This window comes from Camellia sinensis, chromosome 1 (genome assembly GCF_055761805.1).
Source record: "Camellia sinensis isolate YWXY chromosome 1, ASM5576180v1, whole genome shotgun sequence".
Lineage (NCBI taxonomy): Eukaryota > Viridiplantae > Streptophyta > Magnoliopsida > Ericales > Theaceae > Camellia > Camellia sinensis.
The window spans coordinates 41544462-41616550 of record NC_138961.1 but is presented as its reverse complement, the minus strand read 5'-3'; the positions used below and the strand labels follow the sequence as shown (position 1 = coordinate 41616550).

General features: G+C 36.5%; 2 protein-coding genes and 2 pseudogenes across 3 annotated transcripts in view; 2 read left to right on the top strand and 2 right to left on the bottom strand.

Moving 5' to 3' along the window:
* Positions 1-32031: 32031 nt before the first annotated feature.
* Positions 32032-35018, bottom strand: LOC114313498 (ascorbate transporter, chloroplastic). Of its 2 annotated transcripts, XM_082866802.1 has the most exons (5): positions 33740-34115; positions 33442-33543; positions 33044-33107; positions 32578-32663; positions 32040-32387 (listed from the first exon to the last, which is right to left on the bottom strand). In XM_082866802.1, exons 2-5 carry the CDS (start codon positions 33458-33460, stop codon positions 32290-32292), a joined length of 267 nt encoding a protein of 88 aa, XP_082722928.1. In that variant the 5' UTR covers positions 33461-33543; positions 33740-34115; the 3' UTR covers positions 32040-32289. The 2 variants fall into 2 exon arrangements, with proteins under 2 accessions (XP_082722934.1, XP_082722928.1); XM_082866808.1 differs by lacking the exons at positions 33442-33543; positions 33740-34115 and adding an exon at positions 34817-35018 and having other exon boundaries at positions 32032-32387.
* A 1941-nt stretch (positions 35019-36959) lies between these two features.
* Positions 36960-44283, top strand: LOC114313526 (putative LRR receptor-like serine/threonine-protein kinase At3g47570; annotated as a pseudogene).
* Positions 44284-65319: 21036 nt separating this feature from the next.
* Positions 65320-68469, bottom strand: LOC114313523 (uncharacterized; annotated as a pseudogene).
* Positions 68470-70415: 1946 nt separating this feature from the next.
* LOC145792726 (protein FAR1-RELATED SEQUENCE 5-like) overlaps positions 70416-72089 on the top strand; it is a 2731-nt gene continuing 1057 nt past the window's right edge. The window contains exon 1 of the mRNA XM_082874098.1: positions 70416-72089. This exon is cut by the window's right edge and continues 657 nt beyond it. Coding sequence (XP_082730224.1) covers positions 70416-72089 — 1674 coding nt within the window.

Genomic DNA, 72089 nt, shown 5'->3' with positions numbered 1-72089 from the left:
ATACTCTTTTTGTTCCAAATTATTTGTTCAACACAAAAAATGAGAATTTAACAATAATTTATTCTTGTCCTAAAATTTTTAAATTTATCAACAGTTGAAAGAACTTATTAAGTACTTTTAATTTGTATAAAAAAAATAAAAAATTTTAACATAAAAATATATATTTTTTAATTTCTTAATATGTTGAACAAATAACTTGAGATGGAGATAATATGATCAAAAGGGTAAATTATCGGTAAATCCTAATAGTTTGACTTAATTCTCATCAAGTTCTATCAATTTGTCGGTAAAAGTTGATCCTATTTGAATCGTCACAAAAAATACTTTTTGCAATGACTTTCTGAATTTGTTGCTAAAAAATAACAATTAATAATGTTTTTGTGACGATTTTCTAAATCTGTCGCTAAAACTTTACAATTAACGACGTTTTTCTATGAAATTTTTTTCAAATCATTGCTAAAACAAACAATTAATGACAATTTTTTTATTTTATAAAAACACTACTAATTAATACATAACCAATTAGCCAACAAGTTCACTTAATGGAACTCACCCATAAAAATGATATATGATGATGTCGCTGATCCAAATGAGGGCGAGTCGGGCAGACCCACGCTTCTTACACCTTTTACTAGTCACTGAGCTCGCTGGTGTGCCTGCAAAAATATCCAACGAGGAACGAGAGTCCCTCAATAGACCCTCCGATGATTAAGTTAGAAGAGAGGAGATTGATGGTGTGTAGAGAGAGAGAGAGAATAAGAATAGAGAACTTAACCTTCTTTCGTGTCTTGGAAGCCTCCTTATATCTTTTGTCCATCATTTCCTTGTCCACTCCGACTTGTCGTGTTGGCCGAAAGTCTATAGTCTAGCTTGCATTGTTGACGGTGAGGCTGCTCGTTCCGACGTGATGGGGTGATCGCATTTAATGCTGCAGGAGCCTCATTAATGGCTGATGTGTGGTGCAATAACTCTGTAGGATCTTTGTCTACTTACGTGGCTGGTTCCCTTCTTGACAAGTGTTTAGATGCCATTGGTTCCTGGTGCACTGTTGGGTTTTCAATGGTGTTGGGCTTTACTGTTTGAACCGTGAATTGGGCTCTAAGTGATGGACCAAAAGCTTCTGTGGGCCCACCGATGTCGTAGTCCCCCATTCCCAAGTGCAACTTTAGTCCAACGAAGGGAATAAGAAGGAAGATGGGGGGTGTGTGGGGCCGAGTGTGAGGATCGACCGAGAGGAGAGCCGACCGCGAAGGGGGGTCGAGCATGGAGACCGACCGAGAGGTGGGCTGACCGTGAAAGGGGGTCGAGCGCGGAGACCGACCGAGAGGTGGGTCGACCGCGAAAGGGGGGTCGAGCACGGTGACCGACTGAGAGGAGAGCCGATCGCGAAGGGGGGTCAAGCGCGGAGACCGATCAAGATGTGGGCCGACCGCGAAAGAGGGATCAAACGTGGTGTCCGACTGAGAGGAGAGCCGACCGCAAAGGGGGGTCGAGCGAGAAGACCGACCGAGAGAAGAGCCGATCGTGAAGGGGGGTCCATTGCGGTGATCGACCGAGACGAGAGCCAACCGCAAAGAGGGGTCAAGTACAGTGACCGACCGAGAGGGGAGCCGACCGCAAAGGGGGGTCAAGCGTGGTGACCGACTGAGAGGAGAGCCGACTGCAAAAAGGAGGGTCTAGTGAGAGGTGGTGGCGGAGCGCGGGGCTCAAGGAGTGACGAGGCACGTGATGATGTGAAGTGGAATAGACGGGGAAGGGGAAAATGAGGGGAATCGTGGTTGTACACATGGTAAGATCTAAACCAATGGTGAGGGAGGTGATGCGTTAGTAGAAAGTGAAAGGCTAGGACTAGGATTGGACGTGGAAAAGGCGGGGGTTGTAAACTTTTTAAATTTTCAAACTGGCGAATTTTAACTTTGATCCTTGGCAGATAGGAAAACCGTGGGCGTTTCGAGTTATCCGTTTTACATATCTCATTGCGAGCAACAAACACATCCCAGTCCTAACCTCATTCATTTCGAGTGACACTCCCCTCCAACAGTTTGTGAACTTCCTCGCACTTGCGTCCGAAGCAATATACAGAAACGTAAAAGAGATAGCTCGAGACGAAGTGCCAACCGTGAGATTAGAGGCATTGGGTGAAGACAACGCGTTGGATTTGGTGAAGCAATATAGGACGGAGAGGTAGGAGGAGAGAGGGGTGGAGCAAGCAGTGTGACCTCGTCCGTCCATAATGATCATGGCCACGAGGCCGATTAGCCAAGTAAGACTTGACCACTGGCACACCAAGGTTGATAAATCGACGTTTACAGCAGAGTTGGAGGAGGTGCGTGAAAAGTACCAAATTCCTGCAGAGATAGAGTTGAAGTTGCTGACGGCCAAGGAGAGGGCGTCGGATGCATGTCCGATGGAGTTCACGCTGTACGAGGAGGCGTTGCGAGGAGGTCTGAGGTTGCCGCTTCCACAAATAATGGTGGACGTGCTGAATCGGTTAGAGGTGGTGCCAGGGCAACTTATGCCTAACGCGTGGAAAATATTACTAGCCTGTGCGATCACATGGCCACAGGCGACCTGTGGGGCGGCAATGACGGTGGATGAGTTCTTTTCTTGCTACAAGGCCTCTGGTCAACAGGAAACATGGGTGACCTTACAGGTGGCGGTAAGTAGAGGATTGGTGACGGGTTTGCCATTGTCAATGAACGGGTGGAGACCAAGGTGGTTTTATGTATCAGCAAATAGCGGTAGGGGAGTGCGCACGATGTGGAAGATTCCCATCAAGTCGGGGGAGCCAAGGCTGGAGGCAAATGATAGGGTTAAACAGGTGAAGGAGTAGAGGGAGAAGGAGGGGGTGAAATGGGATGACCTCGTCCAACCGTCAAGCTTGTTTGCCTTAAGCCTGGGGCCACAGCAGATCGAAGGGGATCCTGGGCTGGAAAAATTGGAGGCGAGAAGGAAGATGGAAGAGGTAGAGGATAAAAGGACCTTTGCCAATAAAGAAGTGCAGTTAGGCCGAGCGCCGAAGCTGGCCATGAAGGAACGAGTCCGACCGTGCCCCAAGCCTCTGGGCAATAAGGATCTGACTGATTTTGCACCGCTGCCGCCTCTAATGGATCCGCTAAAGGAGAGGAGCAAAAAGGAGGTGGAGGCAGTGTTGATGAAGAAGAAGAAGAGGAAGGCGACAGTGGAGGAAAGTGAGGGGGGCCTGTTTTGAAGAAGGTGAATGAGGGGATGGTAGGGGAAACCTAGAAATAGAGGTGGGGGAGCCAAGGATGGGGGTAGGGAAGGCCATGGGCCCAAGTGCCCAAGGGGTGAGTAGCGCTGTTGAGCCAAAGCAATTGGCAAGAGGCGAGATGTTGGGAGAGCAATCGCCCAAGATTGGGCCTGTGCTAGAAGTGTCCCCAAGTCCTGGGGAAGGGAAGGAGGGAGTGAACAGATCGGACATGAGCACCATGTTGAAGACCACCATATATCATGTGTGTGCGGTAGCCAGTCGATCGACGGAAGAAGGGGGGCAAAGCCAGCGTCTCCGCCGATCTTCTCCTGGGGATAGTGGAGGATGCGGCTGTGCGGTCGATAGTACGATTTATAGAGGATGACCTCCTGAGGGGGTTCTGCTAAGCGCAGATAGAGGCTACAACCTTGGCAGCGGCCCTGCTGAATAAGGCGGCGAACGCGAAGGTGGAGGCAGAACCACTAAAGGACTAGCTGGAAGGGGTGAAAGCACAGTTGCAAAACCTAAGGGTCGAGATGGTGGGTTGGAGAAAAGCCGCGTAGAGTGCCTGTGCAAAGGGCCTGGATTATGTGCAAAGGGCGAAGAAGATGGAAGTACCGACAGTGGTACAGAGCTACTTGGCAGAACGTGTTGCCTCCGAGCTGGTTGTGACCAAATCAGAGCTAGAAGTGGTGCGCCACAAGGTGGTATCACTAGAGTTTGAGTTGGCAGTGAGTAGAGGAAGGTAGGCGAAGTCTAAGAAGCTTGCACCACTGCCAAGGAAATGTTGGAAGAGGTCTTCGTCAACAACGAAGATCTGCTCGACCGGGCACTTAAAGACAAGGAAGAAGCAGATGGGCGCATTGCAAAGTTAAAGAAGACGTTGGAAGCAGAGAGGGCCAAAATGGCCTCAGAGAGGGCGACGTACCCAGGCTTATGTGTGGCAGCAGTGGAGCAATTTAAGGGGTCTGCCGAACTCCAGATGCTCATTGATGCAGCGGTCACCAGAAGCTTGGCTAAGGAGGGGGAAGGGGGTGCTCGGCCATCGGGAGTGGCCGCTGGAGGTAGGAGCGAAGAAAAAGTGATCCAAAGCTTTCAGCGGTCAAACTTCTGCAAGCACGAGATGAGCCAGTATTGGGACAACGGTTGGATGAGCCTCAAGAATAAGGAACAATAGCTGTTCCCAGATATGGACATCAGTCTGGTGAAAGTATGAGAGGATGACGTTGCCCAGACTCCCCTAGATGAGGGGGTGGAAAAGGAAGATCTCGCGTCCAACGAAGGGGATTAGGGGTTGGGTGTTTTGTGTTTGTTTGTTTGTTTTTTTTTTTTTTTTGAAGTAAATGTAATTTCTGTAATGAAGTGTATAATGGTGCAAGTTGTTAACAAAACTACCAGTTCTATTATTCTTATTGTTGTTATTTTTTAACGATAAAGTATAATGGATAAGTAAAGTTTTGAAGTAAAATTGGACAAGTAACCTAACTTGTATAAATAGTAAAAAACGGGCAAGCATGAACTAAGATTTAACTAAGTCTGGCTGAGACTAATTGTAACTAATTGTAACTGCATGCTTTGTCTGGATGAAACTAGATTTGACTCAGTATGGCTGAGACTTGGAGGGCTCAGTCGGGCTAAGGCTTTGGTTAACTCAGTCTAGCTAAGCTCTTCATGCTCAGTCTGGCTGAGGCTTGAAGGGCTGAATCATGCTAAGGCTTTCGTTAACTCAGTCTGGCTGAGCTCTTTATGCTTACTTGGGCTGAGGCTTTGGTTAACTCAGTTTGGCTAAGCTCTTCATGCTCAGCCTGGCTGAGGCTTTGGTTAACTCAGTCGGGCTGAGGCTTTGGTTAACTCAGTCTGGCTGAACTTTTCTTGCTTAGTTTGGCTGAGGCTTGGAGGACTCAGTCCGGCTGAGGCTTTGGTTAACTCAATCTGGCTGAGCTCTTTATGCTTAGTCTGGCTGAGGCCTGGAGGGCTCAGTCGGGCTGAGGCTTTGGTTAACTCAATCTGGCTAAGCTCTTCATGCTCAGTCTGGCTGAGGCTTGGAGGGCTGAGGCTTTGGTTAACTCGGTCTGGCTAAGCTCTTCGTGCTTAGTCTGGCTGAGGCTTGGAGGGCTCAGTCGGGCTGAAGCTTAGTCTAAAACCTGTCATTGAAACGCAACACAGATAAATGGAGATGTGAAATTGTTGTCATTAAGGGATAATCTGTCGAGCACAAATTTACATCGTGTATGGAAAGGGCAAAAATGAACAAGTGCGTAGATCGGCAAAAGAGAACGGACAACAATTAAATGATACAAAAACAGGAGACGCCATTTTACTGGCAATAATGCTTTAAGTGCTCAGCATTTCATGAATAGGGGAGGCCTTTGCCTTTCATATCTTGGAGACAGTAAGTCCCCGGGCAGGGTCTGTCGTTGACAATATAAGGTCCTTCCTATTTGGCTGCTAGCTTTCCCTCGGTCGGATTTTTAGTGGCAAGGGTTGCTTCGCGTAAGATTAGGTCTCTCACTGCGAACTCTGGAGGTCGGACTTTGCAGTTATAATGTGTTGTTATTTTCTACTGATATCATGCCCGTCTGACAACAGTTGCCTCTCGGAGCTCTTCAATTAGGTCCAGCTCAGCCTGACGTAGCTCTTCGTTTAGTTCTGGATTCAAGTCTAAACCCTGAGGGGTCGGCAGGCCGATTTCCACTGGGTTGATTACCTCGGCACCGTATGTCGGGTGAAAGGGGGTCTCCCCAATAAGGGTTCAAGAGGTCGTCCGATAAGCCCAGAGTACGTTCAATAATTCCTCAGCCCAGAGTCCTTTAGCGGCTTCCAACTTAGTCTTGATGATCTTCAGAAGGGACCGATTGGTGACTTTGACTTGCCCATTAGCTTAGGGATGGCCTGGGGAAGAGAAGCACGGTCTAATGTTGAGCTCTTCACAGAATTTCCCAAATTTGGCATTGTCAAATTATTTGCCATTGTCCGAAACGATGGCTTGGGTGATTCCAAATCGGCACACGATCGATTGCTAGATGAACTTGGTAGTGTTTCACTCAGTGATTATAGCAAGGGGTTTTGCTTCCACCTATTTGGTGAAGTAGTTAATGCAACCACAACGAACTTGGTTTGGCCCCTACCAGTGGGCAAAAGACCGACTAAGTCGATGCCCCACTTAGCGAAGGGGTAGGGACTGCTGAGCGTAACCAGTTCTGTTAGTGGAGCATGGGGGATCTAGGCAAAGTGCCGGCATTTATCACACTTAAGCACAAATTCGCTGGCATCTTGATTGAGAGTAGGCCAAAAGTAGCCGATGCTGAGGATTTTATGGGCTAGGGATCTTCCACCTGAATGATTACCACAAATGCCCTCGTGGACTTCTTTCATCACATAGGTCGCTTGATCAGGATTGAGACACCTAAGGTATAGGCGCGAGAATCCTCGTTTGTACAATAGGCCGTTGATGAGAATGTAATTAGACGATCAGGCTCTGACCTTAGCGGCCTGCTGTTTATCGTCTAGAAACTCCCCTCGTGTCAAAAACGGAAGGATGTCTTGAGCCCATGGGATAGGTTCATTTTGGAGGAAGTGAACCTCTTGTGGGTTTGGCGAAGTAGCTGAATGGGTCAGGTATTCAATGTCGATGCCATGGCTGAAGTCTGATTGGTCGGTCGAGGCTACTTGGGTCATTTCGTCCGCCTTGGAGTTTTCTGACCTAGGGATGTGCCTGATCTGGAAAGTATTGAAGAGGTGAACAAGAGGAAGGGAAATGTCCCTGTATGCTCACATCGTCTCTTCCTTTGTGTCGATCTCCCTAGTAATCTGTCCGACAATCAATTGAGAATCACTGAATACTTGGATATGGCTTACACCAATGTCTCTGGCTAGTCGAAGACCTGCTATCAAGGCCTCATATTTGGCCTTATTATTGCTTGTGTCGAACAGGAAACAGATGGTGCACTTGAAGTACTCACCCTCAGGGGAGGTGAGAATTAGACCGGCTCTACTGCCCTCTTTGCGGGATGAACCATCAACACTAAGGGTCTAGGATTAGGGGTCTTCTGCATCAGTGGTGAAGTGCGCTGGCGGAGGGAGCACATTCGGAGTGAGATTGGTGAATTCCAAGATAAAATCGGCGACAGCCTGACCTTTGATCACTGTTCGAGGTCGGTAAGAGATTTCAAATTGACTTAGCTTGACGGACCATTACATAAATTTACCTGACGATTCTGGTTGTTGTATGACCTTTTTTAGAGGCTGGTCAATGAGAACCACTATGGAGTGAGCTTGGAAATAAGGTCAGAGGCACCTGGAGGCTATGACCAAGGCGGGGGCCATTTTTTCCAACAGAGGGTAGTTCTATTCTGCCCCCCTGAGAGCGAGGCTAATGTAGTAGACTGGACGTTGTACTGAGCCGTCTTCCCTGATGAGGGTAGCACTGACCGCAGTGTTTGACACAACTAAGTAGAATAAGAGGGTTTCGCCTGGCAGCGCTTGAGAGAGGAGTGGAGGGTTGGCCATGCATTGCTTCAGTTGTTGAAAAGCATCATCGAATTCGATGCTCCATTCGAACGCTTGTCGAAGGACTTTAAAAAATGAAAACACTTGTTTGTTGCTGGGAAATAAAGCGGTTGAGGGCGGCAACTCGGCTTGTGAGCCGTTGAACCTCCTTGACCGTTCTGGGAGACCGCATTTCTATCAGGGCCTTGATCTTTTCAGGGTTAGCCTCAATGCCCCGTTAGTTGACCATGAAGCCCAAGAACTTCCCAGATCCTACGTCGAAGGTGCATTTCTTCGGATTCAATTTCATCTGATATTTGCGTAAGGTTTTGAAGGTCTCTCATAGGTCTGCCAAGTGATCGGAGGAGAGTTTACTCTTGACTAGTATGTCATCGACGTAGACTTCCATGTTCCGACCTATCTGGTGTTGAAAGACGGAATTAACCAAGCGTTGGTAAGTTGCTCCGACATTTTTCAAGCCGAATGGCATGACACAATAGTGATAAGTTTCTCTGTCCGTGATGAAGGAGTGTGTTCCTGGTCGGCCGGGTGCATCAGGATTTGATTGTAGCCGGAGAAGGCATCCATGAAGCTAAGCATCTGATGTCCGGCAGTTGCATCGACCAGCAGATCTATCCAGCGTAGGGGATAACTATCTTTAGGGCAAGCCCGATTGAGGTCAGAGTAGTCGATGCAGAGTCGCCATTTACCATTGTTTTTGCGGACCAAGACTACATTAGACAGCCACCTGGGGTAGTCCACGTTTTTTATGAACTGCGCCTTCAGTAGTTTGTCTACCTTAGAGGCGATGAGGGTATTGCGTTCCGGGTGAAAGATACGCCGCTTATGTCGGAAAGGTCGAAAGTGGGGCTTAATACTAAGATGATGAGTGATGAAAGAGGGATCGATACCCGGCATGTCTGAATGGGTCCAAGCAAAGAAATTGTTGTGCTCGGCTAAGAGAGCTGTGAGATCGGCCTTGGCCTGAGGGATAGCTGGCTGCCAGTGCTGGCTGTTTTGGCTGAGTTGGTAGGATTGATAGGCACTTTGATAAGTTCCTCCACTGGTTCCCTTCTGACTAACTCTTCATCGTCTCTAACATCGAGACCTTCGATGATCATAGTCTTTTTCAGGTTGACCTCCTTTAGTGAGGCGACGTAGCATTCTCTGGCCATCGTCTGCTCACCCCTCACAGTGCCAACCCCAAGGTCGGTCAGGAATTTTATGGCTAGATGGTATGTGGAGCTTATCGCTTGGAAAGCGTTGAGAGCCATACGTCCGAGGATTATGTTATAAGCAAAAGGACAACCGATGATGTGGAAAGTGAGTAGCTTGGTGGTCTGCCATGGATATTCTCCGATGGTCATGGGAAGATCGATGGACCCTATGGAGGTCACCCGATCGCCAGTGAAGCCGACCAGCGGGGTTTGGAGGGGACACAACTTTTCTTCTCCGACCTTGAGTTGGCAAGAGGCGTTCAGGAAGATGATGTCTGAAGAGCTGCTGTTGTCGACAAGCACCCGTCTGACTTTGTAATTGGATAGGAGAGCGGAGATGATGAGGGGGTCGTCGTGAGGGTAACGAATGCCTGTGCAGTCGGCCTTTTGTAAAGCTGATGGGTTTAGACCATTGCTTGGGGTGTTTGAAGGGGCGATCCAATGTCATGACTTCTTTGTCGGAGCCTTGTCTGATTTTTCTGAGCTCGGCTTGCTAGGCCAAACGGGATGGACCTCCGCATGCGAGCTCGCTAGTGATGACTCTGATCTCTCCGACTGGGGGGCAGGATTGCCTTGTGCTCAGGGTTGCGGTGGGGGCCAATCATTGTCTTGCTTAGGTTGTGCGGGTCGTTGGGGGGGGTATGTCGACGGTGGTCCCCCGACGGGTCGGTCCTTGGTCGTTGCTGGAGTCAGGCTGCCGTGAACCGACTAAGGCGCCCCTAGCATATCAAATCCTCTACCTGGTCTTTAACGTTAACACATTCTTCTATGTTGTGACCGTGGTCCTGATGGAAACGGCAGTACTTGGATTGTTCTCGTCGGTTGGAGGGAGACCCTGATGGTTGGGGCCATTTCAGGTTGTAATCTCGTTGGATCTGGTTCAAGACTTGTTCCATGGGGAAATTGAAGGAGGTTTATCGCTCGAACCGGCCGGCCGGGAGTTCAAGACTTGAAAGGATCTGGTTTTGGATTCCTTCCTTTTGTCCTCAGGGATTGGATTTTTAGGTGTAGTATCTTGGCCCGCTGCCAAAGAGTCTTCGGCATTCATATATTTTTGGGCTTCAGAAAGGAGGGTGGCCATGGTGGTTAGAGGGTTTTTAGAAAGGGAGAAGAGAAAATCAGACGATCGTAAATCGGTCATGAAGGCTGTGAGGATGACCTTGTCGTCATTTTTCTCCACTTGTAGGGCCTCGGTGTCGAAACGGGTGACAAAACTACGTAGTGACTCCCCTTCCATCTATTGGATATTAAGCAGTTGAGTTGCCGGGTGCCGCTGGGGCTGAACACCAATGAAATGGCTCAGGAAGGAATCACTTAGGTATTGGAAAGTAGAGACAAAATCCGACGGTAGCTGACTAAACCATAGTCAAGCCGACCCTTTAAGCGTCACGAGGAAAGCCCGACACATTATCTCATTTGGAAAAGCATGGAGGATCATGAGGGTCCTATAGGTCTGCAAATGGTCAACTGGATCCATTGTGCCGTTGAAAGAGTCAATCCAGGGCATTTTGAACTTGGAGGGTAGGGGTTTGTCTCTGATGGAGGCGACAAACGGGGAGTTAGCTATTGTGGAGGTTTTATTCTGTATGTTTTGCATGACTCTTTGAAGCTAGAGTTTCATGGCTCAGAGTTTCGCATCCCAAATAGGAACATTGTCCCCTCTAGAGTGTAGTGGGGGCTAAACACTACTAGCCTCTCCTTTAGGGGCAGATGCTTGAATCGATGGATGTAAACTCCGAGGTGGCGATTTCATGTCTTGAGGTGGGGCTTACAGACCCTCTAAGTTGGAGAGGTGGGCTTGTTGGAAAGGATGGCTCGGGGTCCATTCTTGATTGAGAGAGATATCTTGTGGTGATGGAGGAGGTATAAAAAGGTTTTGCTGGAGCAAAGCGTTGATCAAGACCTGGTTTTGCTCGGCCAAGCAATTGATGCTGTTGGTGAGCTCTGTGAAGTACTGAGGTGGGTTGTTTGGGTTGTTTGGGTCGGCTTGGAGGTCAACGACGTTGTGATGGAAAGCCATGGATCTCATTGTAACCATCCACCTCGATGGCAGGTGGGGAGAAATTATCAGGAACGGGTCTCCGGCAACAATAAACACAACTGTTACCCGGAGTGGCATTCCCACAGACGGCGCCACTGATGATGTTGCTGATCCAAATGAGGGCGAGTCGGGCAGACCCACGCTTCCTACACCTTTCACCAGTCACTAAGCTCGCTGGTGTGCCTGCAAAAATATCCAACAGGGAACGGGAGTTCCCCAGTGGACCATCCGACGATCAAGTTAGAAGAAAGGAGATTAATGGTGTGTAGAGAGAAAGAGAATAAGAATAGAAAACTTAACCTTCTTTTGTGTCTTGGAAGCTTCCTTATATCTTTTGTCCATCATTTCCTTATTCACTTCGACTTGTCATGTTGGCCGAAAGTCTATGCTCTAGCTTGCATTGTTCACGGTGAGGTTGCCCGTTCCGATGGAAAAGGGCTATTGCATTTAATGCTGGAGGAGCCTCATTAATGGCCGATGTGTGGTGCAATAATTCTGTAGGATCTTTGTCTGCTTACGTAGTTTGTTCCCTTCTTGACAAGTGTTTAGATGCGATTGGATCTTGGTGCAACGTTGGGTTCTCAATGGTGTTGGGCTTTAATGCTTGAGCTGTGAATTAGGCTCTAAGTGGTGGGCCAAAAGCTTCTGTGGGACCACCAATGTCAATATATAAATCCACTTTTGAAACATATTTTCTAGATCCAATACATATGAGTAATATGATTATTTAATGATTGAAAATATATAAAAAATTGAGTGTTAACTTAAATATCTTAATTGATTGTCACATCATTAAATTTGAAAATTAAATTTTATTTTTGGACTGTATAATTAATGTCCTCAAAATTCATAGATAGCTCTTGAAGAAAAAAAGGGTGCAAAAACTTTTTCAGGGAAGCTTACGAAATTACGATAGAACCTTTCCACAAGAAGGAAAAAAAAAAAAAAAAGGTGCAAAGATTTTTCCGGGGGAAGCTTACGAAATTAGGATAGAGCAAAGACTTTTCCGGAGAAGCTTAGGAAATTAGGATAGAAGGAAAAAACAGGAACAAAGACTTTTCCGGGGAAGCTTACGAAATTAGGATAGAACCTTTCCACACTCTTGAAGAAAAAAAAGGTGCAAAGACTTTTCCGGGAAAGCTTACGAAATTAGGATAGAACCTCTCCACACGATTGAAGAAAAAAAGGGTGCAAAAATTTTTCCGCGAAAGCTTACGAATTAATTAGGATTCATTCAACGGAATTAATATCTCGTACTATTTGTGTGTCTCCAACATTTCCAAGTCTATATATGCATCCTATTTTATAAGGTAGAGAGATACATCCCTTTGATTTTCACATCATTAACGCAGTCCTGATTGTCTTCATCGCCATTTGGCCCTCGCTTGGTATGAACCTACTAGATTAAAATAGTTATAAAAAGATAAAATAGATTAAAAAGTCATTAAAATAAAATATCACATCTAAATTATAAATCATTTCATTTTTTTCTTTACAAAAATAAAAAAAGTAAAAGAATCTAATTCAAACGCGATTTTTTGGCTCCAGAATAAAATAGTCAAAAAGTCAACCAAAACCTTAAGAGGTTGAGATTGACAAACAAGCATGGGAGGGCTTGTTTGGGAATAAATTTTTGAGCAAACTATACTGGTTGTCTTTATATTTTATCACTTATATCATTTTGGTCCATACACTTTCAATTGACTTGATTTTGATCCTTAATTTTAGAATTTGCGTCAATTTGGTTAAATTGATAATATCATTAGTATTTTTAAGAAAAATTAACACTAAATTGGTTGAGCTTAATTCACTGAGTTGGATAAATTTATAATTTTGTCCTTAAAAATGTGTCACATGACACTTATGTACATATTTTTCATAAAAAAAAAATAAAAAATTAAGAGTTATAACCAATTAGATCAAATTGAGACAAATTCATAAATTCAAGGTCATAATCGAGTTAATTAAAATTATAAGGACTAAAATGACACAAGAATCAAAGTACAGGGACTATCATCGTAATTTGCCCAATATATTTTTAGTAGTTTGCTGATTTTTTGATTAAAATATGAGATAAAAAAATGAAAAATTTATTCATAAATCCCATATGAGATAATGTTGATTCATTTAGTCCTAATTGTTTTCATATAAATCAATTTGTCCTTTTTGTTTTGGCAAGTTGTATTTATTTGATTTGATACCATTTGAGTTTAAGTGAATGTCTTTTTGTGATTTATTTTTTCAATTTTATGATTCGTTTTTTTTGGATAGAAATGGAAATGTGAACTATGGAAGATTTTTTTAGAGAGATTGATGACTGAAGTGTTAGTTGTCGAGCGTGAAAATCTGCATTTCTGTTAGTGTGATGTTTTTGGTATTACATTTGAGTTTTACATTAGAGTACTACATTTGGAAAAATACACTAATGAGTTTTTGTGTGCTAGATTGATTGAAGTGTTACATTTGAGAAAAATACACTAAGGAATTTTTTTTTTTTTTTTGGAATGTTACGTTGATACGTTTAAGAAAAGGATACTGATGAGTTTTTTAGTGTGTTACATTGGAATGTTACGTTTTTGGCTTGTTACATTGGAGTGTTATGTTTGAGAAAAGTATACTAAGGAGTTTTTTTTTTTTTTGAAGTGTTACGTTTAGTAATTTCAACATTATAAGAAAACATATATTTATCTCTTAACACATAACACACGTGTTTATGTTTGATCTTTTAGTAATTCACACTAAAATGAGATCTTTGGGTGTATAAGAAAGTAAAGATGACCAAACAGTTTATCAGATTACTATTTGACATTTATTAGTATTTCATCTATAAAAAAATTAATATATTTAGAATAATTTTAAATTTTTTTATGAAAAAAATATAAAAAAATAGAGTGCATAGGATTTTACTCTTTACTTTTAAGTATTTGTTGACTATGTGACTTTTTGGAGTGCCTTTTTAACTTTTAGCATTAAATCACAACTTACCAAAGGAGCCTGAATTTTTATTTTTTTTTTGAACAAACAAAGGAGGCCTGATTGTATAAAACACACCCAATCATTGACGGTGTGTATGTGTCCCATCATATAAACATAATTGAAATGAATTCCAATCAAATAAAAAAAAAGAAGGTAAATTAGATTCTATTATTTTGATTCTTATTAATTTAGTTTAATTAATAATATTGATTAGGTTTTTTTTTTTTTTAAATAATCACTAAATTGATTGAAATTAATTGATTGAGTTGAATAAATTTAAAATTTTGCCTACAAGCATAACACATGCCTCTTTTTTTTTTATATATTTATTTTAATAACTAAGTATTTGGATCAGTATATGTGCACCTCGACTATTTCTGAGAGACCAATCTTACTGCTCATTTGCGGGGCTCTATTTGAAGCCAGAACAAACACTACGTATGGTATCAATGAACTTATTACAACTAGTGAGTATTGAACTTGCGATTTGGAGGGAGGTTAACCCCATGTCCCAAGTTGTGTCCACTAGATCAATCCCTTGAGGTTAATTATGCACACATTTTTCATCAAAAACCACTAACAATTGTTATCAATTGGACAAAATTACGATAAAATCATAAATTCACAATCAAAATCAAAACAATTAAAATTAGAGGTATTAAAATAACACAATAGTCAAAATATAAGGACTGACATTGTAAAATACCTAATAAAAAAAGGAAATGGGGTCACTGTTGTACCTCAATTTGAGATATATTATGGGCTTATTTTTATGATCTCAACCATTCATTTTGTAGGGTTTGTTGAGTACTGCATGCTTACCAAAAATCATATTAATCGGATATCAATAATATATGATCGAATTGCATATTTTTTATACTATTTCTCAAAAGAAAAACTTATTGTTTAGTGTTTTGGTTATCGATCATATAGTTATTGATATCCGATTAATATGATATTTGGTAGGCATGAAATACTCAACAAACCCTACAAAATGAATAGTTCGAATCATACAAATAAGCACATAATACACCTCAAATTGAGACACAACAGTCACTGCTGGGCTCTGCTGTGCCTTTAGTATGGCAGTGACCCCATTTCTAATAAAAAAATGTCCACAATTAGAGCACAAAAAACTAATAAATATTTAGTTTCCAAAATGATGATCCTAAAATATTGAGTGTCCATGTTGAGTTTCCATGTTCAAGTTCCTGTTTAAACTTAAAGGGTAAAATACATTTATAATTCTTAAAATATACTTTTTTGTCATTTTAATTTTTCAAGTTTCAATTTTATTATGTCATTAAATTTTTTAATTTGAGTCAATTTAATCCAAATCCAAATGGACCGTCTAAACATTAACATAATGGAAATAAAATGCACACATGGTTCTTAAAAGTATATGCATTGTGTCCCTTTGATCTCTAAAATTTTTTAATTTTTTTAATTTAATGCTGAAACATTGTTGAAAAAAAAAAGATAAAACATAACATTAAAATATTGATGGATGAAATTGACAAAATTTATACTTTAGGGAACAAAATATACAAAACACACATTTAGGACCATGTGTATATCTTATTACCATTCCGTTAATGATTAAACAATCATTAAGAATTGATTCAATTTGATTCAAATTGACAACTTTAAGAATCAAAATGATAAAATTAATAATATGACAAAGAGCACATACTTTAGAAACTAAAAACTATCTTTTATCCAAACTTAAAAGTACACCCTATTTTACAGTTCATGATAACTTTTAATACATTTTTCCATTCCCAAATCTACATTTCTAAATCAATTTAGTATTAAATATTATGGGTCATAGACTTTTCCATTCCCAAATTTCCAAAGTGTATACTACGCATTTGATAAATTCAGAATTGAGGTTTTGTCAATTGTCACCTTAAATAATGGGCCATCATCAGCTCCAGTTTTTAACGCAGCCTTAACTGTCTTCATCACCATTTAAGGAGTTGAGATTGACGAACAAGCATGGGAGTATCATATTATTGTAAGTGACAATACACACCCCCCGAATCATTGTTGGTGTGTGTATCTTATTCTATAAACATAATTGAAATAAATTTCAATCAAATGACAAATAGTAAATTATATTTATAATCCCTACATTTTTCTTCTTTTGTTAATTTAGTTTTTATAATTTTAATTAATTTAATTTTGATCATTAATTTTATATTTTGTGTCAATTTTATCGAATTGATTAGGATTTTCACCCAAAAAAAAAAAAAAATGTTGCTAAATTAGTTGAGGTTGATTCAATGAGTTGAACTCAATGAATTAGACAAGTTTAGAATTTTATCTATGAAAGCATAATTCATGTCCGTTTATATGCACATTTTTCATCTAATATATCAATAACTGTAATCAATCAGACCAAACTGATATAAATTCATAAATTCATAATCAAAAGAGAATTCATTAAAATTAGAGAAACCAAAATGACATAAAAACCAAAATATAAGGACGGCCAATGTAATTTACTCAATGCAAAACGTCCATAATTAGAATACAAAAAACTAAAAAATATTTAGTTTCCAAATTAAGGATTCTTAAATATTGAGTTTGCATGTTGTTCAATATGTTGTTTAAACTTAAAAGACACTCCATTTTGCTGTACATGGAAAACTAATCACTCAAAAATCAATTTTTGCCACCAAGATAATTAGAGGTATACAACAAATGCCCCGTGTTGTATCTTGGCAACTTGTAATTTTTATTTATTTATTTATTTTAAACCCAAAACATGACTCCTTTTAAGTTAGATTAGAGACGCCCAAACCCGGGGACACCACTCCTCATATAAGCTATCCCCACTTGAGTAGTTGGATGATAGGCTTTAGTAATAAGGACGTTATGGCAATTTCAATAACTGTTGGACCTGTGTTCTCTTCTCAGTCACAAATATCATCACATATTATATCATAGAATTGTATAGGAATTTAAAAAGTAAAGGAAAAAGGAAAGAAAAAAAATGAGAAATATAATTTTTTTTGAGAAAATTACATTTTTCTCTAACTTTGTGCAGTAGGAGAGGTCCAAGATATTTTTTTTATTAGTTAAAGCCCTTCAACATTTTCATAGAGAAAATTCGACTCAGAGAAATTTTGTCCGACTCAGAGAAATTTTACCCGACTCAGAGATGTTGATGTTTTGGATCCGGGTTTCATTGTCTTATTCGGTTGTTCATGTCTTATTTCCCCTTATTTCTCATTGAGGTAGGTTATTGGGATGTGTTGATCGCATTTGGAGCGGGTTGGTTGCTTGTTTTTAAAACTATTGTTGCCCTAAATTTTGTCCTTACGCTCAAGCGTAACTTCTTACACTCCAGCGGTATTTGAAAACTTTTAGCATTTTTGAAGGTCTGCAAAGTACTGGGAGGGTGCATTCTTCACTCGAGCGGTCACACCTTGTTGTGTTTGGTCGTTCGATCGACACTTCTTGCGCTTGAGCGATCTGTCCGAATTCAACAACTATAAAAACCACTTTTGGTCACATCTGGATCACTTTTCTCGCTCTCTCTCTTCTCTCTCTTTCTGCCATTGTTGAGCCTTCAAGCTCTTTCTACTTGGTTTTCATCTACTTTTATATATCTTTGACCCCTAGTTCCATATACCAAAACGTAGAGCTCGATGAGGGCTTCCATTTAATCTGAGTAGATCGTGTTTTCGTTGAAGTTGGTTTTTCGGGCTTTCTTCTCTTCATTGCTTCAGGTAGGGATTTCTTTGCTCCTCTTCAATACCTCGTCTATGGATAGATATGTGGTAGATTTTATTGCACAAAAAGCATGTTCATTATGAATTTTCGAAAGGTAGATAAAGGAGGTCTAGGGTTTGAATGTTTGGGGTTGAAATTACAAAATTGATGGTTGGTTGGGTTAATTGGGATGTAGTTAATATGTTTGTTTGGAGAGGAAAAGGAAGCCCTAATTTAATGATTTAACCTAATGAATTATAAAGGGGTAAAGTTGAACAATGATTGTGTTTTGATAATTTGAGTTGTGGTATTGTGTTGTTTGTATAAAGGATGAATTAATTATAGTATTGGAATTTATTTGGACAATCATGTTAAGTTAAGCTAGGTTATGGCTTGAAATTTATGGACGTGGTTTTATTAAAATGTCGAAATTGATTTTTGGAAACAATGGATTTGTGGCAAGTTGACTTGAAAAATAAGAAGAGTTGATTTTGAAAAGAAAAAAAAATCATGGTGTATTTTATATGTAGAGGTGAACTGGAGGTTGGGTTTTGAAACCTTTGAATATTGTTATTATCATGGTTGTTGGACTTGAGGTCAAATAAGTATTGGATTATCATATTACGTATATTTAAATACTTATGCTTAGAGATTTTGTTCTTGGTCATCGGTGGAGGATAACATTGTGATGTTTAATAGATTATGTATATGTAGTACACTCGGAATTATCCGTATTGGTTGAATAGATTTTTTTGTATGTAGTACACATGAGTTAATTATATTTTTTGAATTATGTGATGGTTGCAGTTGTGAATGTGCTAAGAATAAAGGGTACCATTACCTTCCAGCTAGCGCCTAGAGAATTGGCTACGCTGAGAATGTGGGGTGCTAGTACCTTCCAACTAGCACATGAAGAACTTGGCAGAGGTACCAATACCTTCCAACTGGTGATTGGTGAATTGGCATGACTATTGGAAAGGTGTATCATTGGCTTATCATGTTTGAGGCAGGTAGAACGTTGTTGGGTTTTTCATTATCATTGTGGTTCCATTCATGTGTGTCATGCATTGGGATGATTATTTTGTGGAGGATGTCAGTATCTTAAATGGTTATTTGAGGGGTACTTTATATGTATCGTCGGTATGTTCATTTGGGATACTTCTAAACAGACATTGTAAAGTGAAATTGGTGTAAGTTAGGTAACCGAAGAAAACGTAATTGGATTCTGTGGATTGGTTTCAAAAACTGGTTGTTGTCGGATAAGTTTAAAATTAAAAAGGTAACAAGAAGGAAGAAAAGTGAACGGTTTTGTGATTGTTGGGTAAATTGAATGATTTTAAGAAAAATACCTATGTAAGTATATCTTTATATATAAACTGGCACTCATGTATATGGTATGACTTAAAACATTCATGATCATAACTATCTATATGTTATTATTGTTTAGGATCATGTTGGAATCCATACTGGACTTTATGTTCATCTGACGTTTCTAATTTTTTTCCAGGTGAATATCGAGAAGTGTTTCAAGATTGAAAATCTTCATTACTTGTTGGCCACGGGGCCTTTTAATTGTTGGCCGAATGCCATTGTTGTAAAGAGGGTTGAACCCTTTCTCTATCATATATTGATGTAAGCCTGCATGCAATTTACTGTAATTATGTCTCATGTTGTATTATTCAAATGAGAGAACCTTTACTTAATTGTCTTTATTGATGTATTGCAGTTCCATACGCTATCTCTGAAATTTTATTATAATGAGGGATTCGATGATGTTACCCGAGTAATAAAGTAATAAAAAGTGGGGCGTTACAATTTCGGTCCCTACTCAGAGGAATTTTGAAATTTCTCTGGTATGATCATAGAGAAATTTCAAAATTTCTTTGTAAAAATTAAAATTTCTTTGAGTCGGGACAAAATTTCTCTGACTCAGACAAAATTTCTCTAAGTCGAATTTTCGTTGTGAAAATGTTGAGCACCTTAACTGCTATAAAAATATTGTATGTTATTTATCTTATGAAATTTTAATATTAAGCACCTTACGAAATTCCCTATTTTTTTTTCTTTCAAATTTCTATCTAGATATATGATCCAAACACAACTTAAAATTACAGTGCATTCATAAGGAATGAGAATCATTGTGTACCCCTCATGAGTGTAATGTGGCTTTTCCAATTCTTTTTTTTTTTTTTTTTTTTGTGTGTGTGTAATTTATCTCGTGTCAATTTAATCTTTATATTTTGAATTGTATCAATTTAACCCAATTAATAAGTTATACTAAGAAATTGAACAAAAACTAAAAGCAAAATGGTTCATTCAAAGGAAATGAAACATTTACGTCAACCTCCTCACTTTAAGGAGAATAAATTAACTATTTTGTCTATTGATGTCCGTTCAATTTTTAAATAGGAGCATTACCAATTAGATTAAATTGACACGAATATGAGAATTTCAAGTATGATGTAATTAAAATTGCAAAAACCAAATCAACTACAAGCATGCAGTCCCCATTGATTAGGAATTTCCCATTTGCAGTCCCACATATTCCACCCTACACAAACAATGCTTACCGTGGAGGAAAGGAAATTGCAGGTTATAAATAATCACAACCAAGCCTAACTTTGCAACTGCATACCAAAAATAAAAATAAATAAATAAATAAAAAGAGATATGAAAATGGCATCTCCACTTTCAGTAATGAGTTTTCAGCTACTCCAGTTATTTTACGTAAGTGGCATATGTGTCGTAGCCATGACACTTGTACATGTTGGAACACTCCCGACAGCCACTACAGCTAGTAGTACCTTTGTTGGGAACGAAACTGATCGTTTTGCGTTGCTCGCCTTCAAGTCAAAGATTTTGCAAGACCCTCATGGGGTTGTGAGCTCATGGAACAATTCTCTCCATTTCTGCGAGTGGCAAGGTGTCATATGCGGTCACCGGCACAGGAGAGTCACCGTTATAGACTTGACATCCCAAGGTCTAGTTCGTTCCTTGTCTCCTTATGTAGGGAACCTCACCTTCCTTCGGGGGTTGTGGCTCTCTAACAACACTTTTCAGGGTGAAAACCCTGTTGAACTCGGCAACCTGTTCAGGTTGCAAATTTTGAACCTGAGCAACAACAACTTTGAAGGAGAAATTCCAGATAGCTTATCCCGCTGCTCCAACCTCACATACCTTGGTGTTGGTACAAATAAACTAGTAGGGAAATCCCCCAAAGAGCTTACTTCCTTACCAAAGCTCACAAACCTTGCCATTTACAAGAACAATTTGACGGGAGGTATTTCTTCATTCATTGGGAATCTTACTTCTCTGAAAAACTTTTCTGCTGCTAGAAATTCTTTTTGAGGAAGTATTCCAGATACCTTGGGTCAATTGAAAAAACTAGCACAACTTGGATTGGGTGGCAATCAACTCTCCAGTATGATCCCTCCATCTATTTATAATCTTTCATTCCTAAATGTTTTTCTTGTGTGAAAAATCTAGAAATTCCCTAGATATTGATTTGTGATTATGTAACAATTTTAAGCAGTATATAATAATCCCAATCAAACAATCAAGACAAATCAACACAATGATTTTAACGTGGAAAAACCACAATTGGACACCTCCAACTGTGATTAAAAAACCACGGGCAACAGCCACAAAACAATCCACTAAGAAGATTTAAAGGAATTACACAGGTATACTCTCAATTACCAAGCGAATCCACGCCTAATTAAACCAACCTCTATGTGCCTCCTCCAACCCATCTTCACCTCGGAATTGTCTTTACGATGAGCCATCCCGGAATCCACCAAAGCTTCAGGCTCGAATTCTTCAGAATCCACCGAAGAACAACTCTCTCTTTTGTAGAACAAATAAAACCTTTGATGTATACTCTTTAAAACATGAGTTGAATACTCAATCAAAATATCAAAGAAAACTCACAAAGTATCCCCAGATATAAACCCTAGAACCTAAAAAGAAGATCTGGTGTAGTAATCCTAAAATCTGACCCAACATGCCAATTTATAGAATCTGTCCCGCGATCTCCGCTCGAGCGCCCAACAGCCCGCTCGAGCGGCTTCAGCAAAATATGCATGTGATATAACAGAGGTCCGCTCGAGCGCTAGAGAAGTCGCTCGAGCGCGAAATCACACAGCTCAGTACTTTTACAGGCGACCAAAACATCTGGAACCAGGGATTCTCCGCTCGAGCGGGGTAATGTCCGCTCGAGCGGACAAGCAACTCAATCCCCGTCATAATCAGCGAAGTGGCAATCTTGAAAACTTTATCATCACAAAATTCTTTGAAAGGCACAATTCGGGTTGGATTCGCATCTAAACACTCATAGCCTCACTGAAATAAAAGTGCGAAAATAAATACAACTGAAAGGAGTTTTGTCAAACAGAATTGCCAAGAATAAAACCTAACACTGTGGGTATTAACCAACTTCATGGTAGTCTTCCGCCAGGCTTCGGTTTCATGTTCCCTGATTTTCAACTCCACTAGTTAAATGCTAACCAATTTATCGGAACCCTCCCATTGTCGATATCAAAATTTTCAAAAAATGGAACAATTTCAAGTAGAACATAACAACTTCAATGGGAAAATAAGAACTGGTTTTGGAAGACTACAGAATCTCAAGAAGATAGGTCTATTTGTAACGATCTAGAAATTTTTCCTTCCGCTCGAGCGGACGGCTTTGTTGGTCTGAGCGCTCGAGCGCAAGGTTAGACGCTCGAGCGGGTCGCCTAGTTGAGTTTGAATTTCTGAGGCACATGGATTCGTCTTTGGCATTTTTATTAGTGTATTTGGAACCTCCTTATTTTATTTTGGGGTATTGATTGAGGTGGTAATATGATGGTAAAATAAGATTAGACCAAAAACTTTAATTCGAATAATTCGCCTACCATCAGCCGTCACTCTTTTGCCCTTTTCTTTTTCCACACTTCGAATTTGGATGTGAGGTTAGAACCATTGGAAATCCCTTTTTCGGGGCTTCAATTTGGACACAAGAATGACCTAAAACGGAGTCCGGATGAGAGAGTTACGCATGTTTGAAGTTTTCATATCTGTGCTGGAAGCAGGACCGCACGTGCGGAAAAAGCAGCGCACGTGCGGGCTGTGCGGGACAGCAGCTCAAAAACGTGATTTTTGGATCATTTCTTGCATTTTCTTTTCCTCTCTTCTTCTCCCCTCCTCCATGTCCGAAACCCTAGCTCCCAAAACCTTGATTTCCTTCACTTTTATCAACAAATCCACCATGGATCACTACAAGAAAAGTGGGTTTATGAGACGGAACTATTTGAGACGGCAGAAAATGCCGTCTCAAAAAAGCAAAGTATTTACGACGGCACCATTTGCCGTCTCAAAAAAGCAGAGTATTTGCGACGGCACAATTTGCCGTCTCAAAAAATAAGAGTATTTGCGACGGTATTTTCTGCCGTCTCAAATACTCTCATTTTTTTAGACAGCAAATTGTGCCGTCGCAAATGCTCTGCTTTTTTGAGACGGCAAATGGTGCCGTCGCAAATACTCTACTTTTTTGAGACAGCAAATGGTGCCGTCGCAAAAAATTGACTTTCGTGTTTTTTTTTTTTTAGTGAATATTTTTAAAATTTTAAATATTTTTTTTAGATGCACCTTACTTAAGATGTATCTAAAAAAAATTATGAATTTTTTTTTTAAAAAAATTAATAAATACATAAAAATACAAAAGAAATGTATTGAATTATTGTATTTTTGGTATTTAGTGAATTTTGAAAAGATTTTTTTTACAATTTTTTAAATTTTTAGGTGTATTTATGTTAGGTGTGTCTAAAAATAAAAAAAAATACTTAAAATATTAAAAAAATTCAGTAAAAACAATATAACTCGGAAAACAAGAAAGTATAATTTTCTCAAAAGAGTTTTTGGAAAACTCTAACCTAGCATAATGATTGTGGTTTTAAGACAGCTTCATATATATACAGTCACAAAATGGTTTGAATAAATTCAACGGTATTTTTTTGTCGCAAAAAAAATTAAAAAAACAATGTCGTCTTACTCTTTTGATATAACATTTCTCTTTTCATTCATTTTTTCATCTTCCTATCTCTCTGTCTCTATATCTCTCTCTTCTCTTTATCTCTTTCACTCATCACTCTTCTTTCTCTGTCTGTCTGTTTCTCTATCTTATTTTCTCTCTGTGTCTCTCGCCTATCTCTCTTCTCTCTATCTCTCTCATTTCTTTTTTCTCTCTCTCTCTTATCTTTCTATCTTTCTCTTCTCTTTCTGTCTCTCTCGCTCATCTCTTTTCGCTCTATTTCTCTATCTTTTTGTCTATCTCTCGCTCATCTCTTGTTTCTCTCTCTTTTTCTATCTCTCCCTATATCTCTCTCTCTCTATCTCTTTTTCTGTCTATCTCTCTCTCTCCATGTCTCTCTTTCACTCATCACTCATCTCTCTCTCTCTCTCTCTCTCTCTCTGTCTACTTGTCTATTTGTCTATTTCTCCCTCACTATGTTCGCCTTGCTCACTCTCTTACTCTCATCTTCTCTATTTATCGAGCTCCTTCTCGATTTATCGATCCATTATAAACGACGTCGTCTTACTCTTTTGAACATTTCTCTTTTCACCCATTTTTTCTTCTTTCTATCTCTTTGTCTATGTCTCTCTTCTCTTTCTCTCTCTTACTCATCACTCTTCTCTGTCTATCTGTCTCTTCCTTTCTCTATGTGTCTCTGTCTCTCTTCTCTCTCTCTCTCTCTCTCACTCATCACTCTTCTCTGTCTGTCCGTCTCTCTCTTTCTCTCTGTGTCTCTGTCTCTCTTCTCTTTCTCTTTCTCTCTCACACTCATCACTCTTCTCTGTCTGTCTGTCTGTCTGTCTCTTTCTTTTTCTCTATGTCTCTCGTATACATATAAAATCTTTAATTTGTCTCCTTATTAGTATTATATCTGTTTGATTGTCATGTAAACATATAAAATCTTTAATTTGTCTCCTTATTAGTGTTATATCTGTCTGATTGTGATGTTTTGTGGCTTCACTCGAGACTAATTTCAATACGATTGTATAAAGCAAAGTCTTTGGTGATGCCATGGTGGTAATGAAAATTATGGCGATTTGAAGAAAAAGCAAAATTGTAGCATCTGCAGCTAATCTTTCTAATGGGCTAATTTCTGTTCTTTGAAAATTTATTTTTTTTATTTTTTTTATTGGTGTTTGTGCATAATGTTTTTGTTTTGTTGTTTTGTTATTTGAGGTGGTTTGCTACAGCTTTGGAAACTGTGGGGGAAAAAATGTTCTTTTTTTTTTGGGCATATAAATGAATCTATGCATTTTGTGTACTATAAATGCAGTTGTTTAGTGGCTGATCGTGAATTTGTTTTGGGGTGTGGGGGCAAAATAAATTATTTTTATTCAGAAAAGTTTTTTATATATTCAAACACTTGACTGAGATCTATTAGGTCACATGAAATTGTTTTTCACTTTTCATTTTCTAGCCTCCTTTTTTCGTTGTAAAAGTAAAAAATCATATTAATCACATGTCATCTTTTATATCTCAATTTATAGAGTTATGCTAAAAATTAAAAGTTGAATTCAATATTGCTAGAAACATCAAATTTATGTTTAAATGATTCAAGATTATTGGATTGAATATTATGTCATAAGATTTAGGGGATTTATAGCTTCAATATTCCCTTTTTTATTTACACAATGAGGTTTCTTCCTTTACATTTTCTTTATAATAAATCCCAAGTTATCACTAGTCCAAGGCAACATTTCATTTTGGGTATTATTTAAAATATGTAATTTTGTGATGTATGAAAAACACAATAATGCTCCATTAGGTAAATAATACATTGGAAGTTGTGGAGGTAGTGGGGATGACCTTTATTTTATACCCAAGTTCTTATAGGTGCCGCATGACATTTTCCAAAATTTCTGCTACATTTGTTTAGTTTTGCATTACAATAATGTTCAACAACATTGTAGTATGCAAATTGGTGGTTCATGCTTCTCATCATGCCAATGGTTGTTTCCGTGCAGAATGCCCAGTCATTGGGAAGTTTTCCTGAAAAAGAAGAGATGGAACTATCTTTGCAAAAAGTGGAGAAAGATTTGAAGGAGACTGGCCAACAAAGGGACAGCATTACAAGAACTGGGCCGGCTTAAGAAGCATTTATTAGATAAGGTTGGACATCACAACTTCTCGACTGTTTACCATGTTCTGATGTCTTGTGCTAAGCACGATCTTCTTCTAACTTTTATTGTAAGGTTAACATGTCTGAATGGTTGACTATGACCCCTGTATATGTGAAAAACTTGAAGAAAAGTAATATTATAAGAATAATGACAAAAAAAATGTATTTATAGTATGTTGCTCAAGTGGTAAGAGTTTTATTTATCACATCCATGGTCTTGGATTCGAGCCCCATCCTCCTCTTTATATAATTTAACAAAAACACCAAATATAAGGGTATTTTGGAAAAATCCAAAATATGAGACATTTTGGGTCAACACCATGAGAAGCCTTCACATATGTAATAGTATAAGTTAGACTAGGGGAAGAAATTTCAAAGTATATATTTGACAAAGAACCTAACCAGGCTAAGTAATGATCATGATTTATTTCTTATAATTTAGAAGTTTTATTTAATGTTTGGATGTAACTATATTTTATTTGTCTGGTCGTGCACTTCAAATTTATTTGTCTGGTTCGGTACTTTTTCACTTCTCAGTGTTATGGTTTCATTTTCTGTATTGCATTTGTTTTAGAATTATAACAAATTTATTTGTTCATTTTCATTTGTAATGGTGATCCAATGATGCATCAATATTAGTCCTTTTCATCATTTGATAGTGGAATTTATCAATGGACCTGGTTGTGTGTATGTGCAATATAAATGTCACCAACATTTTTAGCCCATATATTTAAACAGGTTTTCACTTTATTTGAATGACATTTGTCTCTCTATAGGTTTTTTTTATTATATGGTCTATTTGTTGATTAAGTTTTTGTTGTTAATCTGAGATTTTGTACAGAGCTTAAAAACATGGAAGTATCTTTGGATAAATTTCTTTCCCCAGTTTCTTGTGTATGAAAATGTCTTTGCTTTCACCAGGATGCACATCAAAAGGTAGAGATATCACGAAAGGAGAAGGAAGATATCTTGGAAAAGCTTTCACAATCTGAAAGGATACTAGTAGAAGGCAGAAACAGAGTAAATAAGCTTGAGGAAGACAATGCATAACTATGTTATTATGAAGAAATTGTGAACAAAATCTTTTATTATGAAGTATCTTATTATTTTAGTAATGAAATTTGGTTTATGTTATTTTAAATTATGAACAAAATCATGTATTTAAACATTATATATGTATTATGGAACATTATGTAGTGGGATAATTTTGTTAATGTGTAATTATATGAATGGAAAAATATTTTATTATGAAGAAATTGTTATTTTTATATTATTATGGAGAAATTTTAATATTTTTAATATTTTTATCGTAGGATTTTTTTTCTTTTTTGCGACGGCATTACACCGTCGCAAAAAATAGAAAATTTTAATATTTTTATTAATTTTGTTACAGATTTTACTTTTTGCGACGACATTATACTGTCACAAAAAATAAAAATTTTATTATTTAAAATAGAAATTTTATTATTTTTTAATACTTTTTGCGACGGTATTACACTGTTGCAAAAAATAGAAATTTTTATATTTTTAATACTTTTTGCGACGGCACCACACCGTCGCAAAAACAGTGTTTTTGCCGTTGCAAAAAAAGACTATTAGCGACGGTATTTTTTGCTGTCTCAAATAACATTTTTAGCGACGGTAAAATAGTGCCATCGCAAAAAAGTCAAGAAATTTCAAACGTTATTAGCGACTGCACAGTACCGTTGCAAAAAGGCAAAAATGCCGTCGCAAAACATTAGCGACGGCACTGTGCTGTCGCAAAAACTCTTTTGCAACCCCTGCATTTGCGACCCCCTCTTGCCGTCGCAAAAAGTATTAGCGACGGCATTAGGAGTACTAGCGACGGTATTTTACCGTCGCAAAGAGTCAATTTTTTTGTAGTGGATCTTGCATCAAGGATGGAGAACAAGAGAGGATCAACATTTTTCAACCGATTGAAATTCGAATTTGTGGAGGATTCTTCTCAAAGCTTGCTTTTCTTGCTTGAATCTTGAGGTAGGGGTCCTAGTTCTCCTTCAATGCTTACATTGATAGATAGATTTGTGGTATTTTGGCATATATAAATGCAAAATATATATTTTGGGCATATAGTGTAAATCATGAAATTTTGGAGTTAGGGTTTGAAATGTTGGGGTTCTATTATGGGGTTTAGATTATGGTTTATGGATTATGGACCTAGGGCGTATAATAAATGGAAAGATTGGAACAAAAAGTACTGGGTTAAGAAATTTGTATTTTTCTTGAAATTTCTAGATTTTTCTTGAAACCCTAGGTTGATTTATGATGATAGTCAATGATTTGGCCCAAATTGAAAGTTGAATCATGAAATTGGTAGGTTGAATTATATATGTACAAGTTTAATTGGAATTTGGTTCTACTTGAAAATTATGTCTAAAATTTGCGAATGAACTTTGTTAAGAGCATTGTAAATCATGTTTTAATGAAAAGGAAATTGGGGGAAAAGATTTATTAATGATATAAATGACATAAACTCGGTCATGAAATGTTGAAATGGGATTTAAGAATTTCTCTTGAAATATATTGAATTATATTTAATTGTGTTGAGTTGAATCATGTTGATTTTGCTTTTTGTGATCTAAAATGTAGAGTTTCCAAAGTGGGTTTAATCTCAAATTATTTTATTAAATTCCTAGTGGGTTTGCTTAATTATTTTGAAACTCGAGTGGATGATTTAATGGGGTTTCTTTATGGGGATGGAAATGTTTGATTTTTGGTGAAAACACTAGAAATTTAGAGATTTTTGGGGAACATGGAAATGTTCATAAAACTCCTTTCTTTCTTGGAATAGAAGATGAATGGGTGTAAATTCCATAATGTGTTTTGCAAGATTGGTAATCTTTTAAATTTATTGAGTTGGAGAAATGGTTTTGAAAACTTCATGTGTAGTCCTTGGTGGGACCATGTTGCTCTGACTTGTGAAATGAGAAAGTTGATGGTATACGGTTGATTTGAGAAGGAATGTTATGAATCATGGAGATTTTTGCATTTGCATATCATATCATTTATCATTGTACATTGTGGTTTTAAATCTAAGAGATTTGCATTCATGATAGAAAATGATTTGGATAAGAAATATGGAAATGTGAATGGGGTAAATACGTGGTAAGTCCGGATAGGGGGTGCAGTTGATTTGATAAGTTGTCCACACTACTAAAAAAAGTACTTTTTGCGACCGTTACAAGCCGTCGCAAATAATAAAAAAACAGTCGCAAAAGACTTTTTGCGACGGCTCATGCGACGGCAAATAAGGGTCGCAAATGTGGGGGTGGCAAATACTTTTTGCAACCGCAAAATAACAGTCGCAAACTATTTGCGACTGCCTAACCTACTTTTTGCAACCGTTATTTTGCCGTCGCAAAAAAAAAAAAAAAAACTTTTAGCAACTATTTTTTTACTGTCACAAATAATTATTTTTATAATAAAATCATATACTTTTGCTACAATAAAAAAATCAATTCCAAGCACCTAATAATTTTTTTTAATAAAAAATAACAAAATTAACAAATTAATTTAAATTCATAATAGAAATACTAACCCATTCACATATAAGTGTGCAAACAAAATATAAACTTTCATACATGCAAAAACAAATATCCATCAACCATCATTAAAATATATTGTACTAAAAGATTCGAGTCCTCAAAAAAAAAAAAATAAATAAATAAAAAGAGCAACATAATCTCAGTTTGGCTCCCAAACATCACCCGCTCGATTACTACTCCCTCAACAAAACTTGCAAAAACATATACATGTGACTTGAAAATTTAATGCAGTTTAACTTGAAATAATAAAAATAAAACTATTTCAAAAAAAATTGTCAAGAGAAAAATAAAAAGCTGTCAAAATTCGTGTCATTGATCAGATGCCAGCCAGACTACACCATGTAATTAAAGGGATTTACTGACACATACTATAATGAAAATTCACAAAACCTAAAAAGCCTTTTCTCAAGATTTTCCAGAATTGTTCATCCAGTTTGCTATAACTAGAAATATATGCTGCATTTTGTTCCATATCCAATGGATGTTCATAGAAATCTCAAGCTATCATTATATGCATGTTGGGAAACATGAATTCGCCAATAGTCCGTGAATGTTACCATCGAATTATCATTGTATTTATGTTGTCATGCATCAATTATCACCACTAACATGCTTCTGTCTAACTCACTTCATCTGAAGCGAATAGTGACAATTTCAACCATGTGTGTTAGAGAGAATTCAAAGCCATCATCCACTGGTATTTTTCAAAGGCTTGCAACTTTGAAGTAAATACTCAACAACAATTCAACTATCAATAGCAAAGCCTGTTCATCATAAATTTCTACCATTTAATTAAACTAAGCTTTCAAGATCCAAATACATATGGAACAGCCCATCAATTTGACTAAATTCATAAATACTTGGTGGATAGTTTTTTTTTTAATTTTATTTGTTCTTCTGGGAAAAAGAATTGATTAACAGCAAAGGGCTTCTGGTATTTGCATTAAACTAAGGGAAGATTAACAGCAAGCTCTAAGGACTCCACTCCATATATAAACAAACAAGTGGCGAAGACAAATTAGAGACCATAGAAGAGAAAGCAGAGGGTCTGTTGCAGAATTCGCACCTTATACATGATTCTTTGGCTTCGATTGATGTTCAAACCCAACAAGTGGCGAAACTGACACAGAATGTTGAAGTTCAAGTTAACCTCGTGTTAAGGGATACAGAAGCAGTTTATGAGCAATCCAAGGGAATTGCAGCTTCTCAGTCAGAACTACAAGAATGCTGAAGAGATGTGCATCTTAATTCCTTAACAAAACTACTAGTCTATTTATTGTGGAAAAGAAAGCTGAATAGACTCACCTCAGCTTCGCTTGTAAGATCAAGTTTCTTCACGAGGTACATCTGGATAAATGAGACAGGCAAATTACCATTCCTGTGAGAAAGGAAAAATACAAACAAGTAAAAACAAGTAAAAAAATTATATGGCATGATACTAATCCAAAGCTACAAGAGTTCTCTTCAAATAACACAAAAATCAACTAAAATGTGCAGAGCACATCAGCAAAATACCCCAGCTACTCTTCTTGGTCATCGTCGTTGCCATAACTTCCAGAAGCAAGCATCACCCAACTCAGAACATAGTAAGAGATGAATCATAAGGTCCGCGAACGAGAAGTATCTGGGAAATAAAGAGGAACAAAGAGTGCCATGATAGTGGAAAGAAAAATCATACCCATGATTTGAATAACATGATCAAGCCAAGCAAGGTTGTTCACAACTAGGCACACACCAGCCATGAATGCCAAAGACATCATGGCCAATCTGAATAGTTCATTTTCTATTGAATGAATTATTTTATACTTGATTTCTGCTCAATTTTCAACCGTTATTATTAATTGGACTAAAGTTTGACTCCTGACCATTTGTCCTATTCATAAGCTTAGGAGGTCGGCTTAGGGATTGGCCTTTAAACCCCAAGTTTACGCACCTAGTTAGGTTAAAATATTCTATCTAGATTGAGTTCTCAATCATAAAAAAAGAACAAAAATGCTTTGAATCCCCAAAGTTGGGGACCCTCACAACCCTTAGAATGATGTGGACCAATCATGTGTTTTTGTTTTTTTTTTTTTTTCTTTCCTTCGTGGACCAATTGTAGATACGTAAGGATTGTGGGGGTTACGTTTTTTTTGGGAGTATGTAACATTGTTGAAAAAAGGAAAGAGGAAAAGTCATTAAAATTTCTCTAAGTACGAGACAGAACTCATTCAACAATACATAACATATATAAACTGACATCCATTAGAAGGTATTTATTTATGAAACTTTAAAAGGAAAATAAATAAATAAATAAATTTAAGAGAACATAAAGGTAACTAGTGAAAACAGTAGGCAGTCACTAATACTCGGCAAATGGATCATTCACTGTTTTACAACGGGGAAAATGTCTTGTCTATAATTCAACGTAGGATATTCAGTTTAGGCTGCTTGCTTTACCATTTGTAGAAAATTTAACATGATGGGCTTCATGGACAAAATCAAATTAAAAACAAATTATCATATACAAATAGGTGTGTTAAAGCAAGCACACATTCAGAAGAATTAAAATGCAGCTCACAGTACATTATTGCAGTGAAATCATCTCCTGTTCCTATACTTTTTGAGGCTGATATGAAAGTTGTTTTTTTTTTTTTTTGACAGAGCAAAGTATAGGAAAATGAAATAGAGGCAGTACCTGTAAGGTCTCTGGAGCTGACCCGCAAAATTGTTAGGAGCTGCAGTTTGAGGGCGTCATAATTTAGTAAGAGAACTACAAAACCGGTGACATCTTAGCCACTGTCTTTTCATCAGATCTTCCAAGTTCCATGTATATTTGGTGTCTGATATTCCTCACATCTTATTTTTTGATCTCTTCTGTTATATAAGCTGCATCTCTCCTTTTTCTTGATAAAATTATCTACTCTAAAATCTTCTCTCCGGTTGAAAAGATGTTCCAGACTATTGTGCCGATAATGTACAATGCAACCGACACCTTAAAAACATCATCCCAAGAACCTGTAATATGGGTATTTTGAGACGTAAATTAACAATGGAGTGAGCAGCCGCATTTTTGGCTTTTTTTTTTGTTTTATTTTTTTTCTCTAAAAAAGCTGATGTGTTTGGTAATTGGTAAAAGGTTGTCTTTTTGCTAGTGGAAAAGTTGGTTTTTAAAGATTGTTTAGTCCATGCCAAACATTGGATGCACCTTTTTGGAGAATGTATCCTGTTGCAGCTGTTCCAAAGACACCAGCTAGCACTCCAGTGGGTATTGGATAGTCCCAACAATACTCCCTGCAATTGAAAATTATAGTTAAGAATTTCTCCTGAAAGATTTTAAAATTTGTTTTTGTAAATTTTCTTGCCAAGATATGCAAGGAAGAAACAAGTTTGATATGAGCAACAAGCAAAGATATAATTAAGGATCTCTTCTCAAATAATCATTGAAAATTCTATTCACAGAACCACAAATTAAATCATAATAATGGTGAAACTTTCCACCTGAAAAATATGATTGATGTTTGAAATCTTTTTTACTTTTCCACTCTATTTACTGGGATTTAATCACTTCATATTTTGAGAAATAACCTTTACAAAAAGATTATATTCATAGCTAGGAATCACGAGAGAAGCAATATTTGATTTTGTGTAGGATAGAGATAGAGATAACTGACAGCATATCGGGGCCCAATGTCTTGGTGATTGGAGTAGAGGCCAGACTGAGAATGCATCTGATCCCTGCAAAGAGAACAAAAACGCATATTTACAAGATTTTGGCCAAATATAAAACTGAATTTTTGTTTTAAATCATTGTAAGAGTCATTCTTGTCATTCATAAGCAATCTAATACACTTATAAGTACTGTCAAATACTAGAATTCATTATGGCTGTGTTTGGATCATGGATTTGGATAGGGATTTGACAGTATTTACCATCATCACCCTCACAGTTACTCATCTTTAAATAACTTGTTCTGTTAAGTTGACTATATGTAAGATTTCTGTAATAAAAATGCTGAAAGGTCAACTATTCCTAACGTTTGAGAGATTGAATTGAAATCCATTGAACAAACCTGATTGCATGCCATGCATAGCACTGCTAAAGCAGGTGCCTTGACATGGCTCAGGTGTGTAAGGAAGAAGGCAGGCCCCAAAAATCCAATTGATTGCATTATCTGTAGTGTTAAAAGGTTTAGAGAAGAATTACTACCAATACTTCCCATTGACCTTGAAACAGTCGAACATAAAGGTTACTTTGCTATTTATAAACTTTTATTTTAGAAAAAGATGCAGATGATTTCTCCATTTAGAAAATATTTTCACATTACATGTATGTTCACAAAAGAGAGCAGTATTGTATATTGTTCTTGCCTTACGAACTGTTGTTACGGAAAGACCTTTGCTCACAAGTGTGTCATTAATTCATCCTCCTATATTTGCAAACACAGCCATGGTCAACCAGGGCAACATTTGGATCATAAATTTAAGTACAATTTGTAAAGGAAATGGGAAAAAAAATATGATAAAAATATAAGCTAAATTTTGATCTCGTTTTTCTTTCCTTTGACAAATTCTTGTCAAATTCATTGAGGCTTGAGAAGTGAAAAAGATGCATTACAGAACATCATATCCACGCACAGACAGTGAAGAAAAAAGTGCCTTGAAACAATAGGGATGTCTCATTGTCAAAAATAGGGAGTGTTAGCCTATCAATATCTTTTTATCTTTTCTCTATTTTTGTATGTGCAGATAAGCCCTATGCTATCTTTCGTATCTTCCCTTGAAATCTGGGTGCTAAGGGACCTGCTGTAGTCTCTAGACAAATAGAATAAGGACCAAAGGCCCAAACTGATATACACTGGCCCTACATCAGCAATCAAACACGCAAAGACAGAAGACAGAAGAGGGTCCAGCTTAACAGAATCAAAATCAAGTCTAATTCAAATCATTACTAGTACAATAAAACATATAGAAAACACAAAAAAGCACTATCTGGTTTAATTTAATCTATTCTCAGCAATCAAACACGCGAAGACAGAAGAGAAGTGAAGAATAAATCAAATGGAACAACTCAGAGATCAGGAAAAGAAAGATCGAGAATAGCAATGTCCACAAATGAGTGGATTATAAGAGGTTCAAAAACTACACGAAATTTAGCAAACAATCCAGAGAAATGTTCAGATCAAGTTTAAAAGCCAAAGCAAATTGAGATTTAATAATTAAAAATAATAAAATGAATCTTCAAATCAAAAACCTATTTCCAAATCAGAGTTTGCACCGCATTGATAAAAATAAATTGAATTGGAAAAAATTCATGTTGATTTCGAAATCCACTTCCTCTCAACTAATGTCGATCTTCGCGAAAAGCCGAAGAGAATTTGGAAGCTGAGAAAAACATATAGGGATTACAGAGACAGAGTTAGATTCATACATAAAAATTAGACTTACCGATCATGAATCAATCGAAATCTTCATCAACAGCAGATTGAAATCTTCAAATCTTCATCAACGATCGATCAAAATCTTCAAATATTCATCAACAATTGATCGACATCTTCAAATGAACAATAAAATTGAGAGTGGTGAGTTGAAAGAGAGAGTATAGCGAGAGAGAGTGAAGAGTGAGATTTTGAGAGAGAGAGAGAGAGAGAGAGAGAGAGAGAGAGTGAAGAGTGAGATTTTGAGAGAGACAGAGAGAGAGAGAGAGAGAGAGAGAGAGAGAGTTCATATTGATTTGGGAAATAAGAGTTGATGCATACACGATTTGGGGATAGGGCAAGTTATAACCGACATGGATGAATTTTTTTTTTTTTTTTTTTTAAAAAGAACACGACTGGGTGTTAATTAGAATGGGATTTGGATATAAAAAGTACTTTTTTGCGACGGTCAAACAATCGGTCGTAAAAATATAGACGCAAAAGACCATATTTCTAGTAGTGCCATGAGTGTCCAGGGTGAAAGACCCGAAAGCCGCGCGGATAGGTGTCGAGCCTTCCGGTTAGCACGGGTAAAAATGACAGTTTGGTAGTGCTTGTTGAGCCTACTTGCAGACACCAGCCTAGGGATTACCAGTGTCGTATTTACCGCCCCTTTTAAAGTAATGATGGAAGTTTGAAATTGATGAGATCATATGATGACATTGAGAACATGGTGATATTGAAACAATGCATTGGAACAGATGTTTTTCCTCATTGATTTATCTTGGCATAGCATTACATTTACATTTACTTTTATGTTGAGGAAAAAGCATAACTATGTACATACTTTGTGAGAATACTCTACAGAACTTGGAAATTTATTTTAAAAGAATGGTTGGTTTTCGAAAATGGTTTTTGGGAGTTCACATCCCGCCGTAGTAAGCCGGCAAAAGGTGGGTTGTGTTAAGCTATGTGTTGAGAGGTAAGTTGAGTTGATGATGTTTTTTTTTTGTTGCTTGTGATGAATTTGTGAAATTTCATATTGATGTATAATTTGGTTTAAAGAGGAAATGTGCATGGGCATTATTTGTAAATAATGGGAACCAAAAAAATAGATATGAGGATTATAGATTATGATGATAAACTTAACGAAGTAGCTGTGTTAATAAAAGTAAATTGTGTGAGTTGTTCCTTAATTAAATAAAGGATTGGCTTGGAAGGGTTTATTAACATTGTGTTATCTTGAAATGAAACTTTGCGGGTGTAATTAACGAGGTGAATTGAGTATAGGAGAATTGTTGGCAAATCAAAAAGGAACTTGAACCTGAAGTTATGGGGTTTTAAGTTAAAAATGAAGAGTAAAAGAGTAGAATGAAAGGAAGAGAGGAACATTAAAAATGGAAGTTAAATGAGAAATATTTTGGGAAATTGGTTATTAACCTTTAAATGATGTTGTTTCTTAAATATGATTGTTTCACAAGGATCTATGGTTTTTTCTAAAGTTAAGAGATGATTTTTAATGGCTGAAGGTTTTTCTTACAAGTGTTTAAATTGTTTTTGAGAAAAGATACCTTACTTATGATATTTTGAGATTATGAAATGTTACCCTACTATATGGTATCACCCAGCATGCATGATCATTTTTATCTGTGTGTTAGTTATTGATTTAGAACTGTGAGATTCCTACTGGGCATTAGTGCTCACCCCGTTGTTGTTGTATCTTTTTACAGGAAGAATGTTTGGATTATTTGATTGAAGATGTACGGAGTTCTTGAGTCATTTGTATAACTTCATGGTAGTTGTAAAAGAAGTGGATTTGTATTTGTATTCATTTATTTGTAGCTTCGCGGCAGAAGCATTGGCATGTATTATTGTTGTTGTATTCATTGAGAGGGAGAACATGTATTATCGTATTTCTGTTACTCAAGTGTAATAGATATTTGTATATGTAGAAAAAAAAAATATGGACCTAAATTTACAGGCTTTGGTAATGTTTTCGTGTAATTAAAATTCGGGGCGTGACACTATTTCGTAACAATTTCAGAAGTGGGGAACTAGATGAACTAGCCTTCATTGGTTCTTTCACCAACTGTAGCAATTTGGAAATATTGGGTATAGTGGTAAACCAATTTAGAGGGGTGTTACCAGAATCTGTTGGCAACCTGTCAAAGAATATGTTTTCCTTTATACTTGGTAGAAATCAAATATATGGAACTATTCCTTCAACAATAGGTAACCTTGTCAACTTGGATGCATTAGGTATGGAAGGTAACCAATTCACAGGTACAATTCCAACTAATGTAGGAAATCTTCCAAAGATGCAAATATTGGATTTAGGAATGAACCACCTCTCAGGGAAAATTCCAGATTCCATCGGAAACCTGTCATTGTTGATTGAACTTTACTTAGGGGACAACAGACTAGAGGGGACCATATCCTCAGGGCTTGCTAACTGTAAAAAGCTGTTGTTGCTGCACCTTTACCAAAACAACTTGAGTGGAAACATTCCCAAAGAACTCTTGAAAGTCTCATCTTTGTCAATTTCATTAAATCTAGCTTGGAATCGTTTGTCTGGTTCCTTGCCAACAGAGGTTGGAAACCTTAAAAATTTAATGGAATTGGATATCTCTGAGAATAAGTTGTCTGGTGAAATTCCTAGCAGTCTTGGTAGTTGCACTAGCCTTGAAAATCTTTATATGCAGGAAAATTCTTTTCAAGGATCTATTTCTCTATCATTGGAATCTTTGAGAGGTATTCAAAACTTTGATCTTTCTCATAACAACTTGTCTGGAAAAATTCTGACATTCTTAGAGAAATTTTCCCTAATGATTCTCAATTTATCCTTCAATGATTTTGAGGGTGAGTTACCAATGGAGGGGGTTTTCGCAAATGCAAGTGCAATATCAATTGTTGGAAATCATGGGCTTTGTGGGGGTATTTCTGAGCTACAACTACTGAGTTGCATCACCAAGAAATCAAAACATAAGATGCCTATTTCACATATATTGGCAATTACAGCAGCTTTTGTACTTGTTGGAGCAACACTTTTGTCATTCTTTGCAATTTATTTGTTCAAGAAGCAAAGAACAACTCAATCTACAGTTCCAGTGTTGAAAGAATCATTCTTGAAAGTCTCCTATGAGAAACTCCTCAAAGAAACAGATGGTTTCTCTCCTCCGAACCTAATTGGTTTTGGTAGTTTTGGCTCTGTATATAGAGGAATTCTCATTCAGGATCGGGAGTTTGTTGCTGCTATCAAAGTACTTAACCTTCAAAATCGTGTAGCCATCAAGAGTTTCAGGGCAGAGTGTGAAACCTTGAGAAATATTCAACACCGAAACTTAGTTAGGATCATTACTTCTTGTTCCGGTGTTGATTTTCAAGGGAATGATTTCAAAGCTCTAGTTTATGAGTTCGTGCCAAATAGGAGTCTAGAGAGGTGGTTGCATGCAAGTCTAGAAACAAATGATGGGCAAAATGAGCAGCAGGGACTCAACCTTCTATAAAGAATAAACATTGCCATAGATGTGACTTGTGCGCTCAATTATCTTTGTCAGATTTTTATTCTTGGCAATCCCGTTTGACAGAACTCCTTTCAGTTGTACTTGTTTTCGCAATTTTATTTCAGTGAGTCTATGAGTTTGATAGATGTGAATCCAACCCGAATTGTGCTGTGCAGAGAAGTTTGTGATGTTAATTCTTTCAAGATTGCCACCTTGCTGATTATGACAGGGATCGAGCTGCTCGGTCAGCTCACGGGGGTCGAGGGGACAGCGCCCCTTGGCGGGTCCAAGGTAGCACCCTGGCGGGGTCGAGGGGCAGCGCCCCTGAAGCAAAATGCAAAATTGCATTCGAAGTTGCATGTCCTCCCTTGCTCGCTCGAGCGAAGGCTGCGTCTGGAAAAAAACCTAAGAATGATGAATGTACGCTCGAGCAAAGGTTGTGTGGCTCGAGCGAAGCCACTTATGGAAAAACACACGAGATTAGTTCCTTGCTCGAGCGAGAGAGTCTTCGCTCGAGCGAGCTTCGCAGTCCCAGATTTCTATAAGTATGTTTTTCTGTCAGATTTTAGGATTACTCCTCCAGATCTTCTTCTTGGATATTAAGGTTTATATTTGGGGATATTTTGCTAGTTTTCTCTGATGTTTTGATTGAGTATTCAACTCACGGTTTAAAGAGTATACATCAAAGGATTATTTGTTTGTTCTACACAAAAGAGAAAGTTGTTCTTCGATGGATTCTGAAGAATTCGAGCCTGAAGCTTTGGTGGATTCTGGAGTGGCTCATCGTCAAGACAATTCCAAGGTAAAAACGGGGCTGGAAGAGGCACATAGGGGTTGGTTCAATTCGGGCGTGGATTCGCTAGGTAATTGAGAGTATACCTGTATAATATTTTTATATCTTTTTAGTGAATTATTTTGTGGCTGTTGCCCGTGGTTTTTTTTTATCACAATTGGGGGTGCTCCAATTGTGATTTTTCCACGTTAAAATCGTTGTGTCGATTTGTCTTGATTGTTTGATTGAGATTGTTATATGCTGCTTAAAATTGATACATAATCACAAATCAACATCTAGGGGATTTCTAGATTTTTCAATTGGTATCAGAGCAGGTCGTTCTATTTAAAAAAAAAAATCTTTTAGAACGAGATCTTGTTTGATTTGTGATAATGGATTCAATTCGTGAGGGAAATTCTATGGTTCGACCACCCCTACTTGACGGATCCAATTATTCGTTTTGGAAAGCTCGGATGAGATCACTTTTAAAATCTATTGATGAAAAAGTTTGGCAATCTGTCATGTATAGGTGGACTGAACAAACGATTACCGTTGATGGAGTAACTTTTCCCAAACCAATTGATAAGTGGGATACAATTTATTATCAAAATAGTAGACGGAATAATAAAGCTATCAATTCTCTCTTTTGCGCTGTCACACCTGAAGAGTTTAGTCGAATTTGCAATTGTGAAGTCGCAAAAGAGGCTTGGGATATCTTATAAACTATTCATGAGGACACTCCTTCTGTTAAACGCTCAAAACTTCAAAGGCTCACGTCTAGTTTCGAAAACCTTTCAATGAAAGATAGTGAGACCTTTGATGAATTTTATGCGAAGTTGAGTGACATTATAAATTCCAGCTTCAATTTAGGTGAAAAAATACCAGAATCCAAAGTTGTGGGAAAAATTTTAAGATCCTTGCCCGATCGGTTCCAACCAAAAGTTACGGCTATTGAGGAGGCTCAAGATGTTGACAACCTCAAGCTGGATCACTTGGTTGGAAATCTCCAAACTTATGAGGCACATAGGAATTTCAAAAAGAAACAAAAAGATGTTATTACTTTTAGTAGTGCTCATAGAGTTGGAGAGGATTTTGATGAGGATTGTGAGATAGATTCCAAGATTACGGTTGCTTTTGTTAAACAATTTAAAAAATCTTTTTTGAAAAAGAATCCTAATCTTTTGGAATCTACTCATACTCATAAATCTAAAGGCAAAGATAAACTTAAAATTAATTCTATAGCCAAGAAGGAGAAAGGAAAGATACAAGGGAACTCTAAGAGAGTCCAATGCTATGAATGCTAAGGATTTGGCTACTTTGCTTCAGAATGCCCCACTCGTTTGAAGAAGAAGAAAGCCCTCGCCATCACTTGGGGTGATGAATCAGAATCTAATGAAAATGAAAGTGACAATGAAGATCAAGGTGGAGAGGGACATAAACAATTCCTTGCTGTCATGGCGGCTTTCGAAACTAAAGGGCGAACAGAGTATCCGAAGAGATCGGTTGAGAATGCCACTAATGATGAATCCTCAGAGAGTGATGATGAAGAGCTTGAGCAAGCTTATGAAAAGTTGTATAAGGAGTCTCTTAACTTATCCAAATTGAATGACAAACTCACAACGAAACTCAAAGCATGTGAAAGTGAGAATGTCAAACTTAAGGAGGAGATTTTTGAGGTTAGGATTGATGCCATCAAGATAGCTAGTGATCGACAAGCTCTTTGTGCAAAACTCTTGACTTGTGAGACATAGATGAATGAGCTACAGCAAATCTATGCAACGCATAAAGAAAAGATTGAATCTCTCGAGATGTCTCAAGTTGCTTTGGAAGAACTAATGATCAAGAAAAAGGAAGAGCTCAAGTGTGCTATGGCTACCATTGGCCTTTGGAACAAAGGATCAAAGACTTTGGAGGATATCATTGGGTCTCAACAAATGTGTTGTGACAAGAGTGGCATTGGTTTTGGTGATAACAAAGAGCAAAAATAGAATGCATCCACGTCTCATGATACAAGAACTCAAGGGCAAGGGGAGCACAAGATTCAATGAGAGGAAAGACTTCTAAATCTTCTTAAAGTTGGTAAGGTCAAAGAAAAGAAGGAACACCTTGTGTTTATTTGTCATCATTGTGGTATGCATAGTCATATTCGCCCTTATTGTTATAAGTTGCATGGGAGAGTGTCTCATAGAGATGGAAGAAATTCTAACATCTCGTGGGGTAGGAGACACTTCATTGGTAGTAATGAGGTTAAAGGTTTTATTAGACCTCGTTATTTTGATCAGCTTGAGACCAAACATGGAGCGAGTTTGTATTTGCCTAGACCTAGAAATAGGAAGTTGGAAACCAAGTCGAGATGGGTTTCCATTGAAAGCAAAGGGAACCACAACGTCAAGACACCATCCAAGAATCGCAATTCTCACAACTTTGTTCATACTAAAGCAGTTTGGGTGAGAAGACTTGACTTGTGTTAATTTGTTTAGTCGTTTTAGTTTTTGGGTTTCTGTATGTTTTTTTTTTTTTTTTTTTTGAGTCATTTAGTGTATGCATGTTCGTTTTATGTCTTGCTTTGTTTAGGAAAAAAAAATGAAAAAAAAAACCCAAAATGATTTTCTTAGTATGGTTTTGCAAGCTTGAAATTTTTGAGTGGTCCTTGGTGCATATTGGAATTGACGAGAATATCCATTACATGTTAATATGTGTGTGCTTTCTGTGGTCATTACTCATTTCGGAGTATATGTTCTTTGATTAGTATGTCTCATTCTGTATACACTCTTGGATTAGCAAATATTGGAGTCTTCCGCCTTAGTGATCTTTTTTCTCTATGGACTTCTGGTATTGTATCTTTTGCTTTTCTAGAGGAATTGACCTATACTAGCACATCATGGGTGATGTTGAGTCTCTTAAACCACCTTCCATCTTTTTGCATCTCCACGGCTTTCCCCCTCTATTCTTTGTAGTCTAGCCATGAGGAAAAGGCTACCTCAGAGTCACCAACCAGGCCATCCTTATTATATTCATGCTTCTCTGGTTCGGTTTCCATACTCTTGAGCATGTCAGCCGCCAATGAGTGTGCAAAAGAAAGAAAAAATGTGTAAAAGAAAGAAACCAAAAAAAAAAAAAAATGTGCAAAAGAAAGAAAAGAAAAAGATGTGAAAAAAAAGGAAAAAAATAAAGGATTCATTGATTGAGGAGGAGCCTCCGCCTTTACTCACCAAATACCCCTTGATTCCTAGTGGTTTGACTTTCTGCAGTTGTGCTTAGATTCTCTTGACAGAGGTTCAGCTATCTAATCACTACTAGGATTTGAATCTAGTGTTTGTCGAACTCCAAGAGTCACACACACACTTTTATCATGGGATCTATGCTTTTCACATAATGCACCACTTTCTTTTATGAGGAATCTTCTAGAGGCTGTGCACATTGTGTTTTCAAGTAATTATGCTTCTTGGATAATCTTGTGTGTTTTAAGGTACAAATCTGAGATTTCTTGCTTGCTCCACCATATTATTTTTGTCGTTTTCTTCTTGTTCATTGTTTTCAGTGTTTGTGGTTGCTTTTAGTGAGGGGGAGTTTTGTTAATCGTTATCATGACATTGCTTGTGTGTTTTATGCTTTCACTTTAGTTGCTTGAGCTTCCTTCGTCAATTCGTGACAAAAAGGGAGAGAAATGTTGTCAAGTGTATGTGTCTTAGTTTTCATGTTTTCATGCTACATGTTCTTAATATCTTCACGTCGCATTTATTCATGTGTTTCCATCTCATGCTTCAAGATAATCTTGTCATATGTTTATTGCTTTTTCATATACTCTTGTGGCACTAACAGTTGTTTTGGAGATTATGGCACTAATAGTTGTTTTGTAGCTCATGACCTTGAGAAAGAAGTTTGCGTTTGTTGGCTGTAATGGGTTGGGGTGATTAAGATTTTATTTGTTAGGTGTGTTTTGTCACGGCATTGCCAAAGGGGGAGATTGTTAGGTTTTTATTCTTGGCAATCCCGTTTGACAGAACTCCTTTCAGTTGTACTTGTTTTCGCACTTTTATTTCAGTGAGGCTATGAGTTTGTTAGATGCGAATCCAACCCGAATTGTGCCATGCAGAGAAGTTTGTGATGTTAATTCTTTTAAGATTGCCACTTCGTTGATTTTGACAGGGATCGAGCTGCCTGGTCAGCTCGCGGGGGTCTAGGGAACAGCGCTCCTTGGTAGGTCCGGGGCAGCACCCTGGCGGGGTCGAGGGGCAGCGCCCCTGAAGCAAAATGCAAAATTGCATTTGAAGTTGCATGTCCGTCCTTGCTCGCTCGAGCGAAGGAGTTCTCGCTCGAGCGAAGGCTGCGTCTGGCAAAAAACCTGAGAAGGATGAATGTACGCTCGAGCAAAGGTTGTGTGGCTTGGGCGAAGCCAGTTATGGAAAAACACGCGAGATTAGTTCCTCGCTCGAGCGAGCTTCGCAGTCCTAGATTTCTATAAGTATGTTTTTCTGTCAGATTTTAGGATTACTTCTCCAGATCTTCTTCTTGGATATTAAGGTTTATATCTGGGGATATTTTGCTAGTTTTCTTTGATGTTTTGATTGAGTATTCAACTCATGGTTTAAAGAGTATACATTAAAGGATTATTAGTTTATTCTACACAAAAGAGAAAGTTGTTCTTCGGTGGATTCTGAAGAATTCAAGCCTGAAGCTTTGGTGGATTCTGGAGGAGCTCATCGTCAAGACAATTCCGAGGTGAAGACGGGATTGGAAGAGGCACATAGGGGTTGGTTCAATTCGGGCGTAGATTCGCTAGGTAATTAAGAGTATACCTGTGTAATTCCTTTATATCTTCTTAGTGGACTGTTTTGTGGCTGTTACCCGTGATTTTTTTTTTATCACAATTGGGGGTGCTCCAATTGTGATTTTTGCACGTTAAAATCGTTGTGTTGATTTGTCTTGATTGTTTGATTGGGATTGTTATATATTGCTTAAAATTGATACATAATCACAAATCAACATCTAGGGGATTTCTAGATTTTTCAATCTTCATCACAATGCCAAACACCGATCATTCACTGTGATTTGAAGTCGAGTAATATCCTTCTTGACCGAGAGATGGTTGCCCATATTGGAGATTTCGGTCTTGCTAGATTTTTCCCAGAGCTCACCAATCCAAATCAAAGTAGCTCAATTAGAGTAAGGGGAACCATCGGATATGTAGCTCCTGGTAACCACTCTTTACCCTTCTTCTAATAGAATATCTTACTGGAATATGTAGAATGTATTGCTTTAATATTATGGAATTCATATTTATCATAATTGATTTTTTCTTTTTCTTTCTTATCAATATGCTTTTGCGGAAAATGATCCTTGGGCTTTGAATGTGAATTGTTTTAATGGAAGAGTATGGGCTCGGAAGTGAGATTTCAACTTATGGTGATGCCTATAGTTATGGGATATTGTTATTGGAGATGATAACAGGGAAGAGACCCATAGAGAACATGTTTGAGGAAGGGCATAATCTTCACAACTTCGCAAGAACAACCTTGCCTGACCGAGTGATGGAGATTGCAGACCCGGTACTCCTAGACAATGAGGAAAAAGAGACTAGAGCAACAACAATTCAAGTGAACAATCGCTGCAAAATTGTGGAATGTTCGATTTCCATGGTCAATATTGGAGTGGCATGCTCTACGGAGTCACCACAAGGTCAAATGAGCATAAGTAATATCCTCCATGAACTTCATTTGGTCAAGAACAAACTCCTAAAAGACAAACTTCGAACTAGGTGCTAAATTGAAAAGGTCTTGCTCAATATTTCTAAGTTCATTCTTCTATGGAATTGCTCTTATTGTTTCTCTAACATTTGTTTTGATCCTCCATGGTTTGTCCTTGTTAACAGGACACTACATAGATTATTGGACGATAATGGAAGCGAGCATGGCATGTTTTCTAGTGTGAGATTTCAAATGAGCTTATTCTTTTCCAATCAAAAAATATCAATTGAAAACAATCCAATTTCATTAATATGGAAAGAACTCTTCTGACAGGTTTTTTTATAGAATATAATACTAGGACAATTCTTAAAATCTAATGCACTTTGATGGACCTTAAAAGAATAAAATCAACAGTTATCAAGTCAATCTGTATTAATACCCACATTATGCAATTCAATCACATAATGTGGGTATTCTACAAGACTATTAATGGTGATTTGAACAATCAATTTTACGTGCTTGAATTGTAGGAATTATGTTAGAGTTTGGAACCAATCTTGATTGAGTTCAAATTTATACCGTACACTGACATGTACATTTTTTTCTCTTTGGTAACTAAATTACAGGACAATATGAAGCTTGATGCTCGTCAAAACAGTGAGAAATGTGAACAGTAAGTCAAAAAGGAAGAGGGTTATGATTATCACAAATTGTATAAATAATACTATATGATTACTAGATTATTTTGGATTCAGTCAATACAAGAGAATGATAATGTAATGTACGTGTGATGTGAGTTTGTTTTCCTTTTTAATTTCAGGCCTTCAATTTTTTATATAAGCTATTCAATTTTGGATGAATTTTGTCATCTATAATCAGATGGAACTTGCGAACGTCATCGAAACTTCGTTTGAAGCTTCATTTTACCCCCCAAAACTATTCGAAATACCAATTAGACTCCTGACTTTATTAAAATAATTATATTGAATATTTACTTAATAAATTTTTATATAAAAAAGTGAGAAAAAAAAATTTAAACAAAAAGAGTTAAGCATTTGTAATATTGGGCATTCTCCGTAGAGTGTTACCAACTTTAATGTTGGAGTGCCCTTCTATCAATGATACGACCTATTAAATACTATTCTCGATTTTGTAGGTGGACATTTTGAATCGTAAAAGAAGATGTTCTTTTCTCAAATCTCAAAAGAAGATGTTCTTCTCAAAACAAGTGTGAAACTAATTACTCTCATGGCCGATCCACCAATTACTGCTTTGGTAGCAATAGCTTTGGCAAAAGTAGCTTTGATATCAATAAAATCAATTCATGAATGAGCAATTGTAGACAAGCAGTGAAACTAATTTCCTTGCAACTCCTAAATTTGTCAAGATCTTGAAAATTTTGCCATGATTACTTCACACCAAAACCTGGGGCCAAGAGGAGTGAATGAGCCAGAATATGGCTAAATCAATTGAAGCATGATTCGTATGTCCCTACAAAAAGACATTGGCTTCATCGTCAAGACTATGAATTTTTTTGAATTATTAATCCAAGCATCAAAATATTATTATCAGTTATTATGTCGAACTTTTATTATTTACGGTGCATGAATTCTTATGCATTATTAATCCGAGCATGGAGATATTATTATCAATTATTATGTCGGATTTTTATTATCAGCGAAGTATGAATTTTATGCTTTATTATTCCGAGTATGAATATATTTTTATCAGTTATTATATTGGATTTTTATTATTTGTGAAGTATGAATTTTATGCATTCTTATTCCCAGCATGGAGATATTATTACCCCTTCTTTGGTCAGATAAGCAGCCAAATTTGAGATTTGGATGGAGACTTTTATTTTGGTCAAATATGCCATACTAAGATGAAATCCTCACGGGGCAAGATGAATTGCTCTGCCTCCTGGGAAATTTGAGAGCATACCCCTTGGGAAATTCGGGGGCAAGATAAATTGTTCTACCTCTTAGGAAATTCAGGGGCAAGATGAATTGCTTTGCCTTCTAGAAAATTCAGGAGCAAGATGAATTGTGCTTCTCTTTGGTAAATTCAGGGTCAAGATGAATTGTGCTTTCCTTTGGTAATTCGAGGGCAATATGAATTGCGCTTCCCCTTCGTAATGTTGGAAAAATGGGTTGGAAACCATTAATAGGTGAATGAGAAATTGACTACAAAGTGCACCATTTGAGTATGGTTTTAAGAAAAAATTTATTTAATTTAAAATTAAATTTATTTGTTATATTTTTGGGTCAAAATTGAACCAGATTCGATTCAAAATTTGAATTTGTTTGAAAGAACAGTCATATCTGTTCTTTGTACCTATTCCATGGAAGAGTTGTGTGTTTTGATAGAAAAGAGATGTGTCTTTTTATTGAAAAATCACCATGACCTTTCGAAAAGCCACCAATTCACCTATATAAATAGACACACACAAACAAAAATAAAAAAAAAACTTAGCCAACCGCCCCCATCTTTTCCCATACCCTATTGATCTATGATTGATAGGCAACACATGCCATGCCATGCCATGCTTCTCCTCCTCTATTTACATGTCCTTTTAGGTTATTTTATTTTTTCTTCTCCTTTGCCCCCATGTTTTTTTCATTATAAATTGAGGAAAATTTGCTCATTCTTTCATCCCTTTTATGCTCTGGCATTCTCTCTCCCTCTGTCTGTTTCATCTCTCTCTCTCTCTCTCTCTCTCCATTTGTAATAAAATTTTGAATTTAGTTTGAAAGTGTTCAGAGTGGGAGTTACTAATTTTATAGAAAAAAAAGTTATAAATTTTGTCAAATCATATATACTTTGTGCATTAGAATATTAATCTGCTACATTTGGAGATCTATGGTAAAATATCAGATGATTAAAGTATTGGTGATGAACGAATTGATTTGAGATAACTGGGTGGTATACAATATGCTTTCTTTTAAATTTCTTTACAAAGAGTTTTATTTTTATTACTTCTAATTTGTACTCCTTTTAATTATTTTGGTCATTTGATAAATTCTGTAGAATTATTCATTGTTGATTCGTTTGATTATTTCAGTCATTTGATAAAATTCTATGAAGTTATCTTGTATTGACAATGTTGATTTGTCTGACTAAATGATGTAGAAATACTTCGTATATTGATCGAGCAGACTTTGCCAATAACTTGCACCAATATGTTCGGATAAACGGTTGTGCTTAGGTGAGGTGGGTGAGGCAGGTCACTGGTCATGTACTGAGTAGGACTGGATATTTGGTCCAGGATAAATTATCATATGTTTAGTGATTTGTTGATGCAATTTGGTAAATTATCAAATCGTATTGTTTATGCAATGTCGTAATTTATTCGATCCTTGTTGATTTATTCTCTATCCGAATCTTATTATTCCTGTTGTATTTAATATTTCCTGAGTTGATTTATTTTTCAGGTGTGGAACAATTTAGTGGCAATTGAGGTTGAAGTATTAAAGGGATTATTTGTGTTACAGATTTTGGGCTCACCATTATATAATATTTTGGAGAGATTTGTCTTATTATTTTTGGCGACTGATTTGTATATTTTAGATTATTAGTTTATCTAAAATTGTAAATTTGAGGGGCATTCAATTTATTAATGGCTAGGAAGTTGGGGCATTACAAAATGGTATTAGAGTGTGGGGATTAGGTCTTACATGGGATCTATTGGGTGGATAATATTTGAGGTTTAAAAAAATAATAATAAAACAAAAATTGGTTGATATTTGAGGGGGAAAAAATGATGATCAATAATTGAGGCTAAAAAAAATTATTCGTTGTTTATGTCAGAGTGCACAGTGGAAGCAAGTGATTTAAGTTATTCGTTATTAAATTTTGGAGTATTAGGTTTTAGTGAATTTCGAGGACAAAATTTGTTTAAAGGGGATAAATTGTGAAATCTCATATTTTTGAGATATTAATATTTAGTAAAAGGTATTGGTGATTTATTATAATAGTTTGATGGTAAGATTTTTATATGAGAACCTAATTTACTCCCTTATATTTATTTTATCTCTTTTATTTTCATCTCATCATTAATAATAATATTTGGTTCATCTTTTTTAAAACAAATTTTTCTATCCCATTTACCATCTTTCTTCCTTTCTTAAAAAAATAAAAATAAATAAAAAAATGTGGCCGACCACCCCCATCCTTTCCCGTACCCTATTCATCTTTGATTGATAGGCAACACATGCCATACCATGCCAGGCTTCTCCTCCTCCATTTGCATGTCCTTTATTTTATTTTATTTTTTTCTTTTTCTTGCCCCCAAGTTTTATTCATTATAAGGGAAAATATAATTTTTGTTCCCAAAATTTTTATACATTTTTTAATTTGACTTTCAGATTTCGATTAATATCAATTTTACACTCAAACTTTCAAACTTTTGATCAATTTAGCTCATGTTGTCACATTCCGTCTACAATTGGACGAATTATGCTGACGTGACACCAAAGTTCATTTAGAATTTCATTTTGTCCCCCAAAATATACCTTAAAAATCAATTTGCTTCCAAAATATAAAAATAATTAAATTTAAATATTTAATAAATAATTTTTTTATCTTGATAATGAAAAAAATAAATTTTAAATAATATATACTTTGCAAAAAAAATATAAAAAATATATAAAAACCTTCATTTAGAATTATCTTGAGACTATGAAGCATGGATACTTCGACAAACATGTCTCACCCATACCGGGTACTAACCGAATTTTGAAATTTTTTTCCCACTCAATTTTGAAATTACTATTAGTTGATCAATTTTATTAAAATTAAATTAGGTAATAAACTAGTTACAATCGTGCGCACACAAACACATAGAACAACCAAGAAATTTTAGGCTCAATAACTTTCTTCAAGATTAACTCGAGATAATTTGAGACCTATGAAACACAAGCACATATTTGAGTACTGGTATTGATACGATACGGGTACGACTTAATACGTTTATAAAAAAAATATTTGTTTTTAATTTGAAAAAATACAAAAATTAATTAAATGGTTTAATTTGTTAAATCTAACATACAATTGACATTTAATGCCAAAAGTACAAGTACAAGAGAAACCAAAATTAAATATTATTTTATTAAATAACTTACAAACAATAACTTAATTTTAAAACCATGCTAATCACAAAACTAACAATGAGAAAGAAGTCTAATAAAAGGTATTTTATCTTTGTAGTAGAAGAAAATATTGTTTCGACTGAGATACGGCATGACTTGGGTATATACTAGATATGTCTGGGTACGTCAAAAATTAAGAAGAAAAAATTTGAGTACGTGTTTGTGTACCTGGTACATATGCAAAAATATCTTACGTCGGTAAGTATCCGGTACGGGCACGATATGTTTGTCGAATTATCCATACTTCATAGTCTCAAAATAATTCTGAATAAGGATTTTTATATTATTTATTATTTTTTTGCAAAGTGTGTATTATTTAAAATTTAATTTTTTAATTATTGAGATAAAAAAATTATTTATTAAATATTTAAATTTAATTTTTTTTTATATATATTTGAGGGCAAATTGATTTTTAAGATATAGTTTTGGGGGTAAACTAAAATTTCAAATGAATTTTAGTACCATGTTAGCATATTTTGTCTAATTGTAGATGAAATGTGACAGCAGGGGGCCAAATTAATCAAAATTTTAAAAGTTTGACATAAAATTAATATTAATCAAAATCTAAAAGTCAAATTAAAAAATGCAAGAAAGTTTGGGGGACAGTAATATTTCCCCTCATATAAATTGAGGAAAGTTTGCTCATTCTTTCATCTCTTTTATGCTTCGGCATTCTCTTTCCCTCTCTCTGTCTGTTTCATCTCTCTCAGCTTGTTTTCTCTCTCTTCCCTCCATTTGTAATATTATTTTGAGTTTAGTTAGGGAGTATTTAGAATGAGAGTTATTAATTTTATTAAGAGAAAAGTTGCAGATTTTGCCAAACTTTACATATCTTGTACACTAAAATTTTAATCTACCACATTTGGAGATCTATGGTAAAACATCAGATGATTAAAGTGTTGGCGACGAAAGAATTGATTTGAGATAACTGGTTGATATACAATATGGTTTCTTTTAAATATCTTTACAAAGAGTTTTATTTTGATTACTTCTCATTTGTACACATCTTGATTATTCTGGTCATTTGATAACTTCTGTAGAATTATTCATTGTTGATTCGTTTGATTATTCTCGTCATTTGATAAAATTCTATGAAGTAATCATGTGTTGACAATGTTAATTTGTCTGATTAAATGACGTGAAAATACTCCATATATGGATCGAATAGACCTTGCCAATAGCTTGCACCAATATGCCCAGAGAAGCGGTTGTACTTGGTTGAGGTAAGTTAGGCCGATCACTGATCATGTACTGAGTAGGAATGAGTATTTGGTCATGGATAAATTATCATTTGTTGAGTGAATTATTGATGCAATTTAGTAAATTATTTGTTAATTTGAATCGTATTGTTTATGCAATGTTGTAATTTATTGGATCCCTGTTAATTTATTCTCCATCCTAATCTTGTTATTCATGTTATATCGTATACTTCCCGAGTTAATTTTTTTTTAGGTGCGGAGCAATTTAGTGGCAATCGGGGTTGAAGCATTAAAGGGATTGTTTGTGTTAGAGATTTTGGGCCCACCATTATATAATATTTTGTAGACATTTGTGTAATTATTTTTTAAGATTGATTTGTATATTTGAGATTGTTAGTTTATCTAAAATTATAAATTTGAAGAGTATTTAATTTATTAACCGCCCGAAGGTTGGGACATTACATGTTTTGTCACGCCCCAAAATTCAGACAATTAAATATTAAATTAGGACTAAACCCCAATAATATTCCATCATTCAAATCCTAAGGGTGAAACAAAAAAAACTAAATGCCAACTAAACCATTTACCATAATTTCATAACTAACTAATACCTCTAATATTAAAGTAACAACACATAGTCAAAATAACTTAAATAATGTACGGTTACAAACCATGCCAAAATATCTCAATACTAAGGTCATAAAAAAAATAAAAAAATACATAAACTACTAACAACCCTAAGTTCAAGAAAAACAAAAGAAGTCCAAACGACAAGTCCTACGATTATAGTTATTTCTTGTCACCACCATAGCCTCAACTAATCCTGCAAAAAAAGCTCGGTTGCGCTCAAATAGAACGCATCCCAAGTTGCCAAGAGACAAAACGGGTCAGTATACAGGTATACTGGTATGAGTACAAGATTTAACACCCACGTGTCCACCAGACACAAACAACAAAACATTTATTTCTTGTTACGGGACAAGACAAGTAGTTCCATCCGCACCGAGACGAATAGATAGTTTCTCGTGATAGGGTGGCGTTTAGTTTCTTACCCGTACACAACGAAATATAAATTGAATATAAAATAAACAAAATAGAAATAAAAATATGGTGGGTCAGTCCTGCATAAAAAGTTAGTAAGGCCCACCATCCTGCAAAATAAAGTTAGTATAATTTAATCGTAAATAACTTGCTAAAGAAGTATAAAAATGCATCGTTTCATACTTAAATAATTCGAATTGACCAAAACTCAAAGAATAAAAGTTGTATAGAATCGAATTTCCTAAAAGACAAAACGAACTAATTTAACAGTAACTGAACAGGTTGAGAGAAAAACTTGATAGAAAACCTAGATGGAATTCAATCGAAAAATCTGAAGCTGAAAACGAGGAAAAACTGTCCTAAGATAATTTTTTTCGGAAAAGTTCAAAACATGAAAAGTGTGCAGAATAACGTTTTACTTCAGTTTGCGTGAAACCAACAAAAATGAACTCGTTTCGTGGGTTAAAACAGCCTCTAAAATTTGCATTGCTAAAATGAATCTAAACTATAATAACCAAGATTATCCGATTATAAGTTCCAATCGTTTTTTTTTAATAAAAAGTTAAAACACAAAAGTTGTCTAGAATCACGTATACATGCCTCTGCTCAAATTTCATAATTTATCGAGGTCGTTTACTATTTTTCAAGATGTACAAATCAATACAATTCACACTATACTAATAAACTCCTGATTAAATTTTTTGTACCTTAACTCTACTAGTTCGACTCTCCACTTTCGGCCTACACATATATCCCATGTGCCTCCCGTATACCTAACACCACTCCGAAGCCAAACTTGCACGGGGATATCGTCCCGAGTTTGACTCACACTCCCCCGATGGTTAGCATAGACGTACACGCGTAAATCAAAGCACTCGTCTACTCATGAGAACGAGGCAACAATATACATACACAAAACATCTCACTCTTGAGAACAAACATAACAATGCCAAGCATAAGGCATTCAAATAAATCTCATAATTCTCACTCTTTTTTTTATACTCTTTCTCACCAACACTCAAATAAAACAACAATCCATGGAGACATGGTGGAGTATAAGAAATTTATCTATGGGTTCCTAATTAATTTTAATTTCATATAACCATGAGTGTGATTACAACCATAAAATAAATCATATAAAAACCCTAAAACTGACAAACACAACTAATCAAAATAATTAAAATCAATCAATCGACTAAAAACCCTAAACCTTGCATACACAACTAAACAAAATAATTAAAATTAATCCATCATCTAAAAACCCTGAACCTTACATACACAACTAATCAAAATAATTAAAATCAATCTATTATCTTTATATAAATACAAAATCAAACTAACATCAAATAAATAAAAATAAATAAATAAAAACAACAAATTAAACATAAATCAAGGGAAGTGGGTTTTGTACTCACAATATTTTTTTGAAGATCAAAGAAATATTTGGAGAATTAATGGAGTCACCAAAACAAAACCCTAACCCCTTTTTTTTCTTTTTCTTTTTTCTTTTTCTCCTCTCTTTTCACGCCACACACTCATCACTCTTTTTTTTTTCTCGGATTACTCTCTCTCTCTCTCTCTCTCGGCTTGTTGCCGCACCCTACACTTCTCTTTTCTTTCTTTTTTGGGGTATTTTTTTTAAGGTCCCTGATATTATGATTTTACATTATAAAGGACATCAAATATTTTCATGATGTCTAAGGTCCCTCAACATCAATCCAGAGAAAATTCAAGTCAGAGAAAATTGGTCTAGAGAAATTTTGAAAATTTCTCCGGACTTCCCTAAACTTTCTAAATTTCTCTGCTCTTTTTTTTTTGAACATAGGAATTCCCCTACCTCAACTCACTTCCTTGCTTCTCAAAGGTGAGAAAGAAAGGCAACTTCTCAAAAAAAATTTCCAGAGAAATTCTGGACTGCATAGAGAAATTCACTGAAAACCAGAGAAATTCTCATCTCCAATCCAGAGAAATTCACTTAACCCAGAGAAATTCTCCATTTCCAACCCAAACTAGAAAAATTCTTCCTCTCCAATCCAGAGAAATTTCCCTTCTCTCTAGAGAAAAATGAAATTTATCTGAACAAAATTGTTTGTTTTTGTATAGGATCTTTTCTCTATGAAACCAGAGAAAATTCAAATCCTTTACCAGAGAAAATCCAAAATCTTGACAAACTGAACCGTATTATATTAACAAAAATACAAGACTTGAATTTTTGGATATATATGTATATAAAAGAAACATGAATATGGGTTTCTATTGGACACCTTCTTAGCTTTTAGGTTTTCTCTAATGGGTATTTTTGTTACCTGTCAACACAGGTGTGAAAACTATGAACTGCAAGTCGGCACAGAGAAAATTCATACGTCCAGAGAAAATTCCACTGCGACACGAAGATGAATAACGGGTTTGCAGTCACTTACAAACTCCACTGCGACAAGATTGAGAGCAATCGCCATAAGACACGCTTGGCGAACTGCCAAATCAATTTCTGGTGATATGAATTAATTGTCCATTACGATCCCAGTTTTCAATGCATGAACATGAATTTGTTCAACAAGAGACAATCCTGAAGTAAGTGAAGAGCATGCCCTCAAAACACTTGCTAACGTATAATTATCAGGTCTGAAGCCGTCACTCAACAGACCTAGATAGTGGGTCACAGATTCCTCCCCTAAGTCACTTTGTGCATAAGTAGTTATCATCGAGTTCCATGAAACTAAATCCAATTCCTCCATGCTAGCAAATACTTTGCGTGCAAAACTTAGGCACCCAGCCTTTGAATACATGTTAATAAGACTATTTGCAACTGTAACATCTAAATTGAAACCCAATTTCATTGCCATGCCATGAATTTGCTGCCCCAACTCTAATAAATCATTGCTCCCCGTAACGGCAGAAAGAGCAATTACAAGTGTCACGCTATCACAGTCTACGTTCGATCTATTCATATCTATAAAGCATTCAACAGCAGCATAACGATCACCAGCATGGATATAGTCAGACAAGTGTTTATTCCACAAGTATACATCTGAAGTTTGATTGTGCAGAAACAATTTAGTTGCATATGCTTCAACTTGCTTCACAAACATGTCCAGAGAAAAATCACACATCAAGAGAAAATTCACACATCAAGAGAAAAATCACACAATCCAAAGAAAATTCAATCTGATTTGCTTACATGCTCGGCCTGTGACGAGAGCAAGCATTACCTGAGCTGCTTGTGAAATAGCAACAACTCAAGTGCTGCACCTAACCGAATAAATGGCAGATCTGAACTTCAGTAAATTTACATAAGATTGAGATATCAAGGAATAAAACCAAACAACAGTTGTCGTAAAACCACCATGTACTGGATAATAGCAATTTGGGTTGTTCACCATCTCCCACCCAACAAATCAATCAATCGATCAATCTCTCACTAAACCCACAAAAAATAATCTATGAAATCAGAACAAATCTGAAAAAACAACATAATAATCTAGTGAAACAAGAAGAAATCTGGGGAAAACTAGAATTTCCCTAGTTTTGTTTTTGGGGATGTTCAAGTATTTGTTGTTTAGAAGGAACCACTAAAGAACAAGAGAGCAGTGAGGAACTCCTAACCCCAGCAATAGAACCCAGAAACGAATACTCGAGAGTGCGCCAGATCTGTGATAGAATGCTTCACTTTGTGTAGATATCTTATATCACACATTCCTATATTTCATTGTGAATTCGCAGAATCATAGTTGCAAAAGTGGCAGTATTTGAGTTGTCTGAAACTGTCGGGTCCTCAGTGTAGCCATCATATTGTCCAACAACAACCTCAAAATGAACTTGAGATTATGAAAAACCAGGAGAGACTCGATGGCCACCACAGAGAGAGAGAGATGAAGCAGGTTCTGGAAAATTTTAGAAGCAGAGTGTTTATAATAATGGGGAAGAAAGAAAGAAGGTTGAGTTTGGGGATTTGGAGGAGTGGAAGAGAGTAGCGAGATTCCGGCGGTGGTGGTGGTGAGAGTGGTGTGAGATGGGTGAGTTTAGGAGTGGGAATGGGGTGAGGGACCTTAGACTACAAAAGAACAGATTGTGGACCTAATCTATTACTAAAAGTTGGATAGGGACCTTAGACCGATTTTCCCTTCTTTTTTTCTTATGATTGAATCCTAATCCTATTCTAACTTAATAACTATTATAATATATTATATTATATAATACAACATAATTATAATATATATAAATATAAATATAAATATAAGATTAAATATATATACAAATAAATATTTAAATTAATTATTTCTAATTAACTAACACATTAAATTAAGGGGAATGCACCAATAAATCCCAAATTTGTATCTTGTAACCCATTTGGTCCTATGAATTTTCTTATGAACCGTTAGGTCCTATCCCAATGTTAATAACCATTGAACATCATCCACATCAACTACAACTTCAATAACATCAAACGGATTTTGAGTTTTTGATGATCTCTATCAGATTCATCAGATTCAAACATCAAAACATCAGATTCAAAACATCAGATTCATTAATCTATATATATATATATATGTTGATTTCACATTGAGAACATCGGATCGGAGAGAAAAATGGTGAACATCAACGTCTGCAACATCGCAACATCAGCGTCTGCAACATCAACGCCATGATCAACATCTCTCTCTCTTCACCTCCTCTTCCGACGCCTCCCACGTCGTCGCCTCCTCCTCCTCCGCCACCATGACTGCCGCGTAACCTCTGTGCTTCCTCCGCCATCGGAAATCCCCGCCAGGCATCATCTGCTTCGCGTCTTTCGAGATCGTTGTGCACAGATCTGTTAGATCAAAGACCGATCCCTTGCCATATCACGGCGGCGATGGCGGATTCACCACCGAGAGATGTACTAAAGCTTCAAAGCCCTTCAATCTGAGAATTTCAGATCTGGCCATAGCGATGGGTTGATGATGATATATCGCCATAGCGACGGGTTGATGATGAGAATTTCAGATCTGGCCATAGTGACGGGTATGGCCATAGCGACGGGTTGATGATGAGAATTTCAGATAAGATCCCTTGCCATGATGTTTAATGTTTAATGTTGATGATGAATAATGTTTAATATTTAATGTTTGATGATGTTTAATGTTTAATGTTGATGATGATGTTTAATGTTTAATGTTTGATAATGATGAATAATATTTAATGTTGAAGAATAATGTTTTATGTCTGATGTTTGATGGATAATGTTTTGATGATGTTGATGATGTTGTTGATGTTACTGATGTAGGTAGTGGGACTAAACGGTGCCTTGCCATGATGTTTGATGTTTAATGTTGATGATGAATAATGTTTAATGTTTAATGTTTGATGATGTTTAATGCTTAATGTTGATGATGATGTTTTCGAACATCAATTTAATGTTTCAAACATTAGATTGATGTGCAAATGGGACTAAATGGAGCATAAGAAAACTTTTAGGACTAAATGGTTCAACTTTTCAGAAACTAGGACTTATAGGTAAATTTTCCTTAAATTAACTAAATAACACATTAAATTCTCATGCAACCACACAATTAATAAAGCCAAAAATAAAATAAATAATAATAATAATCATAATAATAATAAATAATAAAATTAGGGTCGCCACATGTTTGAACCCTGCAAAACTACTAAATAGTATAATGGGCACCCTTTCATCACAACAACACACGGCTATTTTTATTGGAACAATAAATGGAAAGTTTCCACTCTTTCACTAGACTTAAAGAGAATGAAAGCTTGGGGTGATTGAGAAATCACTACAAGAATTATGTGGGTCCCAACATTACCATGTGGTGCAGTTATGGATTATCATGTGCATTATAGCAATTCTGGTTTAGACCCGATCCGTTGATGTTTTGGATTCGAGTTTCATTATCATATATAGTTGTTATTGTCTTGTTTCCCCTTATTTCTCTTTAAGTTTGGCTATTGGGATGTGTTGGTTGCGTTTGGAACAAGTTAGTAGCATGTTTTTCAAACGGTTGTGGCCTAGAATTTTGCTCCTTTGCTCGAGCAACACTTCTTGCACTCGAGCTGTTTTTGTGAACTCTCAGTACTTTTGTAGGTTTGCAAAACTATTGGGAGGTGGTATTCTTCACTCAAGAGAAGTTTCTTGCACTCGACCGGTCTTGGCTCGAGCGGCCTTTCTTGAGCTCGAGCGGTAGTCTTCTGTCTGTAAAACTTCTGGGAGTTGGTATTCTTAGCTTGAGTATAGTTTCTTGCGCTCGAGCGGTGCAACTTTTGTACGTCGATGGGTGCAACTTCTTGCGCTCGAGCGCTTGAGCGAAGCTTAGTGCTTCGATGTCTTTGCACACAGAGAAAGAGTGCAAGTATATGGCTCAGATTCCATATGCTAATTTGTTCAAAAAAAAAAAAAAAAAGATTCCATATGCTAATGCAGTTGGTGCATTGATGTATGCTATGGTTTGTACAAGGCTTGACATCTCACATGCTGTGAGTATGGTAAGTAGGTATATGCATAATTCGTGGAAAGGTCACTGACAAGTAGTGAAATGGATCCTAAGGTACATACATAGCACAATTAATTTGGGATTGAAGTTTGAGAGAGATAGCCGACTCGAACAAAATCTGGTTGGATATGTGGACTCAAATTATGCTAGGGATTTGGACAAATGCCAGTCAACAACATGGTATTTGTTTACTCTCGCTAAAGGTCCGATGAATTCGAGGTCAATGCTTCAGTCAATGGTAGCTTTGTCTACTACAGAGGCAGCGTACATGGCAATAATAGAAGCATTCAAAGAAGCCATCTGGCTACATGGATTGATCGAGGACTTGGGGGATTGTACAGAAGCACATGGAGGTGTACTGTGACAGCCAGAGTGCCATTTGTTTGGCAAAGAACCAAGTCCATCATTCCCATACCAAGCATATTGATGTCCGATTCCACTTCGTTTGAGAAATAGTGAATGAAGGAGATGTCCTGCTTCAAAAGATTGGCACTACAAATAATCCTGCCGACATGTGCACTAAGGTGGTATATGGGTTCAAGTTCAAATACTACTTGGACTTGATCAACATTTCTCACCAATGAGTACCTTCGGGTACAATGCAACGGACACTATGTTGGATAGAGAATCCTCGCCAAGTGGAGATTTGTTGAAGATTGGCTCTGATTAAGCAAATCAAGAAGACCAACCGACAAGCTCAACCCAATAAGAGAAAATCCGTCACTGATATAGCCGTTGTCGTATCTTTCTGGTGTCTTAAAAATTCCACTAAAGAGTTTGGACAGTGTTTTTTAAAAGTAACACTAATTCTTAACTTCTGTTAACTATGTCCGTCAGATGAGTTAACTATGATGTAATTATGACGACATTTTGCGACGTTTTTATGAAAAACACCACCTTTTCTTTTTCTTTTTTCTTTTTTTTAAAAAAAAACAAATTATAATTAAAGATGTTTTTGACTTTTGTTGAAAGCAAACCTATTATCCATCATCATTGTCAAAATATATACCATAATGTGAGTCAGTACTCATTTTTCAATTTTCCATAACCAAAAAAAAAAAAACAACAAAAACAAAAAAACCTTATAACGCAATATGTTAACTAAATACAAAAAAATAAAAATAAAAATTGTTAATATTTTCTCATTTTTTTTTTAAAAAAAATATGGAGTATGCTCTCCAAATTCTCTAAAAATAACTTCATCTTCAAGTCATCCATCCTCTTCAACAAAATGATGATATATAATTGAATCATCCAATTCCATTCTTTGTCATTCACAAGATCATCAAAGCTTTTTCCCACTGTAATCAAAGGAAACTCTATCTCCCAAGAGCCTGAGAATTACTAGCACTTGAAATAGGTCAAAAGGAAAAAAGACAAATCTGAATAGAAAGAAGTTAGACATGAAAAAATAGACTAAATAGTTGGATTCTTAAGGCAGACATTGACTATCAACCCAATAAAAGAAAATTCTAATACTATAGTAATTACAATGAAGGCAACTACAGCCCATCTTATGGTTCTTTCCATCAACCTAAATGCATGAAGTCAAAACAACTATTATTACAAGCACTGAAGTCATTATCTCATTCTAATGTCACTCTCTCACCCACTTATAGAGTTATTAAAATGTAGACAAAAGAGAAATTAAAGATTAGTATGTGTGATATTATAAACAAACAAACAAGGAAAACGTTTTAACATATTGAAATGCCTAGAAAACATCAGTTAATCATAAATTTACCAAAACATTCGCAAAAATCATACGCAATCTTAATCAAACATTCACATTTATTAGTCCTTTTAATTGATTTGAATTTCCTACAAGTACAACTACCTTAAAAAGAAATAATGAATAATTTAATTATCTTATTTTAACGGCATAATGTTAACCCCTGTTTTCTAATAATCGGCGCACAAAAGGAGATGATATAATTTAATTTTTTAGGAATTTGAAAATTCTTGACAGATTTCATGATGTTTTTGAAATACGCCATAAAAAAATGTCACTACATCCTATTTTTCTTGTAGTGCCTATATCATAATTGGGCCAGAATATTTTTCCCAACCTGACCTCATGAGCCCAAATCATAATACCAAGTCCTATAAATCATGGGCAGACTTGGGTGAGCTTGGCAGGCCATTAGGCACAAGTCCACTCCACCCCTACTTTAGGGTGGATACTATAAATTTTTCATAGTAACTTTTTACACAAATTAACATAACACACCACGAATATTCATAAATTTCACCACACAAAATCGTTACTTTTATGATGTGCCCCATTTTGCTTTTTTTTTTTTTTTTTGTGATCAAATAAAAAAAAATTATTAGCTCGAAGATAATAGGAATTAATAAAAGAATCTGATGATAAGTAGACTTAATTTTTAACCCAAAAATACCAACAAAAACAACCCATCCAGATAGAATACCCGAGGCTAAAACATTAAAATTTCAACACCAAACAAAATTGAAACTTCCATTCACTCCAAAGAAAACACACTCAGATCTTGCATAGCTGCAACTACACTTGATGGCAATCCTTGTAACAATGAAAAGCATCAATTCCCCAATTTAAAAGTGTGCGTCATAGATTTTCCCTTTTAAAATATTAAATAAGTAAAAAAAAAATTGTATAAATTTATATGAATTCTAGTAACACTATATTAAAAAAAAATGGTTCATGTGATTATACAATTTAATGAAATAGGAAATTCCTTTATAGGCAATATACTCAATTCACAAGTCCCCCCACTAATGTCAACAGACTTAGATTGCTTATGTTGGACTCTACATATACCCCCACAAAGGTCAATAGACTTCACAGAATAGCCTAAGAAAATACAAAACAATAGGAGTTGGCAAGAGGCCAAGTCACAATTACCACCAAAGCACCAACATATATGCACTACACAGGAACTACACTTGGGAACTAAATTTCTTGTCAGCATCCAAGACTTAATAAGATCCTACTGCAATTCATGACAGTGCCAGTACCAAAAAATGGCATAATAATTAGAGGTAGGTTAATTATAGTTTTTGTAATTGGCAATCCCATTAAATAAAATTTTATTCAGTTGTATTTTTATTTACTCTATTGTTTCTGTGAATTATGAGAATTTAGATGTGAATCCAACCCGAGTTGTGCTTATGCTAGAGAAGTTTGTGCTGACATTTCATATTGTGACTTGAGCATTCTTATTTGCCACTTTGCTGACGAAGGACGAGGTCAAAGTTGTTTGACAACTCGAACGGTCATTTGTGCGCTCGAGCGGTGAAGTAGATCATCCAGTATGACTTGCGTTCTGAACTTCTGAGATGCAAGTTTTACCGCTAGAGCGGTAGATGTTGCACTCAAGCAGGTTAGCCTATATGTTTGCACTGCCTTTACTCACACCGCTAGAGCGGTCTTCGATCGTGACTTTTTGTTTAGTATAAAGTGTGTCATTTGCTATTTTTAGGGTTGAACCCTTGTAGATTCTCAGAGAGGAGTAAAATACAAAGTGTTCTAAGAGGGTGTTTATATACCAGTTTCCTTGATGTATAGAAGATGATGGATTGATCAATGAATTACATATTGTCAAATATCAAGGGTTGTTTTTATTCTTTCATTTACAAAAAGAGAGAGGTGTTCATCGGTGGATTCTGGAATGGCTCATCGTCGTGGATTCGACATCGGCGTTGTGGATTCAACGTTGGGTAAAGTAATTCCGAGATGAAGAAGGTGGTGGAAGAGGCACATCGGGTTTGGTTCAATTGGGGCATGGAATAACTAGGTAATTGAGGGCTCTCGTGTGTAATTTCTTTTTATCTTCTTAGTGGATTGTTTTGTTATTTTGGCTCGTGATTTTTTATCACAATTGGAGGTGCTCCAATAGTGATTTTTTTTCACGTTAAATTGTTGTGCTGATTTTGTTGTTGATTGTTTGATTATGATTGCTATTCATTATTTCAAATTGAATTATAATCACAAATCAATATCTCCAGGGGTTTTAGATTTTTCAATTTTAGTCCCTAAAGTACGAACTTTATGTCTTTTTGGTCCACAATGTCTAAATTATGTCAATTTAATTTTCAATGTACAAAAGTGTTTGAATTCGGTTCTCAATGTTTAACTTATGTCAATGTACTCCCGAATGTGTAAGAAGGGTTTCAATATGCCAAAATAGCAAATAACTCATACTTTGGAGTTAGAAGTATATATGCAATTAATGCACCAGAAATGGATGTAATGGATGAAAGCATTATTAGTTACTTCTATGCAACCACAAAATATGTTATCACTCATCACACAGTCTAAAGGGTGGGCTATCAATTCCAGGACTCTCCATCGTGGGCAAGTTATGCAAGCAAGTTGAGCAATGGAAACAATGCACATTTTCCATTTTGTTTTCCCACTGTGGTGAAGTTGAAGGGAAAAAAGAAAAAAGAAAAAGACAAATTAATTCACGTGCAGTACAGTCCTGCCATTGTGGAATCTTTAATCACAACCCAATTAAGGCCAACTCTGCATACAAAACAGAATTAGAAAAATAACATTTCAAATTTCAGGAATAAATTCCCAACTGCTCCAGTTATGTCTTATGGTCATGACATTGCTACATGTAGGAATGCTCCCGGCAGCCACTACAGCTAGTACCTTTGGTGGTAGGGCTGTCAATGGTTCGGATTTAATCCGAATCCGACCCGAATACGATCCGATAATCCGAATCCGTTTACAAAAAATCCGATCCGATAATCCGATAATCCTAATCCGTTTATTAAACGGATTGAATATGCAAAAATCCGATCCGATCCGATTATTCTCAATTTGAATGAAAAAAACACAAAATGAAAAAATAAAAATAAAAAAATCAAATTATATAAAATTATAGCTCAATAAATAAATAAATGGATCGGATATCCGAAATCATCAGATTCGGATTCGGATATCTATAATCGGATATGGACTAAACGGATTCGGATCGGATTCGGGTTTGTCTTAATCGGATCGGATTCGGATTTTGACAGATCCGATCCGAATCCGATCCACTTACAGGCTTGTTTGGTGGTAATGAGGCGGATCGCCTTTCATTGCTAGCCTTCAAGTCGAAGATAATACACGACCCTTGTCATGTCATTTTGTAATAAATTCATTACATTTTTTCCATTTGTTTAGCATTAAAATATTGGCCATTATGCCCTTGTGTGGGTAATCTAAAAGATTCAATTGGATTAATGATGATTTAAATAATTAATAATGCTTTTATGTGTTTGAACTCCAAGAATTATGTTAACCACCGAACCAATCTAGAATGTGAGTTCATATTTAGGCACTCATTTTGCTCTTTGGTAACTAAATTGCAGGACAATGAAGCTTGATGCTTGTCAAAGTGGTCATAAATGGTAAACACTTCGTCAAAAAGGAAGATGATTATGCTTGTACTTTTATCTTCAAACTGGGAATCTATATCTCACAAAGTGTATAAATAATTTGATAATCAGATTATTTCCTATTTAGTCTATGTGTGAATGATAATGTAATGTACTTGTGTGATTCGAGTTTATTTACCTTTTAGATGAGTTTGTTTGTTTCACAGAAGAGAAAGCCACTATTGAACCCATGAAAATGAAATGCAGGTGTATTTAAACTGGTGTTCAGGAGTTCGGGCCAGCCCTAAGTTTTAAGGGGGTTCGAGAGGCCCTTCTATTTGTTTCTCGCTATCAACAAATTTTTAGCAAGTGCTCCTGATTAAGATTGGACAATTTTTTCTACTTTTTGCTTCTTTTTCTTTTTTCATATCCGAAAATATACTTCTTAAGAGGCATGGCTATATAATAAAAAATCCACACAAATTCACAATGACTATCTGCAAATAATATGTTTTCATAAATTAGAGCACAACAACGATTAGAGATTTCCATTGAAGCACCAAACCAATGAAAAATAGCATTAAGCATAGAATTAGAATTAGAATTGATTTATTACATTCACACATATAAGCATATATAACAATAAATTGAATTCAAGGACAGAACAACACAACACAAATTAGGGCAACAACTATATAATTAGGGCTAACTGAGGGCAACAACTAAAACAGTGAAAAGCCATTATTAACAGTGCTAAGTAACTTGAACAATTATAGCCCTAACTGATAATTAGGGCCAAACAATTATATCCTCAAATAAATTAAGGCTCACAAATTATAGCAAAGAAATTAGAGAAAACAACTGTAGTCTTCCATTATTAAAATTTCATAAACAAGTAAAGAGAGTGAAGATGAAGAACTCACAGATTGATTTTGCCTGACCAATGCACGGTTACGGATTTGTGTTCAAGGGTAAATCAAAATAGGATTGTAGTTGAAAAAGGGTAATTTATACAATTGATCCCTCTATTTTGAGCAAAATTTTATTTTGGTCCTACTAATTTTAATTTAAATAATTTGATCTCTACACTTTGAATTTTATTACAATCCTATCCCTTCATCATGTATTATTAACATTTTGAACGAGAAAAGAAAAAAAATAAAATAAAATTCACGTGCAAGGAACATATATAAAATTTGAATTTGTGATGTACATTTAAATTTGATGTAATGAGAATCACACCCAAAATAAATCCGATCAACACATTGCAAATTCTAAGAGGGAGATTATTAAGACAAAAGCATTACATTCCAATATTGATTTCCTCATAAATTCATGTCTTTCAATGTGTTTCAGATCCTAGAAGAGTGTCTTTGATGAAATGCAATTTAGTTGCAACATCATCAATGTCCATTCTTTCTCTAGGCAATTCTAAAGAACAATTGACTCCAATTTCAAGTATCAAGCTCAAGCACTCCACAGTCTTTTCACCTCTTATGAAGCGTTCTTCTTCTTCCCCTTTGATCATAAAAAGTGTTGGCTCTGAAATCTCTGGTACACTGCAGGGCAAAGCCTCTTTCACAAAGCTATGGAGGCTTAACCCATCTTTAAACATTTCATTGGTGGGTCTCTTCCCAGTAAACATTTCTAACACAAGGATGCCAAAACTGTAGATATCACCATATGCTGAGACCTTACATCCCATACCATATTCTGCAAGCAAAAATGCCATTGTAAGGGGAAAAAATTATAAGATATAAAAGACAAAAATGCTCCACAAACAGAAAAAGTCAGAGAACTATGCACAGAAAAAATAATGTGTGGTCCAAATCACACATGCAATTTTCTTTACACTTTTTGATGCACGAAACAATTAAGAATAAATGAAGGCATATTCACCTGGAGAAATGTAACCTATTGTTCCCCTTATGCCAATAGAGCAAGTTGCATTTGCAGACAAGCCATGGGTGGCATGGTCAGCAAGGAATTTTGCTAACCCAAAATCACCAACATGCTCGGTCATATCTTTGTTCAGAAGAATGTTGCTTGGCTTAAGATCACAGTGGACTATTGGGGATTGGGCCTGGTTGTGAAGATAATTCAGGGCACAAACAACATCAATGATAATATTTAGTCTTTGCAGAAGGTTTAGCTTCTTAAACTCTTCATTTGACAAATCTTCATTGCAATTTGGATGTAACCACTCTTCAAGGCTCCCATTGACCATGAACTCATAAACCAGGGCCTTGAAGTCATGACCCTGATAATCTATCGTCGAACATGCCGTTAGCACCTTGACAAGATTCCGATGTCTGATGTTTCTTAGTGCCTCACATTTGGATACAAAACTCTTCGAAGCTCCATGTCACAAAAGATTAAGTACCTTCGCAGCGACAATTCTTCCATCAATAACTCCTTTGTACACAGACCCGAAACTACCAACACCGATTAAATTGAATGATGAGAAGCCATCAGTGGCTTTAACAAGAGTTTGGTAAGACACCCTCAAGAGTAAGTTTTTTGATGAATATGAAGGAGTATCTTTTCTTCTCTTCCTAAACCAGCAAAGATATAGAACACACTCCATGAGAGCTAGTCCTACAAAACCACAGGTTATAGAGAGTGCTAAAGCTAAGGCACTATTTGATCTCCTCTTTTCATCCACTTTCAAGTTACATTTAGGTAGCTTCAATTCAGCTACACCCCCACAGAGCTTACTGTTTCCCACCACTGATAGTGCACTTGCATTACTGAATACACCTTTTGTTGATACTACACCTTCAAAATTATTAAAAGACAGATTCAAATTTTGCAAGAAGATAAAGCTCTCCAAGTACATAGGAATTTCACCAGACAACTTATTGTTTGCGAGGCCCAACTCTACAAGGCCACTCAAGAAACTCAAAGAAGAAGGAATGGTTCCGTTGAAAAAGTTGTTCCCCAAATGCAGCGTTTCCAGGCTTGTGCAGCTGCCTAGAGTGCTCGGAATTTCACTGGATAACAAGTTGTACGAGACATCCAAGTAACCAAGGTTTATCAAATTTGCAACTTCCGTGGGAAGAGAACCACTCAATTGGTTTTGGGATAGGCCTAGATATATAGATTAGGATGAGATAGAAACAACTTGTTTTGGTATGGCACCAGTAAGGTTGTTTTGACAAAGAGACAACATTTGCAAATTACTACAATTCCCTAGGCTCGGAGGAATGTTTCCCTAAAAATTATTTAGTCCTAAAACAAGTTTACTTAACAAACTCAGATTTCCTAGGGAAGATGGAATGTTACCAGACAATGAATTGCTGAAGAGATTCAACCTGTGTAGATTTTGAAGCTTTCCAATGTCACTTGGAATAGTACCAATGAATTGGTTAAGCTGCATAGTCAAACTCTGCAAGCCAACAAGATTTACAATCCCAGGTGGAATGCTTCCGAATATATGATTATGGTGTAGACTCAAATATTTAAGGTTTCTCGAGAGATTACCGATGTATTCTGGAAACTTGGACCCAAAATTGTTGATGTTCACTTCCAAATGATGTAAATTGGTGGCATTGATCAAAGAAAAGATAAAGTTCAAGTCATCAGCTTCCCTGGATCCAAGCTGATTGTTTGCAAGGAGTAGCCACTCGACGTTTTGAAGCCTCGATAAATTAGGAACCTTTCCAGTAAGTTTGTTTTGAACCATTTCTAGGCAATAGAGTTTTGATGCATTCGATATTGAAACCGGAATTGATCCTGTAAATTGGTTTTCACCAATGCTGAAGAATTCAAGATTGGGAAGAGTGATTCCCATGTCCCAGGGAAGACTTCCCTGAATTTGGTTGATAGTGACATCAAAAGTTGTGAGAGAATAGTGGTTGAAGAGCGATGCAGGGATGACACCGGACAACCTGTTTATGCCGAGTGCGAGTATCTGAAGATTCTTCAATCGATCAAAACCATCAGGAATGCTGCCGTCAAAGTTGTTGTTATCTAAAGACAGGTCGCGAAGAGATGACAAATTCGTGAAAGGAGAGATACTCCCTGTAAGATTGTTGGCCTCCGTAATTACTATTTCGAGCTTCCACAAGGATCCCAACTCCACAGGAACTTCTCCTACCAACCCATTGTGAGAAAAATCCATGGAAATGAGGTTAGCACAACGAGATATATTTACAGGAATTTGACCACCAATTAAATTGTTGCTCAGCTGCAAAATCTGCAGCCTTGGCAAACGGCCAATTTCTGGGGGAATTTCATCGCCAAAGCTATTGTTCTGAATTAGTAATTCCCTCAGAAAGCTTAGATTCCCGAGGTGTGGTGATATCGATCCCACCAGTTCCCGAGAATGTAAGTCCAAGGCAGTGACCCTCTGATGCCTGCGGCTACACGTAACGCCCTGCCATTGACAGAAGTGGATAGAGTCATTCCAGGAGCTCAAAACATACAGTGAATCCTGAATTATTTTGGCCTTGATTGCCAGCAATGAAAGCCTGTCGGTCTCGTTCCACATTAGCCTGGAGCTGGGTATGGTAGTAGTAAAGCTAGAGATGAGCATGCTTAAACAAGATAAGAGTATTAGATGAATATGCAAATTGTGTACTAGCCATGACATGCTCAAGCTTAAGCATGGAAGCCCCATTGAGCAAAGAAAATGTATGATTGTGTTTTGGTGAATTGCTTTTTTATGCTAAGTATATTGCATTGCCGGCTCATGAGCAAGCCGGCAAAACGGCCACTTTGACCCGCTAGATTTGGACTAAAAACAAAGGCGAGCGGATCCTCTAGAGTAACTCTCTAGAGTGATCCTCTAGAGTGGATGATCCGACGGCTGTGGTTAAGCCTCACCAAAACGACGTCGTTTTGGTGAGGACTTTCAAAAAAAAAAAAAAAAAAAAAAAAAAAAAAAAAAAACCATTTTTGCGATTTCAAAATTCCCCCAGGCTGAAGAGAATTAGGAGACGAGCGGGAAGAACCAAAGCTGCGAAAGAAGGAGAGAGGGAAGAAGAGTTAGAGAGGCTGCTCCGTCGTGCATCCCGTCGGCCCACCGTCGCAGTCGCCCCGTCGCCCCTCGTTTTGGTGAGGACTTTCAAAAAAAAAAAAAAAAAAAAAAAAAAACAGATTCGGGGATTTCAAACTTCCCCCCACATATTGAAGAACTATACAGACAGACGGCGGGAAGAAGCGAGCGAAACAAGAGAGTGAAGAAGAGTTTGTTTGAGGCCGATACCTGCATCCCCGTTGCCCCGCCGTCATGCCGTCGTGCCATCGCCCCTGCTCCCTGCTCTGCTCCAACCGATTGAAACGCATATAGGTATAGTTCGATTTTGTTTTTTTTTTTTGTCTTTTCTAAATCGAAGTTTCTGAATCTGTGGGTTTGTGTCTGAATCGAAGTTTCTCTTATACATATATGAACAAGGATTGTTTTTAAATTTACAAATTCATGTTTTAGAAGAGACCAATTATAGGAATATAATTATGAACCACCTGTTAGGAATATAATTTTAGTGTCTGAACATAGCATTAGTGATCTTGTTTGGTAGGAATATAATTATAGGTAGTGAATCATCTGTTAGGAGGTGAACCACCTGTTAGGCCTAAGTAGTATAGGTAGTGAATCATGTATGAAGCTGTACACGAACGAATTGATGCTCTTTACAGATTCAGACATCAATTTTAGTATCTGAACAAGGATTGTTTTTTTAGAAGGGATTGTGTGAATCGAAGTTTCTCTTAGGCTAGAATTCATGTCTGTAAATTTAACAATCAATTCCATGTTTGATAATTGAACCCTGAAAGAATCATTAGTATATGGAACTTAAACTTTGAAGCCCAAAAGAAACACAACTGAACTCTCAAACTGATTTTAATAAGAGGCACACTCAGAATTTTATTGAAAGTATTAGTGAAGTAGTTATAAAAAAATAAAAAAAAAAAAGGGAACAAAACTACAAAAGAAATACATTGATCCTTAAAGGAGGCATGGCCAAACAGTTTGCAGTGGCTTATGTACTAGTAGAATTTAAACTTTAAGTCAAAATTGAATCCACCAGGAGTATGCAGCACTGTTTATTGACTGAAGCAACATAAATAGTTTAGGTAACATATTTTTAATTATATATTTGGAACAATAGTTTAGATATATATATATATATATATAGATTTGAATTTGATTCTCTTTTAGTGTGTTCAGTATGTTGCAGAGACTGTTCTCTTTGAACTTTGTAATCCAATCAACAATAAAAATGAATAACATGAGACATGCCCTCTCTCATTTTTTTTTCCATGCACTGTTAATTGCATTTTCTAAACCATTTCTTGATCTATAATGTTCCTTGTTTCTTTATATATATTCAAGTGGTACATTTGTTATTCGTTGATTATCTTATTTAGTTTGTATACAGTTTTTATGCTAATATGGCGCACTTCTTAATTTTTTAAGTGACTTGGCACATTCAAATGGAACCTAACAATCATGAGAATGACGGGGGTGAGTGTGATTGGAAGCCTAGAGTTCGCATGACGTTTGATACAGAACAAGAAGCATATGATTTCTATAATACTTATGGAGGAAGGTTGGGCTTTAGTATTAGAAGGGGTTATGTAAACAAGAGCAAAGACGGGCAAATCACTTCAAGGCAATTTGTTTGTAATAAGGAAGGATTTCGGGTTGTCGACAAGCGAGATTCATTAACAAAAAATCCTAGGCAGGAAGTGAGGACTGGTTGTCAAGCCCGAGTTGTCATTAAGTGGGATAGGAATATTCAGAAATTTTTTGTTAGTGATTTTGTTGAACAACATAATCATATCTTCGTACCAGCAGAATGTACGCATATGTTACCATCCCAAAGGAAGATATCTGCATCACAGGCAACCGAAATAGATTTAGCCGAAAGATCTGGAATCCGTCTTAATGCTGCATTTGAGCTCATGGGTAATGAAGTTGGTGGAAGGGAGTCGCTTGGGTTTACAAAACTTGACCAAAAAAATTATTTGAGAACGAAGAGGCAAAACAGTTTAGCATATGGGGAGGCAGGTAGCATTTTGCAATATTTTCGTGACAAATCATTGGAGAATCCATCTTTTTTTTACTCGGTCCAATTAGATAACGAGGAGCAGATTACGAACATATTTTGGGCCGATGCTCAGATGATCATGGATTATGGGCAATTTGGTGATGTTGTCACTTTCGACACTACTTACAAGTTAAATAGTGCACATAGACCATTTGCGTCTTTTGTTGGATTAAACCATCATAGGGAAACTGTGGTATTTGGTGCAGCTTTGATGTATGATGAGACCGCCGATTCTTTCGTATGGCTTTTTAGAAGATTCTTGGAGGCAATGTCAAGTAAGGCTCCAAAAACAATTTTTACGGATCAAGATGCTGCAATGGCTAAGGCCATACCTATTGTCATGCCTAACACAACCCACCGCCTTTGCACTTGGCATTTGATGCAAAATGCATTAAGGCATGCAAATTCTATCTTCAAGGATAAGGCGATGAAGGATAAGGGGATGAAGAGTGTTTTATACACGTTTATGTACGACATTGAGGATGAGGAAGAGTTTATGTTAAAATGGGAGGAAATGCTTGACAAGTATGAAGTAACAGATAATCATTGGTTGAAGTTAACATTTGGGGTCAAGGAAAAATGGGGTTGGCCATATGTTAGAAATGCATGGGGTGCGGGCATGAGTAGCACCCAACTTAGTGAATCCTTTAATGCTTTCTTGAAGGATTTCATTCGGTCTGATCATAACTTAATGCAATTTTTCATGCATTTTGATCGAGTTCTGTCTGAGAAAAGGTACAAAGAGTTACAAGCTGAATATGCTCTATGCCAAAAGTTGCCCAGGGTGAATATTAAAGTGAAGATTATGGAGCAAGCTGCAGCTGTTTACACAAATAAAATTTTTGAAGAATTTCAGGATGAGTATGTCAAGTCCCTTGAAGTCAACATTGAAGAAATTGAAAATGATGGTGAGAGTACCGTTTATACGGTTCTTGATAGTGATGGTATAAAGGTGAGGAAGGTGAGGCAGGACTGTGATGATTCGGTCACTTGCAATTGTAGGAAGTTTGAAATGAAGGGCATTTTGTGTAGTCATTGTTTGAAGATCCTTAGAGAA

Excerpts from the sequence above, each read along its gene's own strand:
- LOC114313498 (XM_082866802.1), bottom strand. Across the intron at positions 32,664-33,043 it reads ACATTGGGCCCCGATATGCT|GGAGTATTGTTGGGACTATC; the intron begins GTCAGTTATCTC and ends TTTCAATTGCAG. Across the intron at positions 32,388-32,577 it reads AGGATACATTCTCCAAAAAG|GTTCTTGGGATGATGTTTTT; the intron begins GTGCATCCAATG and ends CCCATATTACAG.